Genomic DNA, 72,089 nt, shown 5'->3' on the forward strand with positions numbered 1-72,089 from the left:
TTACTTATTTTACAGTTTTCCTTGCATAGGAAGCTCTCTCAGTATACTTGCCTATGGCAACATCTATTTTTTTCTCATTCTCATTTATCTTTTTAACTTTTGGTAGACTAGGAAACCAAAGTAACCCATTAGGACTACATAGGAGCAAAAATTAATTAGACTCTGCGTGGCCATTTTAATGGCTCTATCATATGTAAAGTACAAGTACTTTAATTTGTGTACTCTACAATATCTATATTGGACACTCTGAGCACCTCTTTTCTTAATTACTGCTGCATTCCAATTATAGAAGGTTGCTAAATAGTTTAATTCAGACTAGGTAAGGAAAAAATTTAAATTAAATTTTTGGTCATTATGTAAGTGTAGCAGAAAAACTCTATGTTCTACTCTTCTTCATACAGTAGTAAACAGAAGCAGTGATCAAGCAAGGACAAAGTCAGGGACATAAGTGGTTTGAATGAGACATTACAGCTAGACTTGTAGTTAGCTGTGGCCATGTAATTACTGCCCTGTCAAAAGAAGGTGAAATGGATGAGTACCATTTCTAGAAGATGGCTTATAAGATATTCGTATACTTCCATGATTTATCCTTGCTCCCTTTCAGCTGGATAGCATGGCTCTCTTGGGTGGTAGGACCACAGCATGGAAGGTGTTTGAATTCAGGTCCTGAATCATCATGTGGGGAAGGGCCATTCCCCTAAGCTTGTATCTTCACCAACCAGGAATATCCATATGATGTGTTTTATTACTGTATATGAGACGTGTATGACAATTACTATCAGACCACTTAAATTTGTAGAATATGTTATGTGTATGTGGGTATAATCATTGGGTTTAATTTTATAGATTATGTATATCACATTTTACTTTACAGAAATTTTATTTCCAGAAGTAAAATTTTTCTATCATTTTACTTTTATTCTTAAACACGTTTTAAAGTTGCTTTCTATTTTGCTTTGTTTTATTCTTGTTCTGATTTGTTTTCTTCAGGGAAGTCCTATTTAAGACAGATGCAGTGATTGTATGGGATGCAGTGTCACGAGTCAATTTTTAAATGAGTTGACAAACTCAGTTTAAATAATCAATTAGTAGCTTCTGAGGACTTGTTCAAATTTGACCAGGTCAGCTAGTAGTAGATTCAGCCTAGCCTATTAAGTGTCCACTCTTTTTTGTTATTGGGTATAGTCTTTAGATCAATGTAAAATGCACAGATTATATAATCAATGAAATTAACTCATGATTATGCTGTTAACAGGTTAATCTTTGAAGTTAATAAATTAGATAAAATTGTAATAAACTTTAATGACTTAACATTTCAGCCCACTGTCTTGAATCATTTAGGTTTTTCTCAGAACATTTCAAAAATGTTATAGCTAGATATTTTTCATATTAAAAATAAACTAGCAGACATTCAACTTTTTATTTTTAACTATTCTGTGGGTTCTGTATGAAGAATGGAATTGCAGTGGCACAAGAATTTTACAAATAATGAGGTGAAAACAGCTTAACCAAACTTTTCAAATCTTCAAAGGATTCTACTCTGGTTTATAATAGAAGTGCCTACAGATTCTCAGTCACAACAAGATGGCTGAGCACTACAGTAATACAATTCATATTCACAAAATAAGCTTTTCTTGGCAAAGTTGGCTTTCCATCCCCTGTCATAACAAAGAAGAATTGCCAACTATTTATTTCAGTGTTCCTAATTGTTGTCAAAATGTGACCTAAAACTCTGACACAGAATTTTTCAAAGTCAGGTTTGCACAAGGCACATACATTTATCAATGTTTATCCCACATTCACCTATGCAGTAGCACTTGTGAAGGTCTGTTTTTATTTAATTCTCAAGATGTTGTAGTTAACAGGAAAACTGTCTCATAAATTAGGGAAGTGCTCAATTACAAGCCTGACAGAGATTGATTTTGGTTCTGCTGTTGGTCACTACCAGCAAGTGAAGGCTGCAGAAACGACAACTCCAGCTAATGCTCGTCACTTCAAAGGTGATCATGGAACAAGTTTCATTAAGAAGTGAGAGAATGCTTGGCACACGTCCGTGTGTTGCCTGTATTTATAGCAATGATCTGTATGTGTACTCCCTGGCTATCTAGTTACAGGCATTCATGTGACAAAAGAATGTAACTTTAAGTAGTTTGCGTGAAAACTAAATAACAAATGAAAAGCTTCGGCCATCAAATACAAAACAAGAAAATACATCTTAGAAGGTTTGAAGTTTTCTATGCCCATCACACTGGAATTGCCAAATTAGTCGGCTCCCAACTGAAAGACAATAGACTCAAAATGTGAACTTCAAAAACTTTGATTTGATTCAGCTAAATGTCATGGATTCTTTGTGAAAACTCTTTAAAAATAGTATCAATCAACTAGAATTGTAAGATAATTCCAAAATAAAATATTAAAAATATCTTCATTCTGATCCTTTGAGAAGGAATTATGGTAGAGTTTAAAACTGATTTACTTAATGTGGACTGACAATGTATTTTGAAAAATCCAGATATATATTCTGACTAAAATAATGGGTAAATGCTATTTTGAATTGCAAACTACATTTAAAAGTGAAATAAAATATACCAAAACTATGATATTAGAGAAATTCTGTTTGCTTTGATTCCTAAGCAGGTCTGTTCTTTATAGTCCAGCATGGTGCTGCTGGTATAACAAACTTCCCTCCAAAGTCATATCCTATTTGGACTACTAAACAAAGGCATTCCATTCTAGGTTTTGACAACAAATTTGTTTTTCTATAATTACAAAAGGCAGAAAAAGTGTGAAGGTTAAAAGATGGAGGACTTCAGGAGAGTAAAGTCCCATGTTTAGACAATCTCAACTCTGAAGCTTATTAAGAGATTAAACAGAACATTCTCTAAATATGATCTTTTGCTTTCAAGATTAAAAGGGACAATTTAAAAGTATGGAAATACATCATTTTTAGGGTTTTGATATCTACTTAGTATCCTCTTAAAGCTTCAAATTTGGGGTCTATATGTCATTCAAGAAATGGCATATATGAACAGTTATTCTGTGTCTCTTCTCCTTATCCATTTCCTACTAAGTTAAACATTTATTTAAATGCAGTAATTTCATTGCAAAATCTGAAATAGAAGTGTAAATATTCCAAATCATTCTCCCAAAATTGTATTTGACCTCTGTTTTAATAATGTGAAAATAAAACAATAAATGTTATTTATAGTTTTGGAGTTTTTGTTTTGGTTAAACAATATAGTGCTAGGGTATTTGTGTGTTTGTAGTCAACAAAAGTTCACAATGTTTCTCTGGAACTTAAATACACAGTTCAGACTTTTCTATGAGAAAGGAATAAAACCAATTTTCTTAGGAGCAAATATGAAGTGTAAATGCTTTCAAGAGCAACAAAATTGGAATGTCCTAAAATTTAAACTTCCTTTCTCTTTAAAAGTAACATCACAGGGCTTTGGGATTATTTTTCTGCTTTGCATTGTTTTCAAAGTCATCTAATGGCAAGGTTGGAATATATAGTAACTAAAACTGTGCTTTATAGGCAGTCTTCATGAAATAGCACATTTGTGGGGAGCCGAGGATGAATATCACTATAGTTATTAAATTACTGTTCTTTAGAAAACATTAGACAAATAACAGGAAATCACGCTGTGCAGCAGGATAATACAATAAGGCCTCAATTATAAGAGTTAGGAACAATAAGTGAGCCTCTAAATGGCAAAGTTGAAGTGGCCTTTTATTATAACTAAACATTTCCATGGTTTAGAACTTAAATCACTATTTCTTCAGCAAAAAAATAAAAATGAAAAATATATAAATACTGTGTTACGGGGAAAAGACAGTCTCTTCAATAAATGGTGTTGGGAAAACATGACAGATATATGTAAAAGAATGAAACTGGACTACTTTCTTACACCATATATAAAAATAAATTCAAAATGGATAAATCCTTGAATGTAAGACCTGAAACCATAAAACTCTTAGAAGAAAAAATAGGTAGTAGCTCTTTGATGCTGGTCTAAGCAATACTTTTTTTTTGGACTAGACTCTTCAGGCAAGGCAACAAAAGCTAAAATAAATAAGTGGGACTACATTAAACTGAAAAGCTTTTGCAGTGAAAGAAATCATCAACAAAATGAACAAGCAAACTACTGAATAGAAGATATTTGCAAATCATCATCTGATAAAGGGTTAATATTAAAAAATACAGAACTTACACAACTTAATATAAAAGTAACAAACAACCCAATTAAATAATGGGCAGAGTACTTGAATAGACACTTTTCCAAAGAAGGCATACAGATGGCCAGTAAGCAAATGAAAAGATGCTAAGCATCACTCATCATCAGAGAAATGTAAACCAAAGCCATAATGAGATATTATCTCACCCCTATTATAAAAAAAATAGTAAGTGTTGTCAAAATATAGAAAAAAGGGAACCTTATACACAGTTCATGGGAGTGTAAACTGGTGTAGTCACTATGGAAAGCTGTATGCAGGTTCCTCAAAAAATTAAGAATAGAACTACCATATGATACAGCCATTCCATTTCTGGATTGTTATCCACAGAAAATGAAAACAACGATTCAAAGAGATATGTGCACCCCTATTTCATTGCAACATTATTTATAATAGCCAAGATATGGAAGCAACCTAAGGGTCCATCAATAGAGGAATGGATAAAGAAGATGTGGAGTATGTGTGTGTATATGAATATTAATATTACTCAGTTATAAAAAAAACCAACTCTTTCTTTTTTTTAGAAAGAATGAATATATGTTGTGATAATATGCATGGACCTCAAGAACATTTTACTAAAAGAAATAAGTCAGACAAATACCATATGTGTCACTTAAATGTGCAATCTAAAACACAAAACAGATGAAAAAACAAAACAGATTCATAGATACAGGAAACAAACAGTTGGTTGTCAGACTCTCAGATAGAGAAATAAGCCGTGGAGGTGTCAAGTACAGCATGGGGAATATAGTTAGCAGGGTCACAAAACTCTGTACAGTGACAGATGTGACTAGACTCAACATGGGGATCATTTCATGAGGCATAAAAGTATCACATCACTATGATGTACACCTGAAACTAATAGGATATTGGTATGTCAATTATATTTCAATAAAAAATAAGTGTTTATCTGCATGATATATGTAATTATCTACAGACCTATAGGGTAATGGCATTTGAGGAAAATTACTTGGTAATTTACTTTAGTGAACTCTATTTACAGATGCACTTTAGTTTCTCAATTTTGCTAGTTACAAAGGACCCAAGTCTTATGCCTCTCTCAGCCTTAATGTACTTTTTAGAACATGTTTTTTAGGGAAACTGTAACTATGGATGTCACATACAGTAATAAAAGTATACATTACCACACTATGTGAGCTGGAGTATAGGACATGTAAAAATTACTAAAATGTTTATGAATTTATAAGTCTTCTGCTATGATAATAATTTTATTCATTTTTATTCATTTGATCTAATAATGATTAATCTTAGGTTACCTTTTAATTACTTTGCCAATTAACAAAGTCCTTCAACAACCATCTCAAATATCATTATGTCTTTGAAGATATTCTCACTTCTGTTGCAAAAGCAATGTATTATTTCTGTACTCCACTATGTCTCCTATATTTTGTAGCAACTTCTATGGAAAAAATAACTTGATCACTGACTCTGTGCCAGACATATGAGTGTTACCCCATTTGTTTCAACCACCTCGTATACACAAGTAAGCATGATGGACATTTTCATTTTGTAATGAGGAAGACTTACTTAGGCTAAGCAGCAAAGTTAGCAGCTAAAACATGGTGGACTGGGTCTGTACTCCAGGTCTTTTTAATTACAAAGTTCATTCTCTTTTATCATTCTTCTATATGGCTTCTCACTTTAGTCTCAGATGTGAAATCATATAGGTTTAGTTCAAGGGTAGTTTGAGTTATAAATACCACTGTATGTTAGAGATGCTTCTCTGCACCAGAATGTCCATTAAAAAAAAAAAAAGACCAAGACTGTGCACTTTCTCTGTACACATGGGATGAATAACTTTCAAGAAGGTTCCCAAACCCTGTTACAAGAAATTGGTGGGGAAAGGGTTGGGGGAAGTATATTGCTATGTGCAGTAGATTGAATTATTGGCTCCAATTTTCACTCCTCCATTCATCAATCTTTTTGCCTTGGCCTCATCCTGGGTGGAATTTACATCTCTGTCCTTTGACCTTGAACTTGGATATGTGACTTGTTTTGCCTGTGATAAATAGGCGCAAGTGATAACATGCCAGTTTCATGCTTGGGACAAATAAGGGGTCTCAAATGTTTCTGCTTGTTGTCTTGCATCTCTGTCATTGCCATAAGAAGAATATGCCCTGACTAGCGTGTAGTCCCAGAAGGATGCAAAGTTGCAAAGCTCCACAGCTGGACACAACCGAGGACATCTGAACCTCTGTTAGCCCATAGACATTTGAGCAATAATAGGTAAGTGTTGCTTTAAGTCACTGAATTTTGAGGAGTTTGCTGTACAACAATATCTGTGACTACCTTATGATGTGAAGAAGGAATCACTTTGAGTCAGCATTAATTCAGCACTTACTATTTCCAGCATGTAAGATAAAGATAGTATTGCATTGGTCAGTAAGACTTGCTGCCATAATATTTTGATTTTTAAAATTTTCTAAACTTTACCTTGATAACCAATGTAGAGTCATAGAGTTCATGATAATTAGAAATACACTTTTCTGATCAAATTTAATCTTCTACTTCTGATATAACAAACTTAAAGGAGTTGGGTCAGTGAAGAACTGGCGGGCTTGTGGGAAGAAACGATGTATTCACAGATTAGGACCAACATGATCCTTTACAAGGAATCAGTATTGTAAAGTTACATGGTCCAAGTTGGACACTAAAATCATATTCACTACTTTCTGTGTCTTCTAGCTATATCATTTAGCTAACTCAGAAATTCCAGTAGGGACACCAAGAATCACAACTATTATGTTCCAATGCCCAGAGTTCTCAGGATTAATTTCTATATGACCATTGCCTGAATTCAAAATGAGACAACAAAGGTAAAAGAATACTTACGGTCCAATCCCTGTGACCAAAGAGCTGCCTTTTAGAGTTGAGCTAAGGAGGTAAAAGATGCTTAATGTATGGCATGATATTTGACTTGCCCTTCAGCACAGCTCAGAAATCCTACTTAATGTCTCTAGCCAGCTTCCACTGTAATCATCCCAGCATGCCTTCTAAAGCTTCATTACTATTCTGAGACTTCCTTTTTCTAACACTCCTCTCCTATTCAGAAAAATGACTTTTATTCTTATTTCACATAGGAAATGGAGGTTACATGAACTACCTCAATTTTCTGCCCTTCCATTTGTGCATCTATTAGCATTGGCACCAATCTCAGGAATTCTTCCTATAAAAGCCTCTTCTCTAATGTAATGTTAATTTATTCATATGCACTCTTGATTTTGAGTCCTCAGCCTCTCATTTGCACTGAATCTTTTGGTACATAAGCATGCTGACATAGTTTCCATTTTTACACACTTCCTAACTCACTGTCCTCTCTGGCTGTCTCCATACAACTCTGCTTGTGAACCAGACTTAATAAGACAGGAAGAGCAGGTAAACTTCCAATATCAGCTTCAATAGTGTTATTTGCATCAGACTAATTTCCCACTAGCTACAATTATAAAAGTGGGAAAAACATACAACAAACTGCTTGAAAACATTACAAAAGAACCAATTCAAGGAGCATTCGAAGAACTATGATTCTAGAAGGAAGAGGGCCCTCAAAAGTGAGTTTTTCACGAATGCCTGGCTTTTACCAGGGGTGATCCAGCACTTCTTGCCGTAGGAGGATAGATATCCTTCCAAAAGAGGCAGACTCTCTGTGCTGAGAAGAAAGGGGTTAGAAGTAGGGACTGCCAGAGCAACTAGTGCTTAAGGGGAAAAGATCCTACAGAAGAGGACTTGCAGCAGATTAAACCTCAAATGGAATAGTATTGGGCAATAAAAAGAATGAAATATTTACATGCTACAATATGCATGTTGTAATTCATCAAGTAACTACTAAGATAATGTTAAATACATTTTCAACAAGCTAACTAATAAAAGAAAAAAATGAAATAAATCAGCTGCAGTAATCCAAAAGTAGTAAGGAGAAATGATAGATGACAGAACAAAGTAAATATGGGAGAAATGGAAAACAAGCAAACAAAAAAATGTTTAATTACTATGTTAGTTAGTACTTACATGAAACGTAAATTGAAAAATTAATTCAGTTAAATGCCAAAGATTGTTAGACTGAATAAAAAAGGAAAATCCAAATATATTCTATTGATAAGAAACATATGTTAAATATAAAGGCAAATAAAAATTTAAGAAAAATGTTAAACAGGGAAACACTAACAGAAGAAAGCTAGGCAGTTATATTAAGTGTAGAAAAATTGGACATTAAGACAAAATTATTACAAAATATAAAGAGGAACATCTGACTTAGAAAAGATCAACTCAACAAAAAGATACAATAATCCTAAATTTTCAAACACCAACCACAGTGAGAAAATCTATAAAACAGATGTTTACACTACTAAAGGAGAGTTAGAAAAATCTATAATCCTATTTAGAGAGATAAACATGTGACTCTCAATAATCATGAAAGAATCACAGGAAAAATTAATTAGTAAGATTAAAGGTGATTTTAGCAACACAAATAGCCAATTTGAACTAAGTATCATATATCAAACACTACATTCAAGAGTGGCAGGAAACCTATTTTTTTTAAGTACACGAGATAGATTCATCTGGTCAAATACAGTAAGTCAATGTGTAACAAACTGATAAATGAGAAAAAATGGAATTAAAACATTTTAATGAACCAGAAGAAGTCAATAAAGGAGAAATGATGGCAGAAAAATAGGAAGTGAATATAAAAAATAAGATTTAAAAGGCTAAAGGAATTACATAAAATTATATAGTAATTACATAAAATACAAATTGGATAAATAATTCAATTTTTATGAATAGGAAAATTTACTGCTGTGAGCATGTTATTTCTACAAAACCTATTCTAAAAGTTCTATACAACTACCCTTGAAAAGATTTCAGCAGTTTATTCAAGTTATATTTACAGACTAACAAGTTCCTCTAATATTTACATAGACAAGCAAAGGGCCAAGCATAACTAATACAGTATTGAAAAAGCATCAGTGACAAATTACATATACTTTCTGACTTAAAGAGTGACTATAAATTCTGAAGTTACAGTCTTTATGAAAGTACCGTATTAGTGCAAGAATAGCCAAAAAGACAAAGAAATCAACATCAACAGTGCAGAAATAGACCCACCTGCACAATAGTCATGAAATAATTTATTTTTTGTAAATGATGCTGTTCCATAGGGTATGTGTATGGAAGAAATACACTTGATTCACACATCATATCATGAACAAACATCAATTACAGAAGGACTGCAGACTTCTATGTAAAAGGCAAAACAACAAAGCTTGTAAAAGCATTGGAGACTATCCCCAAAACCATGAGTACTAAACATAAACATGAATATTAATAACTTTTTAAAAATTAAAATAAAAAAATACCATTAAGAGGTTGAAAAGGCAAGTCATGCTGTGGGAGAACATAATTGTCACTCATATATTAAAAAAGACATGTATTTAGAATATATGCAGAACTGCAACAAATCAATAATAAAGATTCAGACAAGCAAATAGAAAAATGGCCAAAATATTTGAATATGTATTGCACAAAAGGATGCTAACATAATTAGGCTTCAGAAAGATGCAAATTAAAAATACAATGCAATAGAGCACACAACCACCAGACTGGCTGAAATGAAGATGAAACACAAATATTGGCAAAGATATAGAGCAACTTCATGCTTTGCTAGTAGGAGTGTAAATTAGTGCAACTACTTTGGAAAACTTTGGTGTTTTCCTATTAAAGCTACATGTATGCCTACATAATGATATAATAATTTCATTCTTAGACATATACCCAACAGATATGGGTACACAGCTCCTAAAAGATATGCACAGGAATGTTCATAGCAGCAATGGTTACAATAACCAAAAACTGGTAGTAACTCTAACAAACAAGAAGTCTTCACTGATATGGCTAAAAAAGATAGTGGCTACAAAATTGTGAATGTATTTGTACAATGGAATACAATGGAATGCAAAAGAGCAAATTATAGCTGTATGCAAAATCATGGTTTGAGAGAAAGAAGCTAGACACAAAAAAGTATGTTTTACAAGATCCTATTTATTGTATGAGGGTAAAGAATAGGTAAATGCAATCCACTGGGATAGAAATCAGTATAGTGGTTGTCTTCTTGGGAGGGCAGGTTATGATTGGGAGATTATACAAAGGAGCCTTCCCAGATGCTGGAAATATTCTCTGTCTCAAACTGAGTGGTTGCTAATATACATGTGTATCTGAATATACATATTCATCAAGCCTGCCCCCTGAGTCTCAGTTTTTTAATTTATTTGTTTGTTTGTTTATTTATTTATCTTACTGCGTTCGCTGTCTCTTGTTGCTTCATAGTGACCACTCACTATCTGCTGCAACCAGGCCCATCTCAGCACTCCATTGAACTTTGCTATGCTAATTAGGTTTATCAGTAATGACCCTTCTACAAAATTCAATAGATATTTAAAAATTCCAGTATTCCTTAACCTCTTTGCTACATTATAAATCATGTATTGTGCTTCCCTTCCTTACCCCTCCTAACTCACTAGGCTAGTTTCTGCTGCCCCACTCCCCTTTCACGTTCTCACAAGGAGTTGGCTGGGGTTTCTGATAGCACAGAGGTTGCCTTTGTACATATTGTTTTAAAATGCCCCCTTTGGGCAGATGGATTACAATAAGGTGTTTGCTCTAACAAATGAATTAGTAAATGGACCTCTCTATTTGATCTGAGCCATCTGTGCTGCAGGGAAGATGGCCTTGTGAATGGTCAGGGAGCCACATCTCGGCCTTATTTTTGTCCTCACCCCTTCCCCCGGGAGCTCTTATGTAGAACTTCACCTGTGTGATGACTCCTTGGGATACCTTGCCTAGAAGAAGTTTGTCAAAATCCTACTCATTATGTGAGTCTCAATTCAAATGTGCACTTCTCTGTGATACCTTCCCAGCTTAGGCAGCCTGGCACAGGCCTGTGCTTGTTCAGTGTATCCTTCCATCCCCCACTGCAGCAGATGACCCATTATATTGTAATTATTTGCATGCTTGACTAGTCTAAACTGTTAACTGTAACAGCCGAGAACGTGTCTTTTCCATGTAAATTCAGTAGCATACACATAATATGGCTTATGAATGCAATCAAGTCAATAAGTGAATGAATAAATCCAGTAGCAAATGAAGACAAAATTAATATCTGCAAGAAAAATAGCATTTGAAATGACAACATCAGATCCAAATATAGGAAAACTGAAATGAATAGAGTGTTTGAAAGTTAATGGATATACATAGAGTAAAAAAAGAAAAGCTATTTTTAGTCCTACAGACTAGTGTTCATCTAAATTAAACACTTAAGACCACTAGAAATTCACTTCACTTATATTTATCCAGCATATGTTGAATAGATTTTATATACTCTGCCTATCAGTGGCTAATGTTTTACAAACTAAATACGGAAGATTCATATCTGTCTGAGTTTGGCTTATTTTATGAATTCTTTACATTCCATATTTTAAAGAACTTACTGGGCATAGCAAAATAGGATAATATCACCTGCTCTCAGATCCTGCAGCAACAAAGTGTCAAGTAAAATTTACTAACCCATTCCCAGTGTTCCTAACTTAAAGATTCAACACTACACGCAGTGACATGGAAGTATACAATGGCATAGAAACTGAGTTTGTGAAGATATTTTGCAATATTGCAAGAATTTGTATCTTGAGTTTCATTTCTGCAACAATGGCTATGAATGAAATTCATGTTTCTAATTTTGAAATCACCAGATAAGTAAATAATTTTGTATGAGCAGATTTGTTTTACAGACATTGTGCCAGACACCATGGGTGACACACAAGAGTAAATAAGTTATTAGGACACTCCAGATCCTGAGCGGGGAGAGACATATGCAAATAGAACAATAATTTGAGACACAGGCAGGGCTTAGTAGGGCCATTATAACATCCCCTTACCAACAGTGATAGCCTGACAAATCGTATAGCCACCAGATATAGGAAACTACAGCGAACAGTGAATTCTCATTAAAAGATGACCATTAAACTATTATTTTTGGAACAGTTCTGTTGATTGGCTTTCCATGTTTGAATTCTTGGTAAAAGAAGTTCTGAAGAAAGACTCATTAGTAATGAAGTCCCTCCGCTAATGAGCATTCCCATAGTTAGCCTTTTTTTTTCAATATTGATCAAACAAAGAAACTCAGTCTCTGAATCTTTACTGTGCTTCACACTTGTAAGTCCATCCATCTTGTGACATCTCGGCAGAAGTTCAGTGCTCCCTGTCACTGCAGTGGCTCTTCAGTTGTATTGTCTCTTCCCTTTGTACTTATGCTGGGACATGTGCGTGACATCTTTTCACTGTGAGACAATTATTTCACTCTCACTGACTCTTATTCTACTTCAGCTTTACTTCTACCTCTAAGGTTCAGAGTTCTTAGTCTTCTTGAGCAGATAAACTACAGCAATTTCTCCCCTAAAAGTTCTACCTTTGAGGGGCACTCAGGCACAAAATTGTAGTGGGACACAGATGTGAAAGTTGAGGGTTTGGAGGAGTTTTGAAAATTCTCCTTCTTTATTCTGCTACCTCAGGAAAGTATCCCATCTGTCTGCTCTCAAAACTTCAATCTTTTCCCTTTCACTTTAAGTGCAATTTACCAAAAATATATGCTTTCATTTTAACTCCAAATGAAAAAAAAGACAGAGAAAGAGAGAGGAAGAGCTAGGACACTATTTTTGTCACCTTATATAGAGAAAATTACATTTTAGGAAAGGCTTTTTCTTGGGTGATAAAGGAAAAATTCTTACTCAAAATGCTTTGTGTTGTCTGACTTTAAAAAATGTTATTATAATTGTACTTAGGTAATTGACCTATGTTTTATGTAGAAAAATATTCAGTCACTTTATTCATTATTAGGTTGTTTTCAAGATTTCCTGAAATAATGAGAGTTATTTGAAGTTTAGGAATGAAATAAAGTAACTCAATCAAAATAATGAACTTCTGCTTAAATTATTTTTTACCTCTTTGTTTAGTTTGTTTTTAGCATGCAATTTAAGGCTTTTAGTTAAGGAATAGATCTATACTACTGAAGAACTGAGGAATGAATGAAAAGATATTGGAAATGCAGAACTGATGGCTACAAGGAATTAATTATGTGAAGAAAGAGACAGTGGTAGTTACCTTGTCTAAAAGACTAGCAAACCAGGAAGAGGAACATTTTTGAAGGAGAGACATGCAGATCTTGAAAGTTCTCCAAATGCCCCATGAGAAGCATTTCAATAAGTAGTAAGCAGTAAACAACACAGGGTCAGGAAATTAGAGAATAAGATGCGCAAAGCTTTCATAGTCTTTTGCATGGAAATGAAAGTCGAAATGGTGGCAGGTGTTGAAATCACCAAATTAAAGTGTATAAGCAGAGAGAAGAGTGGATGTAAAAATGAGGAGGAAAGTAAGAGAAAAAGGTCATAGAGTAGGAAGACAACCAAGAGAGTGCAGATTTGGGGAAGGAAAGTGAGAGGAACCATTGAAAGATGTTTGACTGTGTCAAATGATGCTAATATAGGAAATAAGGAAGTTAGACAATGGGAACAGATGAGAAGGAAACATGGTATAGGAAATATTAGCATAAGGAAAATTGAAATACTTGAAGACTTAATGGAAAAGAATTGGGTTTCTCTTTTCCGTATCATATATATGTGTCATAGACAGGTATATATGTACACATACATATATTTATTATAGACCAGGGAGACAGTTGTTGAGTAAGGATTCCAGAGAATAGCAGAGCATCAGTTATCACAAATAGAAGGCCTGGTCTTAAAACAGGTGTTTTTTTCCTTCTCTGGTATTGCAGGAAAAGAGCAAAAATAATGATGATTATGCACAAAGAGAATCTGAGTAATAGGGAAAAGAGCTGAGGTTAATTTTCATCCAAATTTGCAATACAGTAGGAGTTGAAGGTATCTGCTCAGAGATATGTAATCTGGTATATGTTCAATGGCTTAAGGCAAGAAAAACAGCTAATGTGTAAAATGAGAGCAAAAGATTGCTGGGTAGCTCTTAGAATCCAGTTGATATTGGCCAGCATGAATTTAGAGTATAACCATTTTAAATGCTTTGGATTTTGTTCCAGAAATGCTTAAATTCAGGATAAAAAAAAAATAGTCCTTTTGAGTGCACCCAACATTGGGTGAAGATACCAAAATATGGCACAAAAACAAATTGAATATGAAATCATTTAAGGCAAGGAGGAAGAATGTTAACTTTGTGTTAAAGAATAAAGTTAATAGATTCATAATCATAATAAATTGAATTAAAAAATGATTAATTAGGAAACTCAAGACTAAATTCAGTGATTAATTTTTCATACATTTGTAGGAATGGAAATTACAAAAGTCTATGTTTATAACAAAATTTGAATGATATTTTATTTTTATTAAAACCTGAGTGCTAAAATGCTAGCTTAGAAATGAAGCAGAAATTCCTTTTTTAAAAAACATATGAAGGTGAGGGGAAGTGCTATACAACTTCTACCATTGTCCTATAAAAAAAGAAAATGGAAAGAATGCCATGAATATAAATATTTATGTTAATATTGCCAAAAATCAAAACAGTCTGAACTTTTCCCAAAGTTTCCCTCAGAAGAGCTTGAAAGGAAAAGAAAGCACATTAAATAGGACCAGATGCTAAAGCCAGATTTGAACAGTAAACAACAAAAAAGAAACCACCTTCATCACGACACATTTGAGGGAGCAGAAGTTGCAACTTCAATAGAAAGGACACTGAGGGATTTGGATGGAATAAGAAACAGGTAGGAACAGTAGCAGAAATTCTACAGATTTTAAAACGGATCCTACCCAACTCCTCTTCCATTTGATTAAGTAGAGAGGAAGTGGCTTATCTATGACAGAGATCAAATACAATATTTTTTTCATATTTCGGGATGAATCCAGAGTAAGAATTTTTATTAGTAAATGTAATTGAGGAAAATGTTGTAAGAGAGCTAAAGATGTTTGCAAGGGCATAATTATAGTGAATTTCATTACAACAGGAGCTGAAGAAAGGGAAGAAAATAAAATAAAGAATGAATTGAGCATTTAACAATGTAGACAATTGTCAAAGCACTAAGCAATGAGGAGGAAAGAGGACGCGTCTGAGGGAATGAGCCTCACAGGAACCTTGAAGGAAGAATCTAGTCTTGAAGGAGCTCAGGGAGCAGAACAGATGCCTAGTCCACCTCTGGCAGTGAAGCACCTGGGCCGTGGTGGAAGAGTTCTTTCTATTGGCAAAGGCTGCCAAGTGATCTTAAGAAACATTTTGTTTAAGTTCAATCAAGGAGGTGGCAAAGATGAAGCTGAAAATATGGAAAAGTTGACTGACTAAGGAAGTTTTTAGAAGGCTGAAAAGGCTCATATTCAGACCAGATTTCAAGAGAAGAAGGTGGAAAGGGGTCTTCCAGGAGTGATCTTGTAAAACAGTAATGGGAAGTATGTTGGGGGTTCCCAACAATTTCTGACAGCAAGGTGGATAGTTGCTTCTATCACAGGAATCCCAAACAATTCACTCAGCATTCCTGTACTTCACAGGGCAGTGTCTCCCTAAGCCACTCTGGGAACCATTTATTCAGATGCTTCAAATGCACCTCATATCTAGATTTTCTCTCCTTTATCAACACTAAAGAATTAATTACTCTCCTGCTTCCGTGGAATTTGCTGTTTACTCTTTTATATACTGATTTGAAGTTGTACTGTTTTCTTTGACTGCAAGGGTTACATCTTAGATTATGTCAGTAAAAGACAGAGGGCTTAATAGAGTCTTCAGTCCTAGACTCAGGCAATTATATAAGAATTATGGTAACAATAGGCATAATAATTATAGCAGAACAGTGACTTCCCCACCAATTGTTAGCATACAACGAGTTAGATTCAACTAACATTGACTGGGGTCCTATCACATCCCAGCCACAGTGATATCACCTCATCCCAATCCTCTTAACAATTCCTGCTCCTCTTGTCCCCACAAATGATACATGATCTGGAACATTTCAACGTTGTAATTCAGGCCCTTTGACTTCAAGATTTGTATTTTTTTTACTATAACTGGCTATCATTCTAGAAAATAGTCTATGTTGGAGTAGAAAACAATTCTTAGAGCAAAATAAAATCTATTTATTAGTAGGGCTATTTCCTATTTGTTTATTCTCACCCTCATTCCAAAATGCTAGAACAGCCAAAATAAACAGGTAAGAAAAATCTGAGCAAAGAGAGAATTAGGAGGAAGTGAATCAAAATCGTGAATAAGATTCATCAGACTCTTTTTATCACAGGTGGGAGAGTTCTGGGCGTACTAGCAATCAAGGACAGAGGGAGTGACGGGGGCAGTTTAATATCTTGTACTTGCCCCATTATAGCATTTTGTACACTATACCATAATGTTTTTTCATTATTTGAGTTATCACTGAGAATATGACAACAAATTAAGCATCTTTTTCCAAGTGTATCTCCAGCACCTCTCACTGCTGCTAGTACTCAGTGGAACATCAGTACATATTTGTTGAGTGAGTGAAAGAATTCACAAATGGCTAAGGGAATAACAATGAAAGCAATTAATTGTTCCATAAATATGAAAAGAATTGTAGAAATTAATTTATGAATATTTTTCTAATAGTTTGCTCCTACAGCCACCCTAAAGTGGATAAACATCTAGAAAATTGTAGTTGATAAATAATATTGCTTTGTTCCTTTCTCTTTCTTAAATACACGGTCATAATAGAGCCCTTCTTTTCTTCAGACTTCTCATCCTTAACGTTTAGTACAAATTGAAGTGCACTCAAAACTATCCTGATTGTGGTTTTTATTTCTCCTATGAGAATTTTAGTCCTCAAGTGTAGACAAAGGTTGAATGAAAAGAAATTACCAATATTTAATCATACTTACAATGTAATGACTATTTTACATGTTTAATAATGTAGTTCATGTATTTTAGCTCTCCAGTAGGCTTCCGCTGCTAGCCCTTCAAATCCAAGAGAATGTATTTGAATGCATGGCCAGGTCCTCAGTCTTGGACCACTTAATTTTCCCACATTTAGATAGATTTTCTAGCACTCACAAATATCATGTAACAGACAACTTGTGGTAGAGTCCATGAACAATTTTTATCAATTTAGGGATGTGCTTTTCCTTTCTGAAGCTTTATGATGCCTGAGGTAAGCAGAAGTCCTTATATTCACCTTTATTCTTTCCAAATTAGGCAGAATATTGTGATCCAGTTATTAAGCTTTCCACTTATTTAGAAATTATATTGAACTTGACACATATGCAATCATTTTTTTCCTTACAGGACAATATCTTCAAACATATATAGTCCTTGGAAGATTTCACAAAAAATTTGAATTGCCTTAATTCAATATATACCATGTTCATCCTTGAAACACAATATATATTTAATATGTTTTTAAACCTTAGGAAAATAGACAGTGTAGGTCCATTTAAAGCTTGTAAGGGATCTTCAAAGATGAAGTCACCTTTACTCATGAAGCTAAAAAGGAATGAACTACAGCATTTTCCCCAAAGAAATCAAAAAAAAAAAAAAAGGAAGTGCATATCTGCCGCTTTTCTTAGCTACTGTTCTATTTTGCTTTTTCCATTTGTTTCCCAACTATTGATGTGCAAATGATAAAATAAAGGATAAAGTTTCCTAATTTTGGACAGCTAAACATTTCTTTAAATTTCACAAATTAGAAAAGTATGTGTATTCACTATTGTAGAAATTGTTCTGTGAAATAACTAAAATTCATAGTTTATATGCTACATTAGTGTGTGGTTGTGTGGTTTTTTAAGAAAGACTTCAGCAGTTCATAATGTGGTAGTTATTAAGAAAGCAGAATTTTTCCATGAATAGTGAGGGGGTATGTTCATAAAATCTGTACTACAGAAATTTCTAGTGCATGAAGTAGAGGAGCATGACTTGTTTAGGAGCTGCTTCCTTCTCTTTCTAAGCCTTTAATAGAGACTATGATGAATTCATATGACTTTTTAGAGGTGTTGATGTAGGATTCTAGGGTAAGGCCATTGAAAATCTCATTATTGTCAATTAGAATTCTTTAGTGGGGTTTAAATCAGTAATGATTTTCAATTAGTATAACTTAGAACAAGATAGATGAAGATTTTATAGCACAAATATTCAATAGTTTCTATTTTCTTAAAACTTCACCAACTTTTACGAATCTTTGAGACCACAATTAGCTTTTCAGATTTTGAGAATCTACTACTCACTGACAGTGATTGGGCTTCCATTAGTGCCCTCTGAAATGTTTATATAGACCTTTTAAAAGCCCTCTGTATTATGATGACTTCTTGAAACATCACAGTGATTTTTCTTTCAGTGATTTTCATTAATTTTCACAGTCAACGGCTAACAGCAAATTGTTTAAGAATTCCTTGCTTTCATTTAAACTGTCTAGTCCCTAACCTCTAATTTTGGGGAATGAAAAAATTGCACTAATACATGAGCCAAGGTATGTTTTGGCTTAGGTTGCAAATCTCTGCGGAAGAATCCAAAACAAACCAGAAAACTTTCACTTCATTACAACTGCATTTAGGGTAAGAAGTCTAGTCTCCTCTCATGGTTGTTTTATGAGGTGGTAATGAGGGGAAAATTCTCTGGCCTAGACAATAACACATATGTTAAAGTGACTTAGAACAGATCATTTCAACCTATTCAATTCAGTGATAAAAGGGATTTGAATGACATCTTCCGGTTGAGGAAAAATAGCCTTTTTTTTAAGATAAAAAGAATGAAGGACTTAAGCATATTAATGTATATATCAAAATGGAGTTTCCTTTAAAAAAAAAATCCTGAAGTCTTTCCTTATTTCTATAACCATTTCTACTGCCTTCTAGGCTTCCATATCCCTTTGGCATTCTTAACAACGGGAGACTATTATGATTGAATCACTATCGATAATCCAGCTCCTTCAAATGATGTATAATATTGTCCATAGTAGAGCATGATGTTCTGATCTAATGTAATCCCCAAAGGAAAAATATATTGTCATTGTCAAAAAGACTATTGAACATGAAACATGAAGATTATAAAATAAGGCACTTAAATTGTGAAATGTAAATTATAGCCCTCTTTGCTTTAAAATCATGTACATATCACACTGTTAATGTTTTTATTGTAGAAATTAATGAAAACGAATTACTTATGCCATCTCTTGAAGAAACTGATCACCAACACAAATAAACTTTGTGTACTCTCCTGTCATCCTTTCTCTCTTCTTACACTTGCCAGGAATTTTTTTTTTTGAGCACAGAAACGTTGATTGGATATATTATAGTGGGCATTAGTAGATACACTAATAGTAATTCTGATATCTGTGATTGGCTGCAATAATCTAATAATAATCACAATAATAACAATGTTGTCTCTATGTTTAGTTTTAAAATTTAATCGCACTTTCACATGAATCATCCCATAAATCACCACGTTAATTTTGAAAGAAAATTGAGATGAGTTTTAGGGATTTGAACTTCTCATGTATACAAAAATGCAGGAAAACCTGGAGAAGAGAACATTACATAGGATCTAAAGAACAAAATATCCTAGTAAAAATTTTTCATTTACTCAAATAGACATCAAAAAAGGAGTTTAGAAATAGAAAAATTTAAGTACACAAACATTTTGGTTCCAACACAGAACACTCAAATGGAAATTACTTTCTACTTTTAGAAAATGCTTAATATACTTCAGACCACAAAGAATACTTTCAACTCTATAAACATGAGACATAAATACAGCAACTTAAATAATTATATGAACTATGATCTTAAAATACTGTTCTATACTCATAATAAACTAAAATGTTAGTTTAGGAAGGAGGGTGAACATGTAAAAGATAATGTCTTCTATTACATTGGCTGATAGTTTATAATATTAATATTTTGTTTTATGAATTATATACTATCACATGTAAATTTATGTTTAAAATAAATATCTTTTTAAACAAAAGAAAATAATTGGTGCCACTGTAAATGAACACACTGATGATGTTGATGAATGTGGAAAGCTGGTGATCAGTTGCCAGTTTTTCCCAAGGATAGGTAATTTAGACCCTGTTCTTATTCCCAATACTACATGCTTAGATTTAATGTTGAATGAAGCATGATAGAAGGACTCTGTGAAGGAGGAAAGATAAATGTTAATTAACTTGAACTGATCTGATGTTCTTCATTAGTGTTAAATATTTCTGAATAGCTGCTGCTTACAGATCCAAAACGAAAAATCTCCCAATCTAGCTTTGCATATTTAGTAGCATATGGACTCTTGTCAGGCAGCCAGGAACTTCCTCATCTACTTCATTCTAAAGCAAGGGGGCTGCCCCTAATTTAATACCTTGAACTGATTCTATTTAACGTATAATTTCCCTTAATTGCTATTAAGATGTTGAATTTTATAAAACAGATGTTTTAATACTATTTTTGAGTTAATGAGAATTATTTTGTGGAATAGTAAAAAGGCATAAAAAATTCAAAAGCTGCTTATTCTGAATGCCAATTTCTTAATTAATGGTGTTCCAGTATTTTTCTAGAATTTCTGAAATGAAATCCTTCAAGAGGATTTTCAATTACAATGTAGACTATGGAAGTTTATTACCAAAATTAAGAAATAATATTCTGAAGAGAAACCTACTATGTTTATTGCCCAAGAAATAAATGCCAAGGTCCTTTAATCCTTTCCTTTTATCCAAAATGAATCTATTTGATGAAAGCATTAAATTCTTGAAGAAATTTTATTAATATAATATGCAAGTTTGTGCCAACTGTTGTAATTAAAGTGGGGGGTGCTTTTTTGCAGGGATGATGATAGGACTACTTTAGGGCATTTTCATGGAACCAAATCTGTCATCTTAAAATGCCTAGAAAAATGCCCCAGGAATGTGGGAGCAGATGCCTTTGAAAATGTTGCTCATGGTGCTAAAATGCTGAACAATTACCAAGTAGCTAAGACCTTTTCCAATCCAGAATCCCTACAGATATATTCAGATATTGTAATTTTAAGACTACAGAGAGTTCTTTAATGTCTCATAGACCAACTTAAAGATGTTAGGATTTTTTATCATAACTGGACATCTTAAAAGAATACTCTATGTAAAAAAAATTGGACCTGTCAGAGTATTTTTATCCCCTGGATTTAGGCAATTTGGACTATGCAGTTGTGTCAGTGAAAGACAAAGTGATACTGAATTAATGGAATAATCAGGGCAAAATATCTCTTGATCCTTCAACATTTGGGAATTAATTATACTACAAGAACACCTTCCAAAAAAAATTTCAAAGCCCTGTTGTGTGAATTTTGGAGACCATCAGAGACCATCAATTTCCTTCTAGATTAAAATGATAACATATTTGGTCTAATGAAAACATCATGAATATGCATTTTGCTACTATACAGAGAAATTCATATTTACTGGTCATTTAATCTAGTCCAAACATAGCCTTCATTGATGGGAACTTACCTTGATCCAGAGAAAAAGTATTTGAGGACTTCTTATAATCATTGTGTGTTTAAAACATGATGATGTTAATATAACACTGGTTAGGAGAAACCGAGTATAGAAGACAGTTTGTTAATTTTACATAGTTCATTTGAAAGATTGGAGTTGCTTGATGGAAACTGTTTTGATTTTTTTGTGGAAAAATAAATAAAATATCAGTTATGTATTAAAGTTCTCTGCTATAACAACAACAAAAAAGTAAACAATTTAAAGCTATTAATTATCCAAATTAAGGGAGGATCTAAGTAACATTCATATTAGAAACACTGGCAACTGAGCACTAGATATCCACGGTCATTTATCAATATAAACAAGATATTTACTTTACAGGGAGAGAAAATCTTAGACAAAAGTTCACTACCTTTTATCTGAAATAATAGTCCTTAAATTTTTTACTGTATGAGGTATAATTGACATACCTTATTTATAATAAAATCCCTTATTTCAATTGCAGATTTATATTGGTTATTCAGGAAACAAAAATCAATTTCTAAAAATGATGGTACACATCCTAGGAATAGGAATGGTTAAAAAAATGAAGACATTTCTTAACATTTTAATTAGTATTAATTTATTCAGTATTTTAAAAATCTGTATTTTAAACATATTTTAAGATTTATTATCAAAGAGAAGAACCCATCTATAATTTATTTGTGTACAAGATGTAAGATAAGCATTTGGCTGTTATGCTCTTCTATCAGTAGCAAAATATCTTATGTAAATACAAGTCTACATGTAAATGTAACTTCTGTATTCTAAATTCTGCTCATGGCAATTTTAAATGTTCTCTTAATTCTATAGTAAACACATAAGCAGTTTGGATGTATTTCTGGACTTCCTATTCTATTATGTATTGGCCATGTGTTTCTGATCCAGATGTTTTGACATGTGGGGCCTTGCTGGCCGGGAAGTGGCTGCCTCTCCTAGGGCTAGCCGTTCCTGGAGATGGCAAGCACCTTGCCTGGGAGCATGCCTCTTCTACACAGCCCAACCACGCCAGAGCCCAGCACCCCACCTCTTTTGTTGGGCTCTTATACTTTGGGTCACTATTTCCCTCTCCAGATCACCCAGGACCAGGTACCAGACAACTGGAGGCTGCTCCTACAACCCCACAGCTTGCTGAAATTATTTAAACTAACCAATACTAAGTCTCTTACCCTGCCTCGCTATTCTTTCCCATGGAAACCACAATAAGGTCTCTTGCTCACATTTTTCCTCACTTGTACCTCCTGGCTGACACTGCTGCTTCCCATGTGGTCCTGCATGGCATGGTGTGTCCCTTTCTCTTGGGAACTGTGACGTACACCCTACCTTTTCAATGCCAGTCATCTCCTGATCTGTTGGCCTCACCATACCTGAATAATAATAAAACTCTCATTTTAAAACGGTTTCATTGATCCGTCACTCTAATCCTATTCCTACAGATAGTTTTTTTTTGTATGGTTTTCTAATATTCTCAAACATTTTGTAACACAAAGGCCTTCTCATTATTTTTAATCAGATTTTAATAAGGTAGAGTGAATGAGGGGCTAAGTTAATATGAACATGCTCCAAGAAAGACTCTCAAATATATCCTATATAAGGCCAATGTAGGAAAATGCTACATTTAATTTTGAGAAATATCCATAGTAGCAGACATCATCATGGTGAAAAAAACCTGTGTATAAAGCTAGATGTCAGGGGAATGGAATTTTAGTCCTAAATCGGTAATGTAACTATTTCCTTAGAAACTTCCCTAAGCTTTCTCAGCATCTTGTCTTATCATCCTATAAAAAGGATCAATTCCTCTTCCAGTCAAAAGTCCTGCATCTGTCATTCTAATGCCATAATTCTACCATCCGACAAATGTACATGTGGGGCAGGGCCTGGCATAGAGAAGATGCCCCATGTGAGTCCCCACCTGCCTCATCACACTCTCATGGTCACGGTGCTTTTCATGCACCTTTGCTATTTGCTTTTTCTCAGCATTCTTTCATCCTCATTAAGATCATGTGTGTTTCCTTCTGTTCCTTCATAGTGAAGACAAATCATCTTCTACATATCTCAAAATGTTCCTTATTATTAAACTTGGACATACAAAACAAGGTCATCTTTATTATGATAATTGCTTTGATCATTTTGATTTAGATTTAATTTAATAATGACCCAGATGAAAAAAATAATTTTATTCTGATTCAGTTATATAACTGATTAGTTTAGTCAAGATATAGCCATGTTATAAACTCCATGAAAGGCAATTGAATGCACTGTGAAATATATCTGAACATCTATGATTATCCAAAAGAATGAGCAACTTTTTATACATTGTGAAATACTCAAAGTACCTATTTTCCTGTGAACTACAAAGAAGCAGGAGAATCTCACCATTTTCAACAACTTATTCTACCTGATAAATCCTGTCATATATTTGACTACAAATGATATACTGTCGTGTGTATTGGTGATAATTTTGCTTTTCCCTGAAATTAATAAACTAGCATTCATCATTGATAAAGAAAATCGAATACACAAGAGCACTCTCTTCATTGAACAATCAGTATTTTTTCAAACTCATTCGAGTTCTGAGGAATATAGGTATTAAGCAATTCTCTAGTCTTTTGCTCTGAATTTGCAAAGGACAGAATCCTTCTTGTGACATATTTTTGTTTTGTGGGTTTATATTTTTAACTGCTCAGAATCTAAAGTGAGATTTAAAGATTTCAGACTCCCCCATAATTTAAATCCTGAAATACTGGGGGAGCATATTGATGATACTATAGACATTTGTGTCTTAAAAATTTTTGCTTTAATTTTAAAACTCAGCAAGAAGAAGAAAAAAAGTAAAGTATACAGAACATACAGTTTGTTTACACAATGTTTGTCTTAGTCTGTTGAACTGCTATAACAGAATATCATAGATGGGGGAACTTACAAAGAACAGAAATGTGTTTTTGACAGTTCTGGAGGCTGGGAAGTCTAAGATCAAAGCTCCGGCAAATTCGGTGTCCGGTGAGAGCCCGCTTCCTAGTTCATGCACCGCCTCCTCTCAGTGTCCTCTCGTGAGGGAAGGGGCAGAGGAGCTCTCTGGAGTCTCTTTGACAAGTGCTCTTGTATATAAGTGACAGAATCACTTCCCAAAGACCCCATCTGTACATATCATTACACTGGGGACTAGGCTTCAACCTATGAATTTTGAGGGGATACAAACATTAATTCTATAGCAATGGTACATCTGATACTCAAAAAAATGTACAAGCAGAGCCTGTATGTAGAATTAACAGTATCACTAAAAAATGAGTCAGCAACTTATAACTAAATGAACAGCAAATATTCCTGCATTACTAAATTATGGATTAAAAAATGCATTAAAACTCGGCGGTATGAGGAGGTTCCATGCAGTATCAGAGCCCTTCAGAAAAATATCAATGGTTTTATGTATTTGATTTAATAAAAGTTCAGGAACAACAGTTCTGCATGGGCACAGTAGCCACTGTCTATGCTATAATGTTCGACAAGCATCAAAAAAGCTACTTTAACGATATCAAACAATATTACTACAGATTAAGCACCAGCTTGCTGAGAGCTGGAAATTAGCTGCACTTTCCCTATTAATAGTAAAGTGAAACTAATCCCTTTAAATGTTCCTGAGATGCTTAGTTACTTTGTAATATTTATAAGTAACAACAAGATAAGTAGTTACCACCTAGTAGATACATGTAGTATATTTTCAACATACTGTTTAGTAACCAAAATTTTACTTTAATGTCATTTTATGTAATCAATTATAGGATTTCCCAATTAGCTATTCAAAAAATGATTTCCAGTTTAAATTATATAGTAATTGTAACTTTTTACCAGGCACCATCCAATAGGACCTATCTATGAGTTGAAGGTCTTTTTATCTCCATTTTATAGAAATAAAACTGCAGCTTAGAAATATTATCTGATGAACATAGTTATGCACTGTCCAGATACCCCACTGTCGAGAGTGCCATTAACAGACAGCCTTCAGCTGTGTGTCCTGAAGGACTTTTTCAGCTGAGGACTGCAGAGCACTCCTCATCCAAATTTAGACCCCTTCCCTCAGTGGTCCTCATTCAATGACTGATCAGTGCTGGAATATCAAGGCCTGGTCATCACTGGAAAACCATTTGACCTCTAGAGCAATGGGCATGTTCATTTGGGGCTTTACTCAGGTAGGCATCTCACCTCAACTCTCCCTTCTGCCCACTCTGGACTCCTCCCCCTCTTGTCCACAGATACTGGCTCCAAGGGCACACCTTCATAAATATGACCACTAGACTTTTCTCACTGTCTGCTTTCTGAGCAAGCCATTCTGAGGTCAGTTACTTCCTGCCCAAAGTTATTTACCTACTGCGTAATCAGGACAAGATTCAAACTCAAATTTATACAACTCCAAGCCTGCTCTCCTATAACACACTCACAGCCTTCTCATCCTACAGTGTGATTGAGTTTTACTAAATCCTTAAGATATGCTTAAGAAATTTTATCCATTTATAAAGGATTTCAGTAGATAACTAAATTTTCACTAGACTTAGCTACACTCAAATCAACACACAACTGCCTAATTATGGGCATGTGGCAAATTCAGTTAGAATTAAATTATTTTCTTCACATAGCCCTATTGCTAATCAGCCTTCTCATTTCTTTGAAGCTTTAGTTAGATTACAAGCAGCTAAATAGTGTGGCTGTTCTAATTGTGCACGCAAATTTAGTATGGTTTAAAAACTGACCTAGAAATGTGTTTTTAAATACACCAAACCCATATTATTGACATTACATTTTATCATTTGTACCTGTTCTAACTTACTTGAAAAATCTCTGGCACACTTTAAAAACTGGATTTGTATTTCTGTAGCCTGACAGCTCTCAAAATAAAGTTTTAAATATAAAAGCAATTTCTAAGCTTTCAGCGAGATCATAATAATAGATCCATTTGCCTGGGGAATTAACATCATACCTCAACACTAGCAGTATGTCTGCGTAGGTTAGCAAAAACATCTCTTGATTGCAATGAGAACTCCACATCTCAAAATGACTGTTACTTTGCATGCATCATGACTAATGAACACACACCTCTTTGCAAAAAGCATTGTTTCTAGAGGAAATAAACTGTCACCAGTAATGTGTGTTGATTGTTCAGATCCCCCATTCAATGAAAAAATCGATGTGTTTTTATTTGTTATTTGTGTCTGGTAGAAAATGACCCAGAATCCACTGTTTCTCAGATTTATTTCCCAGGAAAAGCATTCTTTGGGAATATGTCAGAATCTACATGGCTAAGTGCCCTGTGATCTGGGAAGTATTTTACCAGAGCTGCTGCGGCTGCCTTTACAGGGAATGGGCAGGGGACTTCTTTTAAATTAATTCTTTGGGCTGTTCTGAACCCAGACCTCAGCCTACCTTCAGATGTGCACCTCTGTCCTGGACACTAGAAGGGCTGTTTGAGTTTGGACTGAGCTGTCAGCCTCTCCCACTGGTGTCATCTCTTTCTCTTTTTCTCTTTCTTTTCCTTTTTCTTTCTTTTTTTTTTTTTTCCCCTTTCAAAGTCCCATTGTTCAAGAAGCTCAGCAATGGGCAGGGACTAGGGAACTCTTTGAAAGGAGACCTAGCTCTACTTTACCATGGGACTGGGAAGCGCTAAGCAAAACCCACCTCACATCTTTCTAAACCACACTGAAGCGAATGAACTTTTAAACAAATGAGCTGCGTGTTTTTCTCTAATGCTTATTACTAGCTGTGCAGTGAGGCTGCACAGATTTCAAAGGCTTTTCAATGCCTGCACAGAACTAAGAGGCTGTAGCAATGGTTCTTTGAAGAGAAAACACCACTGTTGGGACAGGCAAGCAGCTTGGGCTAGGCTCAAAGACCTCCAAAAGTGACAGGCAACAGCAGAAGGGATGGTTCTGGCTACAAGCAGCTCAAGAAATTATATAAAAAAGGCTTTCCTCTGTTCCCTACTGTAAATATTTTCTCTTGAAAGAGGAATCATTGGAACTTGTCATATATTTGAATTCTCTTTTAACTCCAAGGGGCTAGCTTTCATACCTGCTTTTAGCATCACTCTAGATTTTAGACATTTTAATAACTACTTCTAATTAAAAAAAAATTTTTTTTTTGCTGCAGCTAAGCCTCTTTCTGTTTTTCCTACTTTGATACTTGTTAAATATTTCTAAGAGCAGTTTATTTGTTTATTTTTTATTTTTTTTATCAGAAAAAGGATTTCTAAAAGATTCAGGTATACAATGAAAATACTTATCAAGTTATAGATGTAAACTAAATAAAACATTTTAGTGTGTTTCACTTGAAAGGAATCTACAATACAAGCTTCAATCCACAGGATTTTGAGAGTGCTTTGGTATGTTAATTGCAAATCATTCTAATCTGTTCAACCACAGAACTTCTATTAGGTGGCCTTGATTAGGAAGTTCAAGTTACACTCTCATCTAAAAGTGATGAAGCTATATTTCTTCAAGAATATCTTATAATTTAGACATTTCACTCATTCATCTCAACTGTTATCGTCTTGATCCAAATTAGTGAGGTTTAATGTTAAAATTTAGGATAATTCAGAAATTCTGGGCAAACAGAAAAAGAAAACTTTAAAACTGGAGGAAAACTTTATTTTAATATTTCTACAACTATACTTGCTGCCAAGTGTCTCACAAAAATCCTAGGAACCGAAAACATCACTTTATAATAAAGAGAATATTCGTAAATATTCTAAGTCCTCATAAAGAATTCAGCAAGGAGATATAAAAAGAATCAGTTCGTGTAATAAGATTAACTAAGGTTTATTGCTCTTCTGTCAATTTAGAAGATGGAGACACTGGTCAATTTTTTTAAACATATGAATCCTGAATTTTTCACATGTAAAGTGGGGAAAAAACTGATGAAAGGAAATATGGAAATAATTTACTGGAGAGTATATAATCAGTAATATTACTGTTCCATTCCCTCCTTTAATTAAATGCTTTCAAATTAGAGTTCAAATGTTTTCCACTTAAATTCTCAAAGAGTATTTGTCACTGATATTTATTAAATAACCTCTTTTCAACTCCTTAATATTTATTTCTAGTGGTCAGATTGTTGTAATTCTGTTACTTTCACACAAAACACTTTTTGCAACTTTGAAAATCAATTCTAATGAGTTATAATTTACATAAAATAAGTACGCCATCTTCTGAGTTTTAACATATATGCATACCAAGTAATTACTCCCCAAATAAAATTTCAAAACATTTCCAATACCCCCCAGATTCTTTCATGTCCCTTCACAGTCAGCCCTCCACACACACTATAGACCGAATAGTTGTGTCCTCCCAAATTCTCATGTTGCAACCTAATTCACAATATGATGGTATTAGGATGTGGGGTCTTTGGAAGATGTTTAGGTCATATGGGTGGGGCCCTCGTAAGGATTAGTACCTTATAAAGACCCCAGAGACCTCCCTCACCCTTTCTACCATGTGAGGACACAAGAGAAGGTGGCTGTCTATGAGTCAGGGAGCAGACTGTCACTAGACACTGCTGGTCCCTTATTTAGGACTTCCCAAACTGTGAAAAATAAATTTCTATTGTTTATAACCCACCTAGTCTATGGTGTTTGGTTATAGCAGCCTAAATGGACTAAGACCACTCCCAAAATCCAAGGATGATATTTCTTTCACAGATTACTTTTGCCTATTCTAGAATTTCATATAAATATAATACTGCAGAAGGCACTCTTCTGAGTCTGACTTCATTCATTTAGGATAATTTGAAAAGTTCCATGTTGTGAGTATCAGAGGACTTAATTGCTGACAAGTATTCCATTATCTGAATATAACACAACTTGTGTATCCATTCACCTGTGGGTGGATGTTTGTATTGCTTCCACTTTGGGCCTTTTATGAATAAAAGTGTTTTGCAAATTTTTGTACAAGATTTTTGTGGATGTATGTTTTATTCTCTTGGTTAAATATGTAGAAGTGGAATTACTAGGTCACGTGGCAAATGTACATTTGACTTTATAAGCAATTGCTAAATAGTTTTTTATTTATTTATTTTTTGGGTTCAGTGGTGTTTAATGTTCTTTGAGGTTCTGATTCATGAGACGTGACAGGAGGGCTGGGGATGAGGGGAGATGAGACCGATGGATGGGCAGAGCACCCAGTGAGGGGCCAGCACAGAAGACAGGCACCTGCCCTCCAGTCCTATGGGCTGAGGGTTGCTAAATAGTTTTTTAAAGTGAGTATTCCATTTTGTGCTCCCACTGGCATTATGCAAGAGTTCCAGTTCCTTTATATCCTAAGGAACAAGTGTATCATCAGTCTTTTCAGGGTCTGATGGAGCTTATTGTGATTTTAATTTACATTTTTCTGTAGTTATGCTTCACATCTTTTCATATGCTTATTTTCCCTTTGATATATGTTGTTTTGTGTCTGTTCAAATCATTTTGTTAATTAAGTTTTTCATCTTTTTTAATTTTTATCATATTTTTGATTCTAGAGACAAACCCTTTTGTCAACGTTTGGCTTGTCTTTTCACTTACATAGCACTCTTGTGTAGAGCAGAGGATTTTACATTTTATAAAATCCAATTTATCTTTCTTTCTTTTACCATTAATAATCTATGTCTCCTCCCAATGCAACATTTGCTCAGACTAAGGTTATGCAGATATTCCTATATGTTTCCTCCTAGAAGTTTTACAGCTTTAGTTTCACTCTTATGTCTATGACACATTTTAAGTTAATTTTTGCCTATGGTGTATAGCATGTTTGAAGTTGTTTTGTTTCCTTGTGGAAATCCCATTATTTAACTGTGTTTTTTTTTTTTAATTTAACTGTGTTTTGAAAGATTATTCTTTTTCTATTAAATTACCTTAGCACCTTTGCAGGAAATCAATTGACCATACAGGTGTGGGTCTGGACACTTTATTCTGTTCCATTGATAATCATTCACTCCCTTGACTAGTATAGCTTTAGAGGAAGCGTTGATACCATGCACAAGAAATTACCTAATTATATTCTTTTTGTTTAACTCATTCTGGCTATTCTTCCTTGCCTTTAAATGTAAATTTTAGAATTACCTCATCATTTGCTACAGACAAGTGTGCTAGGGTTTTAGATGAAATTGATTTGATTCTATAGTTTGACCTGGGGAGAAATAAACATTGTAACAGTAATGTGACCTCCAATCAACAACACAGTCTACCTTACCATTTATTACATGTTCTTCAGTTTTAGCAATTTTTAGTTTTTAGTTCTTATGCATATTATCACAAGTGAAAATATAGAGAGTTTACCAGTCCCTCAAGTCACCAAGATTAAGACCCTGAGAAATACTAATTTTTAGAAAGCTAGACAAAGGAGTCAAATTGTTACAAAGAGATGAAAAAAACTAGAAGTCAGGATTTGTAACACATCAAGAGTTTTAAGAGCATGATCAACATTGCCAATGCAGCAGAGAAGTGTTAGTGGATTTGGAAATGATGTCCTGTGGAACATTATTGAGAACACTGTCCAGTGAGTGATGGGAATGAAAAGTAATTAAAAAGCAGGGAGGAGGGACTAGGAAGAAGGCATAAGAAATGTGTGCTACTCTTTTGAAAAGCTTGAGTATACATTTTCTAGATATTAAACAGATGACCTTCAGTGTCAAGATACGTGAGTTGGAATCTTTTTCTACTACAAAAATAGCCATGTGCCTTTGGACAATCGTGAGCCTTTTAAGGATCAGTAACCTCGAATGTAAACTGAGAATAAGAATGACTACTTTATGGACTTACTGTGAGAATTAAAAGAGATAATACATTAAAAGTAAATAGTATGGGCCTGGAACATAGTATACAATGATCAGTGGGTACAAAGCTCATGTAGCTTTTCTTTATGCTATGTTTTCAATCTCAGGTGTAATGCTTTGCTACTCATTTCATTTCATTTCAAATAGCATATTAAGTTTTCTTTATTTTTATTTCTTCTGGATGCTAAATATAGAGGGTACATTGATTGTATTTCTAAGACCATGGCACAGTATCAACACATTGTTGCATTTTATTATTTATTTGACTATTTATATATTTGTCTATATATTTTTAATGTTGATTGATTCTCTTTTATCCCTATAACTCAATCCCCTTTTCATTCAATCATAAAGAAAATCATTTTATTGTGTTTAATGTGTATGTTTTGTGCTTTTATTCTGACAACATGGTTTCCCCTTGTCTTCGTTGCATAAATTTTTAATTTGTCTAAATGTTTTCATGTAACATGACAATCTGTTTCTTCACAACACTATATATATATATATATTTTTTTTCTGTGAGATGCTTAGATTTTTTCAATTCATTTTTTTATCATTAATCTACAATTACATGAAGAACATTATGGTTACTAGACTCCCCCTTTCACCAAGTTCCCCCCCACAAACCCCATTACAGTCACTGTCCATCAGTGTAGTAAGATGCTATAGGCTGACTACTTGTCTTCTCTGTGTTGCACATCCCTCCCTATGCCTCCCACCACATTATCATTATACATGCTAATCATAAGGCCCTCTTTCTATTTCCCTGCCCTTATCCCTCCCTTCCCACCCCTCCAGCCCAGTCCCTTTCACTTTGGTAACCATTAGTCCATTCTTGGGTTCTGTGATTCTGCTGCTGTTTTGTTCCTTCAGTTTTTCTTTGTTCTTATACTCCACATATGAGTGAAACTATTTGGTACTTGTCTTTCTCCGCCTGGCTTATTCCACTGAGCATAATACCCTCTAGCTCCATCCATGTTGTTGCAAATGGTAGGATTTGTTTTCTTCTTATAGCTGAATAATATTCCATTGTGTATATGTGCCACCTCTTCTTTATCCATTCATCTATTGATGCACACTTAGGTTGCTTCCATTTCTTGGCTATTGTAAATAGTGTTGCGATAAACATAGGGGTGCATCTGTCTTTTTCAAACTGGGCTGCTGTATTCTTAGGGTAAATTCCTAGAAGTGGAATTCCTGCGTCAAATGGTATTTCTATTTTGAGCTTTTTGAGGAACCTCCATAGTGCTTTCCACAATGGTTGAACTAATTTGCATTCCCACCAGCAATGTAGGAGGGATCCCCATTCTCCACAACCTTGCCAACATTTGTTGTTGTTTGTCTTTTGGATGGTGGTGATCCTTACTGGTGTGAGGTGATATCTCATTGTGGTTTTAATTTGCATTTCTCTGATGAAAAGTGATGTGGAGCATCTTTTCATGTGTCTGTTGGCCATCTGAATTTCTTCTTTGGAGAACTGTCTGTTCAGCTCCTCTGCCCATTTTTTAATTGGATTATTTGCTTTTTGTTTGTTGAGGTGCATGAGCTCTTTATATATTTTGGATGTCAACCCTTTATCGGATCTGTCAATTATGAATATATTCTCCCATACTGTAGGGTACTTTTTCATTCTATTGATGGTGTCCTTTGCTTTACAGAAGCTTTCAGCTTGATATAGTCCCACTTGTTCATTTTTGCTTTTGTTTCCCTTGCCCAGGGAGATATGTTCATGAAGAAGTCGCTCATGTTTATGTCCAAGAGATTTTTGCCTATGTTTTTTTCTAAGAGTTTTATTATTTCATGACTTACATTCAGGTCTTTGATCCATTTCGAATTTACTTTTGTGTATGGGGTTAGACAGTGATCCAGTTTCATGCTCTTACATGTAGCTGTCCAGTTTTGCCAGCATCATCTGTTGAAGAGACTATCATTTCCCCATTGTATGTCCATGGCTCCTTTACCATATATTAATTGACCATATATGTTTGGGTTAATATCTGGGGTCTCTATTCTGTTCCACTGGTCTGTGGCTCTGTTCTTGTGCCAGTACCAAACTGTCTTGATTACTGTGGCTTTGTAGCAGAGCTTGAAGTTGGGGAGCGAGATCCCCCCCCACTTTATTCTTCCTTCTCAGGATTGCTTTGGCTATTCGGTGTCTTTGGTGTTTCCATATGAATTTTTGAACTATTTGTTCTAGTTCGTTGAAGAATGTTGTTGGTAATTTGATAGGGATTGCATCAAAGCTGTATATTGCTTTGGGAAGTATGGCCATTTTGATGATATTAATTCTTCCTAGCCAAGAGCATGAGATGAGTTTCCATTTGTTAGTGTCCTCTTTAATTTCTCTCCTTAATTTCTCTTCAGAGTGTCTTATAGTTTTCATGGTATAGGTCTTTCACTTCCTTGGTAAGGTTTATTCCTAGGTATTTTACTCTTTTTGATGCAATTGTGAATTGAATCGTTTTCCTGATTTCTCTTTCTACTAGTTCATTGTTAGTGTATAGGAAAGCCACAGATTGCTGTGTGTTAATTTTGTATCCTGCAAATTTGCTGTATTCCAATATCAGTTCTAGTAGTTTTGGAGTGGAGTCTTTAGGGTTTTTTATGTACAATATCATGTCATCTGCAAATAGTGACAGTTTAACTTCTTCTTTACTAATCTGGATTCCTTGTATTTCTTTGTTTTGTCTGATTGCCATGGCTAGGACCTCCAGTACTATGTTGAATAACACTGGGGAGAGTGGGCATCCTTGTCTTGTTCCCGATCTCAGAGGAAAAGCTTTCAGCTTTTCACTGTTCAGTATCATGTTGGCTGTGGGTTTATCATATATGGCCTTTATTATGTTGAGGTACCTTCCCTCTATACCGATTTTGTTGAGAGTTTTTATCACGAATGGATGTTGAATTTTGTCGAATGCTTTTTCAGCATCTATGGAGATGATCATGTGGTTTTTGTCCTTCTTTTTGCTTATGTGGTGGATGATGTTGACGGATTTTCAGATGTTGTACCATCCTTGCATCCCTGGGATGAATCCCACTTGGTCATTGTGTATGATCCTTTTGATGTATTTTTGAATTCGGTTTGCTAATATTTTGTTGAGTATTTTTGCATCTATGTTCATCAGGGATATTGGTCTGTAATTTTCTATTTTGGTGGGGTCTTTGCCTGGTTTTGGTATTAAGGTGATGTTGGCTTCATAGAATTAGTTTGAGAGTATTCCCTCCTCTTCTTTAAGAGGAAAACTTTAAGGAGAATGTGTATTATGTCTTCTCTGTATGTCTGATAAAATTCCGAGGTATATTCATCTGGCCCGAGATTTTTTTTCTTGGGTAGTGTTTTGATTACTCCTTCAGTTTCTTTGCTGGTAATTGGTTTGTTTAGATTTTGTTTCTTCCTTGGTCAGTCTTGGAAGGTTGTATTTTTCTAGGAAGTTGTCCATTTCTTCTAGGTTTTCCAGCTTCTTAGCATATAGGTTTTCATAGTAGTTTCTAATAATTCTTTGTATTTCTGTGGGGCCCATCGTGATGTTTCCTTTCTCGTTTCTGATTCTGTTGATGTGTGTTGATTATCTTTCTCTCTTAATAAGTCTGGCTAGAAGGCTTATCTATTCTGTTTATTTTCTCGAAGTATCAGCTCTTGGTTTCATTGATTTTTTTCTATTGTTTTATTCTTCTCAATTTTGTTTATTTCTTCTCTGCTCTTTATTATGTCCCTCTTTCTGCTGACTTTAGGCCTCATTTGTTCTTCTTTTTCCAATTTTGATAATTGTGATGTTAGACTATTCATATGGGTTTCTTCTTCCTTCTTTAAATATGCCTGGATTGCTATATACTTTCCTCTTAAGACTGCTTTCGCTGAGTCCCACAGAAGTTGGGGCTTTGTGTTGTTGTCGTCATTTATTTCCATCTATTGCTTGATCTCCATTTTAATTTGGTCGTGGATCCATTGACTATTTAGGAGCATGTTGTTAAGCCTCCATGTGTTTGTGAGCCTTTTTTCTCTCTTTGTACAATCTATTTCTAGTTTTATACCTTTGTGGTCTGAAAAGTTGCTTGGTAGAATTTCAATCTTTTGGAATTTACTGAGGCTCTGTCTGTGGCCTAGTATGTGGTCTATTCTGGAGAATGTTCTATGTGCACTTGACAAGAATGTGTATCCTATTGATTTTGGGTGTAGAGTTCTATAGTTGTCTATTAGGTCCATCTGTTCTACTGTGTTGTTCAGTGCCTCTTTGTCCTTAGTTATTTTCTGTCTGGTGGATCTGTCCTTTGGAGTGAATGGTGTGTTGAAGTCTCCTAAAATGAATGCATTGCATTCTATTTCCTCCTTTAGTTCTGTTAGTATTTGTCTCATATATGCTGGTGCTCCTGTGTTGGGTGCATATATGTTTATAATGGTTATATACTCTTGTTGGACTGAGCCTATTATCATTATGTATTGTCCTTCTTTATCTCTTGTTACTTTCTTTGTTTTGAATTCTATTTTGTCTGATACTAGTACTGCAACACCTGCTTTTTTCTCCCTATTGTTTGCATGAAATATCTTTTCCCAACCCTTGACTTTTAGTCTGTGCATGTCTTTGGGTTTGAGGTGAGTCTCTTGTAAGCAGCATATAGATGGGTCTTGTTTTTTTATCCATTCTGTGACTCTTTGTCTTTTGTTGGTGCATTCAGTCCATTTACATTTAAGGTTATTATCAGTAGGTATGTACTTATTGCTATTTCAGGCTTTAGATTCATGGTTACCAAAGGTTCCAGGTTACTTTCTTTACTATCTGAGTCTTAACTTAACTCACTTAGTATGCTGTTACAAACACAATCTAAAGGTTCTTTTCTATTTTTCCTCCTTTTTCTTCCCCCTTCTTTCTTCATATATTAGGTAACAAATTCTGTACTTTTTGGCTCTCCCTTGATTGACTTTTGGGATAGTTAATTTAATTTTGCATTTGCTTCATAATTAGCTGTTCTATTTTCTTTACTGTGGTTTTATTACCTCTGGTGACAGCTATTCAACCTTAGGAACACTTCCATCTATAGCAGTCCCTCCAAAATAGACTGTAGAGATGGTTTGTGGGAGGTAAACTCTCTTAGCTTTTGCTTATCTGGAAATTGTTTAATCCCTCCTTCAAATTTAAATGATAATCTTGCCAGATATAGTGATCTTGATTCCAGGCCCTTCTGCTTCATGGCATTAAATACATCATGCCACTCCCTTCTGGCCTGTAAGGTTTCTGCTGAGAAGTCTGTTGTTAGTCTGATGGGCTTTCCTTTGTATGTGATCTTATTTCTGCCTCTGGCTGCTTTTAACAGTCTGTCCTTTTCCTCAATGTTTCCCATTTTAATTATTATGTGTCTTGGTGTTGTCTTCCTTAGGTCCCTTGTGTTGGGAGATCTGTGTATCTCCACGGCCTGAGAGACTATGTCCTTCCCCAGATTGGGGAAGTTTTCAGCTACTACCTCCTCAAAGACACTTTCTATCCCTTTCTCTCTCTCTTCTTCTTCTGGTATCCCTATAATGCGAATATTGTTCCGCTTGGATTTGTCACACAGTTCTCTCAATATTCTTTCATTCTTAGAAATCCTTTTTTCTCTCTGTGCGTCAGCTTCTTTGTATTTCTCTTCTCTAGTTTCTATTTCATTTATTGTTTCCTCCACCGTATCCAACCTCCTTTCAATACCCTCCATCGTGCTCTTCAACGATTGGATCTCTGACCTGAATTCATTCCTGAGTTCTTGGATGTCTTTCCATACCTCCATTAGAATGTTGATGATTTTTATTTTGAACTCCCTTTCAGGAAGAGTCACGAGGTCCATATCATTTAAATTTTTCTCGGGAGTTGTATCAATAATTTTACTTTGCACAAGGTTCCTTTGGCATTTCATGTTTGTATATGGCACCCTCTAGTGTCCAGAAGCTCTATTCTGGAGCTGCTCAGTCTCTGAAGTAATGTTGGGGGTCAGAGGGGAGCTGTACTTGTGCCTGGGGGGAGGAAAGTGCTGTTCCCCGCCTCCCGGCTGCTGTGCCTGTCTCCACTGCCTGAGCCAATGGGCTGTCACAGAGGCATAAGTTTTTGTCCCAGAGCAGCCGCATATGGATCCCTGCTTTCCACAAGCAGCCAGAATCCCAGTCTCCCCAGGAACTCTGCCTGTATTAACTTTCCAACCCAGTAGTCATGCGAGTCTCATGGAAGCACCGTGAAATGTAGGTTTGTGCTCCCAGAGCAGATCTTTGGAGCTAGGTATTCATCAGTCCTAAGCCTTCCACTCCCTCCCTGCTCCCTTTCTCTTCCTCCCTCCGGTGAGCTGGGGTGGGGGAGGGGCTCGGGTCCCACGGAGCCACAGCTCTGGTATGTTACCCCATTCGGTGAGGTCTGCTCTTTTCTCCAGGTGTATGCAGTTTGACACCATCCTCTTTTCTGTTGCTCTCTCAGGATTAATTGCGCCAACTATATTTTCTAATTGTATCCAGTTTTAGGAGGAAGCCTCTGTCTCTCTTCTCACACCGCCATCTTTAATCCATTCTCCAACACAATATATTTTTAAGATCTATATTGTATAGTCCCCTTAACTGATAGTGTATATTCACATATTTATCAGTTGCTTTGATCAATGTATATTCATGCTATTTTACCTATTTTTATACTGATGGACCAGAGATTGCTTCCAATTTCTACCAATGACATTTTCATGAACATCCTACACATTATCTGGGCTTGCATCACATTTCTTTGGGATCTGAGTTCTCTGAGTAGACGGGCTCCACTCCTCACAGGGTGTGATCAAGCTTTATTGGCCTGATTAGTCCACTGTCCTCCCTCTGCTGGCTGGACCAGACTGTGCTCACATCACCACCACGTGAGGGTTTCTCATTCTCCACACCTCCACCAACACTTGGCACTGGATTTCTCTACAATGGTTTTCAGTCATTTGATGTAAAACCATATCTTGCCATTTCAATTTTCATAACCATGGAAGTTGACCATGATTTTGAACGTATTTTCATGAAATTTTTAAAGTTTTTAAAGTTTTTTATAACCATTCACCAAATCATGTACCTAGAATGAAAATGAAAATTCAGAAACTTGTTAGATGAAGATCACCAAGTCCATTCCTCATATTCACCATAAGCCTTAAATAAGAACTATTGGTTCTTTTATTAAGCTTTACTTCATGTACGTATTTTCAATACAAGGAGTTTTTAAAAATTCATACTTGGTCATTCAGATGACCAAATATTTATTTCCCATGTATATTTGGTCTTCATCCACAGTTGCTGAAAATACCTCAGAGCCACAATGGTGAAATGGGTGTCTTATCATGTTAATGACTTTTAGAATCTAAGGGCGGGGGGGGGGCTGCTATTGAATCAGCCAATGGCCAGTGATTTAGTTATTCATGTATATGCAATGCAGCCCTTACAAAATACCCTGAGAAGAGCATATCTCTCCTTTTGCATCCTGCTTCTCTATCAGAGAGACCTTCCATTCTTGGGGAACCAGAATGCTTCCACGTGCCATGGAGACAGGCCCCAATCTCCACAAGGATAGCTCCTTTATTTGGAAACTTGACCTACATATTTGTTCAACTGGCTGTTAATTGGTATCCTTTGTTAAACTGCGAAATGTAAGTGTTTTCCTGAGTTCTGTGAGCCACTCTATCAAATGAGTAGAACCTAAAGGGGAGGTCGCTGGAAGCTCTAATCTATAGCTGGTTAGTCAGAAGTGTAGGTAACAGCCTGGGACATACAACCAGTGTCTGGAGTGGGGGATGAAGGACAGTCTTGTAGGACAGAGCCCATAACCTGAGGCATTCTGGTGCTCTCTCCCAGCGGATAGCATTAGAACTGAGTTGAGTTCTTGGATACCCTGCTAGTGTTTGAGAATTGTTTGGTGTCATGCATAGGAAGATCCTGTACCCCCCACACACATATTAGAATCAGGTCTGGGAACCTAAAAGGAGTTGGTATGGAATTCATATTGAAATCAGAGAATATATTTAAGTTAAAAGTGATCTTGGCCACTTACACCAAGCTTTTGGTTTTAAGTGTAGGAACAGTTTCAAATTTTTGAGAAATTTTGGATTACAAAATATATATAAAGAAATTTGGGGTTGGGACATAATAAAGTATCACTACTGATATAATTATGTTCCAGTATTTCCCAATTTTTTCCACTTCTGTCTAATCTGCAAATTATCAACTTCCTAGCAACTAGTCTTTAATTGGTTGTAGCTGTCCCTTTAATTTTTTCCCAAATCTCTTTTTTTCCAAATTCCTTTAAACAGCAATTTTAAAATAGACATCTTCAAGACTCCATTCCCATCACATTCTCATTTTATTGAAAGCTATATGCTTTTGAAGTGATTTTTTGAAAGTGCTCTGACATCAGGTGGTCCTTTTGTTGTGGATCTAAAGTTCCCATGGATAAAAATGCAAAAGTAGATACATACTTGCTTTTTTTCTATTTATGGTAGTAGATTGAATTCCAATTTGGAGTGTAATTTACACCTTTCTAATTTATTGAAGCAAAACACTGCAAGCAACAAGGAAATCTGGTTTCCCTGATTTCTTGCTACTCTTCTGTCCAATTAGCTTTTTATTTATTTCTTCCCCATAGCCTAAACACAGCACAATTACTTAATTCTATTTTCTAACTCTATTTTCCTTTACTAGAGTCCAAGAAGGAAAATTTCTCACTCTGAATGTAGGATCCTTATATGCCTCTGAGTGTTACTTGTTTGTTCAATACAATATATGCTAGATTCTAGTTTAAATGTATTTAATTCTCCACCTGTATTATTAGCAAGATATTCTGTTTATAAATCTTGGTGATTCATTAGATATAATAGTTGTATCATTAGGCCTGTGGGTCTTTTTTAAACTCTAAATTATAGAATAATAATTAGTAGTACAAGAAAAAAATTAGCTTACTAATTCATTCCCTCCTATTTCCTTCTTACTGACTTTTGGAGGGGTCAGGCTGAATTTCATGTAGATAGTAAAATTTATTTTATATTTCTGGCCATGCTTCCTGCTACTGTTTTACATATTCCATAGGTTTTCTATAAACATTTATTCTTAAATTTTAAGTAGAATTTATAAGAGACTATAACCTTGTCATGATACATATACAAGAGCCTACCAAAAAGGTAGCCGTGAAAGAATTGCAGTATTTCATCAGTAATAGAAATGACACCACTAAATCTGTTTTTACTTTCTCACTACCATTTAAGAGTGACAGGGAATAATGAAGACCAAGATCTCAGCAAAGAACATAAATCCTTATTTTTTTCTTTGGCTTTACCCATATTGTAAAATTATCAAATTCAACACTATAGAAAGTTTATTTTAAATATACAGTTACTCGATACATCAGAACACAACTGAAATAAATAATATAAATTTTAAATAAAAATATTCTGAACTTTCTGCCAACCCAAAGACTATGGACCTAAAGAATACGGAACTTTGTAGAAACTGGGTAGCTGAAATAGCTTGAATCTGAACAAAATGAGTGCTGGTGCCGGGGCTTCAATAAACAGGTAGATGACCTGTGTCCAAGCCACAGCTTTATCACAACTGGAACCTTTACATTTTGCCACAACATACTTTCCTTCAACATAATCACAATGGTACTTAATTGAGACCAAATACTAAAAGGACCCAAAGAAAGAGGATAACATAGCATTATAACCTTCCTACCCCATACTCATTCCTTAATGTACAAGGAAATCACTTAGTTTACGTTCTCTATGTTTTTCTAGTAGATACAGAATCACCAAGTGTCTCACCTTCGTTACTGGGACTCTCAAAGAATTGGGTTTTGCTTTTGTTCTTGTTTTTGTTTTTGCTTTTAATTGTATGTCTTTGAAATCACTGTAAAACCTAAGGAAGAGCATTCAGAGTCAGCTGCTCTTTACTGACCTACATTTTGTATATAAACCTTCTTGTATTTTATTCAAGTGAAAGGATTCCCCATGTCCTTCTATCAGTCTGGTCAAAATAAAACTTATAGTACCTGGTTGGTTTTATGACTTCCCATAACCTTTGTCTTAGCAGGTTCTTGATGATTAAAAAGAAAAAGTCCTTCTGAAACAAAAGTAAGACATCTCTTTGTTCTCTGACAGAAAATAACTCTTCAAGCATTTAAAATTAGTTTTTTTTAATATGTCAAAATAGTCCGCTACTATGATACATTCATCTTTGTAGCCCTTAACTAGCTGAGAATCAGCACCACTATTGACTTGTAGAAAATATTAAAATGTTGCTGTCATCACTGAAGCCCAGAGAATGGCTAGTCCTCAGAAAATTTAACGGTGCTAGGGAGCCCTCTGGGTAAATATTTGTGTTTCATCATTCAGGCAATATTGACAAGCTCATCGAAGCAGACATTTTTACTGCACTTAATATATTTTGCTTCTTTCTATCTCTATGTTCATCCATATGTTTTTTGATGATAAGAACTAAGAAAAAGCCATGATTTTAGGCTGGTTAAGTGTATTCTCATTAGTCTATAAGTCTGATTCATTTCTCTGTTATCCACAGGTCCTTCCCGTGCCTTCATTGTGTCATGACATTTCCTGGGAGAATATGGAAGGGAGTGCATTTGTTGTCTTCTGAGTCACAGTAAATATGGTACCAACTCTTGTACCATAGCATATCAGAAACACCATCTTGCCCTCAGTCAGATACACTTGAGTAGTGTAGCTATAGTGGCTCATGTAGGATGAACTGAAATCTAGACAAAAAATGAAAAGTATCTTTTCATCTGTGAGCAGGGAGAAAAATGAGTACACTGTAAGTTTGATCATTACGGTTTTCAGGCTTTGTTAGATGATGAATTCCTACCTTTTTAATACATCCTACATACACTGGTCAATAATACCTTCATGAATTGACGATGACACTTACAAACTTGATATTATCTTCATTTTTTGTGTTTAAGCATTAAGTAAATATTTGGTGTAGTTAATACAGTCAGTTTGTCTTTGTAATTGGTACAGCATAATTTGATGAAATGCACAAAGTTGCTTGTGGTTCCTCTTTGAGAATAAAAATAAATTTATTTCTTTTAAGTTGATTAGTATAGTCATCTTTTCATATTTGCAACAGCACTGCCTACTGTTTTAAGCTTTTAATTCTTTGTATTACCTTGACAATATGTGATAGTTGCAACTTTTCTCACCTCGGTCTTAAAGTGGAATTAATCTCCACTACCCTAAGATATTCATTCTATGTAATAAATGAACTTCTTTTTATATTGACTATTATACTAGCTATGATACATTCTTGGAAGAGCTGAGAAAATAGTCACTAAAATGGTATGCAATAAGGCCTAATGGTTTTGTAAAACTCCAGTTGAGGCAAGTTGGAATTTACAACATTTTCAAATTATTTTTAATCAGAAGAATTTTTCCTTCCAGAGAAAAGCTGAGTTGTTCTGAATGAACTAGGAGAGGGATGGCTGGAGAAACTCTTTGGGTACCTTTAAGCAATTTTCATAGATGTATGGCACACAGTTATAAGGCTGTAGTGTTTTGAAGGGTGCAGTTGCTTTAAATACCATCCCAGTGGGGTTAGTGGAAGCCAGGTGGGGCGCACGAACAAGACACTCCTACCTCTCCCAGGGAGGTGCCAATGAATGTTGGCTAGAGAGCATGAACTCACACCCCAAGTCTGCAGCAATGTTGGTCCATTTCCTTGATTGTTGAAGGAGGCCACAAGGGGGGTCTCTACCATATTTAGCACCACCTGGAAGTTGGAAAGTGGTGCCCTCTCCTCCTGCTGTTAGAGAGGGGTCAGAGGAAGCCATCTAAAATGAGTTATATTATTACATAATACCTAAATGTTCAGGTTTCAATATGAAATCATTTGTTATGGCAAGGACTAAGAAGATCTCAAGCTAATGAAAAAAAAGAAAAAATGAGTCAATAGATGCCAACATCAAAATGTCAAAGATGTTAGAATTAGCTGACAAAGATTTAAAAGCAGTCACCATAAAGTTCCTTTAGTAAGAATTTTACACACACGCACACACACACACACAAATACATCAGTTACAAAGAAGCTTGAAACAAATTTGAAACCTATAAATTGTCTACAAAACAGAAGATATAGAGAAACAAATGGTAATTTTAAATCTGCAGAACACAATAATTGAAGTAAAAAGTCAATAGGTGGTCTCAAAAGCAGAATGAAGGGGACAGAGGAGAGAATCTGAGAATTAGTAAACTAAAAATTACCCCGATCTGAAAAACAAAGAAAACATACTGAAAAAAAATGAAAAAAGCCTCAGGGATCTGTGATAGTATGATAAAATCTTAAATATTTTTGTCAAAAAGTCCAGAAGGAGAGAAAAAATAAGACAGGCCTGAAAAACAGTTGAAGAGTAATGGTTGAAAAAGTTCCCAAATCTGGTGAAAGACATATATTTGCAGATTCAAGAAGTTGAGCTAAGCCTAAGCATGTTAAGCCTTCAAACTCCAAAATAAGACTAACTTCTGAAATTAAATCTAAAGAAAATATTTGAAACATCAAGAAAGAAATGATACTTTATCCACAGAAGCAAAACAATTTGAAGGGCAGCAGTTTTCTTATTAGAAACCGTGGAAGGTTAAAGGAAATGGCATGACAGTTTTCAAGGGCTGAAAGAAAACTGTCAACTCAGAATCTTATATCCTGACAATATCTTTCAGGAATGAAGGGGATATCTAGACAAAGGAAAACTAAAGGAATTTTTGCCAGCTGACCTACACTAAAACAATGCAAACGGAAGTTCCATAAACAGCAAAGCATGATAAAGAAAGAAATCTGGGAATATAATAAAGGAAGAAAGAACATAATAAACAAAAATAGAGTGTATATAATAGACTTTCCTCTCCTCTTGAGTTTTTTAAACTACGCTTTATGGTTAGAGCAAAAATTATAATACTGCTTGCTGTGGTTTTGAACATATGCACAGGAAATATTTAAGGCAATTATATTATAAATGGAGAAGAGTAGAAGGATATAAAGAGAGGTGAGAATTCTACCCTATACATGAGCTGATAAAATGACACTGTCATTAAAGCATAATAAATTACATATATATATATAATAAAATACCTTGAAAACCACTTTAAAAAAAATGTACAAAGAAATCTCAGAATTGCTGTAGATAAGTCAAAATGGAATTCAAAAAAAAATGGTCAAATGCCCTATAGGAAGACAGGTAAACAGAAATGAAAAACAGAGAAAACAAAAAATAAAATGGCAGTTTGAAGGATTAATATATTAATAATTAAACTGATGATCTAAATGCAACAATTAAGACAGAAATTGGCAGAAATGATTTAAAAACATGAGTTTTTACAAGAAACTATAACAATATAGGCAGGTTAATATAAAAGGATAGTTGAATCATACAAACATTAATCAAAACATTGGAGGAGTGACTCTATGAAAGAAAATCCCCAGGGACAGAGACATTATATAATTATACAAGGACCAATCTATCATGAAGAACAGTAATCCTAAATATATATGCATTAAGCAAGAGAGCTTCAAAATAAATGAAGTAAAAACTAATAGAATTGGAAAGAGAAAGAGACGAATTTATAACTATAGTTAGACTTCTATACCCCTCTCTCAACAATAGATAGAAATAGATAGAAAATCAAGAGAAAAACTTACTAACACCATCAAGTTATACTATCTAATTGCTGCTCCCAACACTGCCCTCCACAGCAGCAAACACATTCTTTGATAGTGCCCATGGAACATATATCCACATAGTCCATATGTTGACCATAAGACAAACTTCAACAAATATAAAATGTTTTCTCTGACTACAAAGGAACCAAACTGGATATCAATTCCACAAGTATAATAAAAAAAATATCTGAACACTTACAGACCAGCGGATGCACTATGTCAAAGGGTGAGTGAAATTAAGATATATGTAGAACTGAATGAAGTGAAAATATACCAACATTTATGGGACCCAGCTAAAGCAGTAGTGAGAGGGAAATTTTTATCATTAAAGGCGATATATTAAACTCCTACCTCAAGAACTAAAAAACAGAAGCAAAATAAACAAAGTAAGCAAATGGAAGGATAGGAGAAAGATAAAAACAAAAATCTATTAAATAGAAAATAATAACACAATAGACAAAAATCAATGAAATGAGCTAATTCTTTGATGAGAATAATAAAACTGCCAAAATTCTATTAAGACTGATAAAGAAGAAATGAGAGAAGACACAAATTACTAATATCTGGAATATAAAAGGGAATATCATTAGACCTTGCAGACATCAAAAGGATAACAAAGGAATACTATAAACACTTCTACACATATAAATTTGACAATTTAGATAACATGGACCAATTCCACTATAAACATTAACTACCAAAACAAGTTCAAACAAAAATGGAATATCTCAAAAAACTTTTATAACTCTGAAGTAAATTGAACCCATAATTTAAAAATTTCCCCCAATAGAAATCCCCAGTCTCCAACAAGTTAACTGGAAAATGTCACCCAATGTTAAAAGAATAACATCTTCTATACAATTAAGGAATTAATAATTCTATATGATCTTTTCCAGAAACTAGGAGAGAACACTTTCCAATCAATTTTCTGAAGCTCATGTTAACCTGATACCAAAACCAATGATGATATAAAAAAGAAAACTATAAATCAACATCACTTATGAATAAAGAGGCAAAACTCTTAATGAAATGTTTCCAAATAGTATTCAGCAATATGAAAAAGAAATTTTACACCAAGCCAAGTGGGGTTTATTCCAAGGATGCAAATATTCAAATTGAATAAATGTCATCTACTATATTAACTAGCTGAAGAGGAAAATTCACATATTCATGTCACTCCTCTATGCAGAAAAAATCATTTGACAAAAGTCAACACTTACTCGTGCCAAAATTCCTCAGAATAAGAATAGAAGAGGGAATTTCTCAGCCTGATAAAAATCAACTAAAAAAAAGAAAGAAAAGAAAAAGTTGTAACTAATATTATGCTTATTGATGAAAAATGGAATGTTTTACCCCTAAGACTGGAAACAAAACTAGGGTGTCTGCTCTCTATAGCTTCATTTAAAAGTTTTGGCAAATACAAGAAAAGGAAATAAAAGACATACAGATTGGAAAATAAATTAGTTCCTTCTTTTCAGATGACATAGTTGTCCATGTAAAGAATCCCACAGAATCTATGAGAAAGCTCATAAAGACCTTATAGATGAGTTCAGCAAAATAACAGGATACAAGATAAACCTGCATGTCAGGTGCATCTACATATACTAGCAAGTAACACATGGATACCAAAATTAAAAATATATATCATTTAGAGTTATTAAAAAAGAAAAAAGCCCTGATCATCTACATTTGCCCTCTTACAGCACTAAACTATGTTTTCTACCTTTATCTTGCATCTACCTACCACTTCAGCATTTTATTAAAAATAAATAAATAAATAATAATAATAATAATAAGGGAGAAATGTGGGATTCACATATAAATCAAGTATAAAAATCAAATGAATATTCATATTTGGCCTGATTGTTTATAGTTCATAATGCGTGATCAAAACCGAAAGTTTCTGTGATGACTGCCCTTGCACTGTTCACCATGTAAGAACTTATTCACTATGTAAGAATTTGTTCACCATGTAAGAACTTGTTCATTATGCTTCAGAAGATTGGAGACTGTTGAGAATTAGGCTTGGGGTTGATTAATGATTGTGCATTGAGTCCCCTATACAGAATTTTGTTGTTGTTAACAACCATTTGATCAATAAATATGAGAGATGCCCTCTCAAAAGAAAAAAAAAGAAAAAAGAAAAGAGATGTATGTCTGCCCTATTTACATCTGTATCACCAGTATATAAAACAATGCCTGGCTCACAGTTAGCACCAAATATACATTTTAGAATGAATAAATAAAATTATCACATATAAAAAAAAAAGAAAAGAAAAAAGCTAAACATGCTGCTAACATGCATACCAATAATTTCACTGCTGGTCTTTCATTCCAGATAAATAAAAATTAATTTTTACATTAAAAAACCTGCAAATAAATGTTAATAGCAGTTTTATTCATAGAGCCAAAAGAGAAAAATTAGAAACCACCTAGATTTTCTTCATCAGGTGAATGTTTAAAACAATATGGTACAGCTATACCATGGAATATTACTCAGTAATAAAAAAGAAAGCACTATTGATACATGCAATAACCTGGATGAATTCCCAGAGAATTATGACTGAACAAAGTCAATACCAAAAGATAATATACTGTATGATTTCATTTATACAAGTTGTTGAAATAAAATTATGGAGTAGAGAACAGATTATTGGCTTTTAGGGGCTAATAGGGGGATAGGATGGTAGGAAAGTGGGTATAGCTATAAAAAAGCAATATGAGCAAAGCTTGAAGTGATGGAAATATTCTATATCCTGACTATCAATGTCAATATCCTACAATACTGTAGCACAGTTGTACAAAATGTTATCATTGGAAGAAAGGAGGTAAAGGGTATAGGAGACCACTCTATATTATTTCTTACAACTACATGTGAATCTAAAATTATCTTAAAGTTTAGTTTAGGAATCAAATGATAATTACTTCCATTTTGATGAATGCATAGTAGTTTTAACATCTGAAAAAAGTCTGGGAGTTATCTTTATCAGACTTCAGAAAATACAAACTATAGAAAATTTATAAAAGAAAAAGTTTACATTTGCTCCTTGTATTGCTAGTGTATTGGCAGAATATTTTTGCAGTGAGATTTTAGTTATAACCTATGCCTAGTGTCATTTAATATGGACATATGCCAAAATATAAATGCTATCTAATTATAATGTATAAGTGTGTTCTCTGCTGAAGAGTTTCTCACCAAACATATCTAACAATCAGAAAAAAACATAACCAGTTTTCATCATCAACCTACATACATTCTCCTCTTGCCTTTTCAGTGGGAAAGTGTTTTCAAAATAACAGTAATGTACATATACTTTCACTACATATGTACCTGCTTATTCAATTAGTACAGTACATGCTGTACATATTTAGTGTAGGCAGAAAAGCAATCATTGTATTTAGTTATTTAGTTTAGGGATAAAAAAAAATGTCAGTTAGTCGAGAAATACATCATCTTAACCAAGTTATGACATATTAAAATGTAAACCTCCGTACTCTGTAATGAATTAATTTCATTTTAGCAAATCCCAAAAATGTGCCAGGAAATCCAGACTGAAACATTCTCTTAAAAAAAAAAAAACAAATAAAAACATTATTCCACACTATGAGACATTATATCAAATTAGGCTACTCCTGATAGAATGTCCATGATTATAACCTTATCTCCTTTATATTTTCAAAAGCAATGTTATAGCACAAAGGAAACTTTTCTATAAATACTTGAAAAACAATATGATATGCAGTGCCTTCAAATTATCCTTTTGTCTCTGATCAGGGCCCACTCCAAAGAAAATTAAAACAAGAAAGTAAGTGAATCCTTCAGCAGGCAAAATGATTTGGTAAGGATCACAATTTCGGTCTGATGAGTTCCACCCTACTGAAGGCCATAAAACAATGGTAATTCTATTAACATTTTAGCATCACTGCAACATTCTTCCTTGCTTTCATTGAAGCCTAGGGAAAATTATGTAATTATTTAGTATAATGATGTTTTTTGAAAATGAAGTTGTTTCATAGGATCAAAAGAAAAGCTGCTGAATTTATCCCTCCTCTTTCTTTTTCTCCATAAAGCAAAAGTAATTGCTTTCTGTTTGCTCTTTGCCTAGTCTATGAAATTTATTTTGAAGTTAGTCATACAGAATGCTGGCAAGGACAACAAGAGGTACTTTGTAAGTAGTTGTTATTTAATTAAATATAAAAAGCTAATTTAAAATAATACTATGGCCTCAATAATGAGGCAGCTCTGATTGAAGGCCACGAGAATGCTTTTAGCAACCCCCTGAGCACTGGGCAGTCCTGAAGAGCAGTTGTCTCTTCGCAGACCATCCTCATTAGCGCTAACCTGCTGCGGGAGATGCTCTCAGTGCCGTCAGAGCTTCCATTTCCCCGTTGCTCTGTGATTGGTTAGAAAGAGTATCACTGTCTGAAACGGGGTGTGCTTTTAAAATATATAAATTGAATTTGTACATATAAATATAATATGCATAGAGATATATGTATATTTAAAGTTGTAGAAGAGACAGAGAAAATAATACAGTCTCAGATAATGTCTCTCCTTTATGAAGATGGCAAAATGCAACTAAGGGTGTTCTTGAGTTAGCATCATTAAATTATTAGCTGAATATTACAGGAACAATAGAGTTGAGGTGATGGAGTAGTATATATCTAGACCATCTACTTAATGGTAAAATCAAATTTTTATTAATTAAAGGACTATCAATCTTTTTCCTTTGCCAAAACCTACAATATCTTGTTACATGTTCTTTTTAGGTAATATGTGAGTGAACTATATATTTAATATCAAATTTAGACATCCTTGATATATGTTGTCTTGAACACTAATATCTCTCAGACGATTTGTATTTAGACACAATTATTATCTAAGGAGTTATTGATCTACAGTAGGTATTAATTTGATGATCAACATAAATGCACTGTGGCATTTATAACAGTTTTATAACTAAGAGCTATAATTACACAGCTAAGCTAGAATCTTCTCTTGAAAGGATTTTAAAACTATTTTAGTGGTATGACTGAGGATCAGGAGCATACTACCTCCAGACTAGTTCCTTGGGATATTAATAAATGTAAATTTTAAAGGATTCAATGGGCAAATAAGTTAAGCAAACTTAAATTTACACAATTTTGCTTATTTGTTTTACTGTAGGATATCTCAGAACTTATGTTAATGAACTTGTTAAGTGAGACTTTGAGAGATGCCAATCTTTCCATGGGATTAATGGAAAGAAGAGTTCTCTATGTTAAGAAATATATATTAATAGTATTCTCTTTCCTACAGACATGAACAAAAGTGCCTGATGAAGTCGTATGGCCCAGGTACACAAGAATAATGCATTTAAAAGAATCACCTCTGTTCATTTTTCAGTTGTTGTGATATTTGATCCCAACTATTTCATGTTTCCCATTTTACTTCTTGAATAAAAAATTAAAGCTAAAAGCAGGTCTAGTACAGGAGAAGAGGTACAGAGGGCCAGAGGTAGGCCAGTGGGCTCTATTTTTGAAGCAGCCTTTTATTTCTGCATCTCTGATATCCAAGGCATACTTTTCAAAAACACTTCTCTTGTGACTAGGTTGCTTTTATCTTTCCCATTTTATTAAAGGAGTTAAATGGAAGGTATTCTGAAACTCCAATTTAGCTCTTATTTTTCAATAAAAATGACAGTTGAAAAACAGTGTAACCACAGGAGAGGTAGGGCAACCTGGCAAAGAGGGGTGGGTGCCCACTGAGCTGGGACTACAAAGTGTTTAGATAACACACTCACCAGGCTTTCTAAATACCTGGGTGAAACGCTCTAAGAGGAAGGCAAATAATAGTCTTCATCTTTGAATTCACCTGAGTCATGACATTTTTATGTAAAGAAATCAAAAAAGGAGACCATTTGAATATGGTTCTTAAAAACTCTAATGCACTTCTTTTAGTTTGATGTTTCTTTGTGCTATAGCTTAGAAAGTATACATTTCACCACTTCACTTTAAGTCAAACAGTTAATCCCTTAGACCTCTCTAATTAAACATAATGCTGCATGTCCTTAAGTAATATTTACTGAATTTATATAGTGATGTCTGAAGTTGTGAACATGAACTTCCTCCATAAATAATCTTCTAAAATATCATATACTGCGAAAAGACATAAGTTGGACAAAAGTGCCATAATCCCTGAATAATTTTAGAACAGTACCTCAATTTCATTTTCCTAGATACACAGTAGATAGAAGAACATGCTGCATGGACCGAACTTAATTTTTTGCCAGCACTATGAATGGCTATTAGTAATCCTGCTCAATGTGAGACATGTGCACATTTTCTACAAGAAACATGCATGTTTCCAAGATTTTTGTGACTCTGAATAATTCCAAGTGAGAAACAAGTGTTTTACACTTGTTTATATACAAATGTATATACAAATTTGTTTATATACAAATTTAATTTTTTTCCTAATTTTAAATACAAGAAGTCAATGATAGTTTTTTAATCAATCAGCTAATATGCTCCCATGTATATATACTGCCTGTAGGGTATTCATTCAAAAGCACTAAAGTGTTGACTTTAAGAGCTGACAATTTAGTGTGTTTGATGAAGTGATTTCTCCAAATGCCAGAAAGAAAAGAAAAATAAAACAAATGAATTATTTTATTCTCTTTTCAAAAGGATATTATTTGCAGTGTAGTGTTGGAATAAAGATGCTGGACTCAAGCTAGACTGCCCAGCGTTTGCATCCCATTTACTAGCTGTGTATCTTGGAACAAATTATTTAACTGCTCTGTGCCTCAATTTGCTCATTTGAAAAAGGGACGATAATAATAATACCTACATAGAGTTACCATATATTCTAAAATAGCTAATATTTATAAACTCTTTAAAAAGGATCTGAAATGTAATACTTACATTACATGATAGTGTAATTGTTAGATATGATTGTTAATTGTTTGATATTATTAAATAGATATTTGTTACATATTATTAAAAGATGATTGCTAAACATTATTAAAATGTGACATGCACTATAAGGCATACTATTCCTCTTGTTCATATGGTTATCAGGTTAATGCATGAGCATACGTCACTCTCAATCCCCTCCTATTAATAGCTACTTTAGACATAAAAATGGTTATTCAGCCCTCTTTTTACCAGCAGTTACAAGCTTACCAAAAATTAAAATTAACTGGAAGGATATATTATAATGGGGGGCAGGGTAAAAAGAACTCCATAATGCCAGTATCTGAATCCTTGGGGCATCTTGTACCTCACTTTCCATGACCTGTTTTTCTGGCTGTCCCTTAGTGTCCTTTCATCAGGTAGCAGATTACCAAATAGATTTCATTTGATTAATATTTGTTTAACTTGTGAATATATAAACCATTTTGACTTAGCATTTTTGGCAGGAAGAAAATGGGAAAAAAAGTCAGCTGTACATTTATAACAAAAGAAGCTACCCCTATATTTAAGATACAGTTATAGCTGAATATTTTAAATTTATAAATGATTAACTCAAATAACTGTGAAGAACCAAATGCAATCATTAAAAAAATTATTTAAACGTTGACACATTTTTGGTAACTATTTAAAGAAAGAAAACAGACGTACCAGGTGGAATACTGAGCTTCCATTAAAGAAACAAGATTAACTCTTTCACACCTCCTTTCACAGTGAAGGAAGCCATCTGCTTTATTCAAAAAGATTCCTGGAATTGTGACTCTTATTTGGTTCCCATATTGTAGTTTCCATTTAGTAACATTGACTAATTAATAGATTGATTGCATTTTGTCTATTTTGGCTTTGTAGAATGAAAGCTTCTCAAGAGATGTGATAACACCGGAAATGGTATTCCAAAGGACATATGATTCTATCACCTAGAGATAACTCATTACTTAGGCAGAAAGAGTTGCTATTAAGGATGGAATATAAGCTGCAGAGCCTTTATGACTATATTAAAGACGTTTACATTTCAGCGTATCCTGCTCCCCATTGCCTGAGGAAGTGAAAAAATAGGCTTATTGTGTAGATAATTCAGAGTAACTTTTCTGTTTGCTGGAACTGTCTGGAAAATTGTATCAATTTTCTTTCCTCAAGTTATAAAGCAATATTTTTGCTGAAATTTGGAAAACACTGTTCTGGCCAGTTAAAACACATTTAGGAATTCCTATGCCCTCTATAAATTCACCAGAACTATTAAAAATGTGTTGTTTTGTGTGTTATGTCTGTAGCACTTACAATGAAGCTTAATTTCGAACAGGAACCATTTTTAATTTTAATAGTCATTGGAAAAGATTCAAGCATAGATAGAGTAAAAATAAAGACATAGACATTCAAATATCTTACCCTACTGACTCTCCCTAGAACCAGACAACAGTAACATTGTTAGGTTCACTTTTCTAGACTTTTGACAGTTACATTCATGTATAATATATCTACAAGGGTGTATGTAGTATGTAATTTATATATGCAAGTAACTACAGATATTTTTCTACTTCCAGCTTTTTTAGTTAACACTACTTTTGGAGATCTTTCCATGTCAGTACAATGAAGACTGCATAATGTAGGAAAGCATTGGTATAACAAAATTTATTCAACAATTCCTGTGGTAAGGAACATTCGACTGACTTTCATTTTTGCTATTTCATTGCACTGTTGCAATAACCTTCTTACAAGTAAATCTACATGAACATATTTAGACATTTTGATAGATACTTCCAAGATGTTCTGTGTAAGGAACAAATTGATGTTCTAAGAGTCATGTCTGCTTTGCCCAACTGCTCAAGTCATTAACACATCACAGTTTCAGTAAGTTGATAGGGAGCTTGTACCATAAAATTTCAGGTAACAGAAGCATTTTTGAGCTGAAATATTTTTAAGACTTAGAAGTGGAGCAGGAAACTTGACTGAGAAGGAGCAAATGGAATATCCAAAGGCTCGGAACAGGAGAGCATCTTGTGCATGAGGGCAACAAAAGGTGCTCAGGAAAGAAGCAAGCAGAGTGGTTTGGGATTTGTGTGACTTAAAATTTTATGCCTGTTCCTAATAAAACTCTCAAGAGCAGGTTAGTTTACTGCCTCTAAGGCTGCCCATTTTTGAATGCTGACCTAAAATGATGTTTTGCTAGTGGGTGTTAATGCTGAAATGTAAATCAGATACAGTTAGAGGGCTATTTCCCAGAAGCATCTGTTTTTTCCTAGATATTCTCTGGAGAAAGTGCCCACTTCATTCATGATGAATTTCATGATGAGAATTTCAAAATAGAAGGAGAAATGCCATACTTAGATGTCAATTTAATTCAAGTGGCGTTACCTCTCTTGGTACCTCTTAAATTGCATAGCATAAAAGGGTTCTTTCTCTCTACAGGGCTAATTCTGGCAGCCCAAAGCATTAACAAATAACTACAACACTACTAATATTCTTGATAACTCTGACATGGATGCCATAAGGACAGATGATTAAGTAAATAAAGTTAAAATACAGAGTAGTAGTTTCCAAATATTTGATGTATTATAAGTTCATATTTTTATTAGGCACTAAAAACTGGGAAAGTTTAAATACAAATCTTCACATAGATCTCTTATTTAACTGGAAACTTGTCTAATTGCTCCTGTGTTACATTAAAAAGGAAACAAATACACTCCTCGCTGGCATTTTGTTCAAGATACTGTATCACATATTTCACAAAGGCCTTATGATCATCAATCACTTATCTCATATCTCTAGCTGTTTAACATTAATTATTTAATGTTCTCTCTAATTGATATAGAGCAACTGATATAACAAGATGTTAAGTATTTTAACAATGATCACGCTGAGAAGCAGCAGTCAGTCCTCAACCCCAATTTTATCTCATTAATATAAAGTGTAACAAATGTATCATACTTCTTTTAATACCATGAAACTATGTAAATGATCTTAAAATATTTTTAACAGCTATCCCCTTTAAGAAGGTATACTATGAGAATATGGGGCTGTTTCAAATAAGGAGTGTTTATCAGTATTTACAAAAATGATCCCACATTAAAAGGAAAACATTCTTTCAAAGACACATAGTGTAGTAAGAGTGCAAGAAGATATGAAGATCAGAAGATTTGTTTGGACAGGAACAGAAGTAGGGATAGAAGAACCGGGAAATGCTTTTTATAACACTAACCTCTTATGAAATTGTGAATTCACACTTTTACTAAAAGGGGGAGGAAAAATTCCTCCACACTTGACAAATCAGATATTTCAATGAAGAAAAAATCAACTATGAATAAAATAGGTAACTATAGATGCAATCAGAAAATTTACTTTCCAGAGATACATTGTCTTGATGTATTCACACCTATGGACAAAATGTGGCAAATAGCTAAAATTAGAGAAAGATATGTCTAAAGGCAAACTCAAAAAGGGAAAGTCAAACTCCTAAATATTTCTTCAGTTATTTTCATCAACAGTGATGAGTGTTTTGTGGGTAACAGTCAACTATTAATAGAACTTCAATGTCATATAATGGAAAGTTCTTTCCTCATGTCTTCATATGAGAAAAATGCATCCTCCAGCCATACTTTCCAACTGACATCAAAGAGGAGAAGTATCTTACTGGATCAAAGATTCCCACACAAATAAAAGAAAAATGCTTTGCATTTTTACCCATTACTATTGGAAAACTTTTTGAATTAAATATTTTGCTAAACGTGAATATAAATATTTTCAGAAATGTGCATCTAGTCTAAACCAAAAGAACATGAACTTTGAGGACATATTATACATTTGCATGCATTATTCAGTCCTCCATTCATTTATTCCTTCATCCACACATTTATCTGTTTCATTCAACAAATACACATTACTAACCTTCTTCATAAAGGTCATTTTCATGGGTTTACATCTTATAAAGGGAAATAAATTTTTTTAAGAATTCTTCCTTTTGGTTCAGCAGTTTACTGTCTACAAGATGGGCATATGTCACAACAGAAATATTGCGAGCCATATGGTAAGTATTAAAATGGGAATAAAAGTACAACAGAAGAAAATAAATAGTTGGTAAGCTTAGGAAATAAGGAGAGGCCACTATAATGTCAGAGGCCCCAAACTGTAAGTGTTCAGAGCATTTGTAATCTTTCATCTAAAAACAATGTTTGTAATGTGTGTAATATGACATTGTGAATACCAGTATATTCTAGTTATATAATTTGATGCGTTTTCAGAGGAAAGTTATTTTGAAAATAAAACCGTCTAATATTTCTCTTACAAGTGACTTGCTGTTTCTATTTTGACACGTGTTGAAGCATATAGTTAGAAGTTACTTGTGTAACTGGCATTGTCTTGTGAGGACATGCCATCAAATTTAAGTAACTAAGCTTAAGGATTATGTCTACAAATTTATCTGTGAGCACTGGACGTATGTATGATTTATGTTAGACTTTTTGTAAAAACGTGTTTTATTTATCATGCATAAAGTGTAGCTGTCTCTTTACACTGATCTTTCCACAGTGACATTATGACTCTTAGAGGAAATGTAGTGGTAATTATCAAAACCATGAGTTTAGATCTTTAGCCGTCTGTTGCCAGGAGTTTCCAGAAAGCATGAGCAAGGAGATTCATTTCTGGAAATGGCAGAGTGAGTACTCAGGAATTGGCCATCTTGCTGAACATCTCATAAGTGTGCAAAATGATTAAATGTGTCTATGAATCAAGGGGTTTGAGGGTCCAAGATGTGGAAAAAGAGGGAAGTTAAAGAGGTAAATGATATGTATCTCTATTTTCACCCCACAAAGCAAAAATGAAAGTTGTGGAAAAGCAGTTGAGAAGCTGTGCAAATGTTCAGCAAACGTTCAGCGAATGATGCTTTAATAAACAAAAACTGAAGTCTCTGGCCTGTCACAAAGGAGACCCTGAGAACCATCAACCCTTTGGAGATGTACTCCAAAAGGGCTATACTTTAAGAGTAAGGATAAATGGTGAATAGATTTGCCCTAACAATGACAAAAACCAACTTTGAATCATCTCAATCCTTAGCTGGACTAAGGAGCATGCCTCTAGAAGACAGTTGCATTAAAATAACTGTATTAATCAACTAGAAAATTAAACTCAATTTTTTTAATCCTCCAAAAATCTTGTATGACAATTCTCTCAAACATATGCTCAGTCATAATTAAAGAATTTATTTTTAAGAAGAAAATTGTGATAAGCAAAGGAATCCATCAAATAATTCTGTCATTTGTACTATAAAAACAAAAAAAAATTTTAATGGTGATAGGAACAAAGGATATTCTGTTACTTCAGTATTTGTTTCTCCTATTCTGTTCGATGCCATTTCCAAGGGAGTATTGTTTAGTTTAGTTTTGTTTTTAAACCAACTTAAAAAATGTCAAGGGTACATACAATTGATGCTTTTATATGGCTCTGTGTCTTACATTACTTCTTTACTTTCTACTTCCTTAAATCAATTTCATTCATTTCTTGTAGTAATAAATCCTATGTGCCTTGTTTAACCTTCTTCACTTAATTCTTAGTTGTTTTGTTTTATTTTCTTCCTTTCACAGAATGTTCTAAATCATCCCCTCTATTTCCATCTCCTTCTTCCACTACAAATCATGATTCTGATCATTGGTCATAATTCATATTATACTAATTACCATAGCCATCTCTTTTAACATCCTTATTTTTCTATTCACTTGAAGTTTTGTCACATTTATGTATGCTCAAGCAGCAATAAATTATTCTGTACTCCTGGCTTTATTCTTTTTTATTATATGTCTCTCACCAGATTAGAACTTCTCATACTACTTTTTTGTATAGGTTATATCCTGGAGTATTTATATATATTTGTTTCTCCACTATATAGTGAGGTGTTATTATTATCAGTCTCACATCATAATATGCTACTTTTAATTATTTATATTGATTATCCCTTTATTTTACTATTTCTGTTCTTCAAACTATTTTGAAATATCTATTTTTCACGCAGACTACAGTATAAGATACCTGAGTAAAACTAGCTATTTTAATGTGTGGCAAAAAATTATAATAACATTATTGGAGTTTTTGAATTGTATGTAGGAATGTATTTCCTTAACCTCCTATTTTTCTCTCATTTTGAACCAATGTCCAATTATCTCCTTATTCTAAAGAGCTAAGGTATATGATAATTGGATTATCTTAGATAAGATCAGCCACTTTCTAGGATTTAATATATCTGCTCTGGGCTTCCTAATTTAAGACTACAGACAGAAAAGGCAATAGCTTTTCTGACCATCCAAAGCTTTAGTCTGGAGGAAAAAGTGAAGAAAATAGGATAGGTGAAGGGGAGAAAGGCAGTTTCAAGTTCTTAAGGATTTAGGTTAATGCATGTTAGTTTTCAGGTACTTCTTATGGATCTAAAACACATTGGAAGAGATAACCTTTGAGATTAGTTATGGTTATTGAGTTCCTGCTTGGAAGGGATTCTATTCCTATGGAAAGAGTGCAACACTCTGCAAAGTGATTCCTTCCATAAAGCCTAGAGTCTATCCTAAACTACTCATTTCTAAACTATTCTAAACTATTCAAAAAAAAAAAAAAACAGAACTTCACAAATCTAGTCTTCCTTGGTAAATTTTAACATCTCTTGATTTCTATTTCATTCCTAATTTTTTGAGAGCCTATTTGTTTCTTCTCAAACTCTTTTCTTTTAAAATTCATTCCCCTGTTATTTGAAGCATTATTGACACTAGCCAAGGTATAGAAACATCCAAAATGCCCATCAGTACAGGAATGGATAAAAAGTAAGTGGTATGTACACATAAAGGAATATCATTTAACCTTGAAAAAGGAGGATATCCTGCCATTTGCAACAGCATGGCTGAACCTTGAGTATATTATGCTAAGTGAGATAAATCAGAGTAGTCAAATGATGTATGATTTCACTTATATATGGAGGCTAAAAGAGTCAAACTCATAAAATACAGATAGTAAAATGGCAGTTCCCATGGAGGATAAGATTGATGTAGTTTAAGGGTACAAACCTGCAATGAAGAGCAAATAAGCCACAGAGATACTCTTGTATCTGTACCTGTCTGGAATCCCGAATCAAGTGTAGAGCCTGATTCCAATATAGTAGCTCCAATCAGTCTCGTGAAAAATAAAATCCATAACTTTGGCAATTCCACCCTCCTGTTTCTTTCTGATGTATTTCTCTAATTTCATCAGGATCTTAACACCACCTAAGTCATTGTTACTATTTGTCCTGCTGTCTCTTGCTCTTGAGGTCTTTATACCTGTAATTCTTCTGGGAGAATGATGGTGTCCTTGTTCTCACTTTCACCTCATTTGGTATCCGCAAAATCCCATTCTAAGGATTCCTTACTCACCTCTTGAGTTATTTCCCAGTCTTGGACTTTAAAAGTTCCAAAAGCAACAAAAACTTCTCTTTGTATATTAGTGCTTACTTAACTTATAGTGGGATATTTCTTCCTGTAACATTGCTCTTTGAATTTGCATTTTGCTGATATGGTGATAGTGATAATATAAACGTCCATTTCCACTTGTGATTCATTTTTCCTGCTATCACACTAGCTCCTTCTTGCCTTTTATATGAGCCTTTCCTTAACTCCTTTCAATGCAGTTCAGTTGTCAAATATTAACCTCTTCTAAATCTAAATATATTCAATTAATTTAAATGTCTTCATTTCCCTTTTTGCCTCCTTCCCAGATTTCCTGTTCGAAATGCAATGTTAAGACATAATATTTAAAGTTGTTTCCATTCCTCACTGACTTGTTTCTTTTCAGAATCCACAGTGATCTTGGAAAGGATTATTTTAATGCTTAATAAATTTATGTGGTCATCAGGATTTACAAGCTGCTATGTACTCTTGGGAATGTAGGATTAGTAAAAGTTATTGCACCTTCCTAGATAATCAATTCCACTTAAAATTTTGGGGAAAAAAATGATTTAGTATAAAAAAAGAAAAACAATGTTGACATAGAATACAATGTAAACAATTTTTGAAGGCAAAAATGAAGACAATGAAATTTCATGATTACATTCAGCAGTTTTGATCTATTCTCAACAAATAAATAGAAGTTTGCATTCATTCTTCTCTGCTGTTATTGACAGATGCTGCTAATAAACACTGACCCTAAATATCTTGAACCAGTTCTATCAAGTAAGTATTTTCATTGTTTCTGAACAAGCAAAAGTCAGTCAGAATGAGCCATTAGCAAAAGTGTCTCCTTAGCCTAAAGGTTTCAGCACATTCAGTTTAAAGATCATTAAAGTTACACATATTCAACTTTTAGAAAGTTTATAAAGAAATGATTAAAGATATACAAAAGATTTCCATACAAAGATGGTCATGACCTTGATAATCATTTTTTCAGCCATTCTTTCATTCACTGAAGCCTCATTCAACAAGGAGACCACATCTACTAGTGAGTAAAAAATAAAAAGATTGAAAATAGATGAAAAAATCAACAATGTCCTGGTTAGATAAATAAATAAATTACATACAAATACACACACACACACACACACACACACATATTTTAAAAATCAAGTGTTTAACATCTCATAAATTTAGAAAATACTCATAGCCTTTTATATAAAATGAAAAATAAAGATGCCTATAATTTTATTAATAGTTTAGACCTAATTTTTGGTTAAGAAATATGTATTTTTTTTATCATATTCACATATTATAGATACACATAAACTATACATATATGAAAACACACAAACATGTTAAAATATTAGCAATGCTCTGTCATGTTGAAAGAATTTGGTGACTTATTTTCTTGTTTGTATTTTTTTCTGCTTTTTTTTCAGTGACTATACATTTTATAATCAGAATAAACCAATCTTATTATTTAATGAAAATGTTCATATTTTATTGTATACTCTTTTAGAATAGTGACTATGTCCTATCATCTCTGGGTCACCAAATGAAAGCTGAAACCGTTTATGGCACACAGCTTATTCTGTACATTAATATAACTGTCCTCACCAATGTCAATTTACTATTCTATCATCTTCATCAGCTTAAATTTACTATTCCAGAAAACGGGTGCCCAGGAATATAAGTTGAAAGTGACTTTATTGTTCAGTTAGAAACTTCCTGGTAAAAATATTTAAATGAACATCAAGCTCTTAGACTTTTCAATAAAAATGACTATGACTATATAGTCTTCAAGACTCTTTGTAAAGCCCCACCTCAAAAGCTTTCCCTTGTTTTAGCTGCCAAAATCAGCTATCATGTCTTAATTATTTTTCAGTTCTACTCATCCTTTCCCCCTCACCCCACATTGAAAAATCCTCCATAAACTAGACGGTAAAACTTTATAAATATCCCAACTTAGCCTTCTCTCTTCTAGGAGACTTAGGAAGACAGTTAAGGGTGTGCTTCCATTTGTCAAGGTAAGGACAAATTGACCTTTATTTTATCAACAGGTCCACTTGGTGAAGGCTCTTTTAGGAAAGGCAGCATTCGACAAAATTCTGAGTGGTGCAGAACCTTACAAAAGTAATAGGTGTTCAATAAGTATATATTGAAGTAATGCTTAAATCTGTAAGTCACTGTATTATTGTCAGTGTCCTTGTCTCTAAGAATTTTAATCTATGACTTCATCAATTTTAAAGATAAGCATAGAATTGTAATGTACTTATCTTTTAATATTGGTGGACATATTTCTTAAAATATAATTTATACTTTGATCTTTGCTCTCACTGCAGATAACATACTTCAGTGATTATTGTCCAGTCTGAGAAAATATATCCTATGTGATTTCTTTATTTCCCATTGAAAATTTAATATTTATCTATAATAGATATACACAATACATTGGCATATTTCTTCAAATTTAATTATACATATATATGTGGTACAAACTCATCTAATCTTCACAAAAGTTCTATGAGACATTGTTATGAGTCTCACTTCACAGACAAGGTTTAGGCTTGGAAAGGTTAAGTAATTTGCCTCTAAAAACAACAACAGATGCACAGTAGAACCAGGATTGTAACTCGGGCAGTCTGGCCCAGTAATTGATAGAATAATTGCCCCCATATATATCCACCTCCTAATCCCAGAACCAGTGATTATGTTACTTTACATGCCAAAAGTGATTTTGCAGATGTGATTAAATTAAAGGTTTTACTTGGGGAGTAAAGGTTTTACTTTAACCGAGTGGGGTGAATATAGTCACAAAGGTTCTTGAAAGGGAAAGACAGAAGCAGCAAAATCAGAATCAGAAAAGGGAGACATGATGATGGAAACAAAATGGAATGATGTGTGTTGAAAATGGAGGAGAAACTACATGCCAAGGAGTGCAGGGGCTTCCGGATATTGGAAGAGGCACTTCACCAACTGTTAAGCTCTTAGACTAAGAAGGAAGCAGAGAAAATGGACAGGAGGAGCTGAAAGCAGTTTTTAGAAGATTTTTAGAAGAAGCAATAAAACTGAGAGTAACTGTGACCACTGTTTATTTGGCAGTTGTTTTGTATAAGGCACTGTGCTTGACCCTTTACAGATGATATCTTTTACTACCTTTGGTGATAATTCTATTTTATTCAGACTAACTTTTTAGAGCAGTTTAAGATTCACAGCAAAATTGAGGGGAATCAACAGATTTGCCACACACCTTTTGCCCTTATACAAGCATAGCTCTCCCATCAACGGTCCCCACCAGACTGGTACATTTGTTACAACTGAGAACCTACATTGACACAACATAATCATCCAGAAGTCCATAGATTACAATACAGTTAACTTTTAGTGTTATAAATTCTGTATGTTTGATGTATAATGAGATGTATCCATCATTAAGGTATCATACAGTATTTTCACTGCCCAAAAATTCCTCTGTGCTCTGCCTATTAACACTTCCCCTGCCCACCCCCAAACTCTGCAACCACTGATTTTTATTGTCTCAATAGCTATGCCTTTTCCATAGTGTTACATAATTGGCATCCTACAGTATGTAGTCTTTTCAGACTGGCTTCTTCTACTTAGTAATATGCATTTAAATTTCCTTCATGTCTTTTCATGGCTTGATAGCTCATTTCTTTTCATGCTAAATAATATTCTGTTGTTTAAATGTATCACAGTTTATCCAGTCATCTCCTGAAGAGACATCTCATTTGTTTACAAGTTTTGGCAGTTACGAATAAAGCTCCTATAAACATCCATGTACAGGTTATTGTGTGGAAGTAAGTTTCAACTCTTTTAGGTCACTGCAAAGGAGTACAATTGCTTGATTATATGGTAAGAGTATGTTTCTCTCTTCAGCTTCTGATTCTCCTCAAAGGAATGAGGTCATTAGACCTAATTGTCACTGAGACAAACTGTCTTCCAAAGTGCCTGTACCATTTTGCATTTCATGATAATTAATAAATGATCATTCCTGTTGCTCCACACCCTCACCAGCATTTGATGTCAGTATTCTAGATTTTGGCCATTCTAACAGGAGTGTGGTAGTATCTTGTTATTTTAGGTAATTTTTGTAGAAGGGTCTCTCATGGTAGAAAATTTTTGTTATTGGTGAATGACTTTGACAAAGGTACTCAAGCCAAAGTCATGTCTTGAATCCAAAAAAGGAAAACCTCTCTGGGACATATTTTATGGTTTAAGAGATGGAGAGGGAGAGATTTAAAATGAGAATATTGGTTTCATTATTAGAATTTTAAACTTGTTCTAAGTGCATGAGATACGTTGCACAAATAACATGGTAAATGTAGATTCATTGAAGTAAATATATAGTTCCTAAATTGAGTGCTTATTCACTCTCAAGGATAAGTACCAACATGTTTGTTAAAAACATGAACTTGTTGCCTTATGGGCACACATCACATTTAAATCAATTTATTCTGCCTTCAACAGATGGTGCTGCATGGTGAGAGTCTGTGGGCAATACCAGAGTTCTGTGAGTAGGAGCCTGATGTGGAACCTGGAGCCACAACTCACTGATGGACACTTGCGGGGGAGTTTCTGAGCTTCACCCATCAGGTTCTCTTTTTGGTACAGAGAGATAATAATAATTGCATCTCTTTTATAAAGGTATTATGAGTATTAAATGAGTGAATCATTCTAAGGCACTTAGAATATGTAGATCATGAAGAACACTATAAATGTTTATAATTATAAATCAAGAATTAGAAATAATGAGTTGTTTTAACTATAAAGCTCACTACAGTTTTTCCTAGATGATCTTGTTAAGAAATTTAAGTGGGAAAAAGTTGGAATCCTAAATTGCAACATGTTTGGAAATTATTTTCTCATCTGTATATCCTTGAGATTACATTCTGTCTTCCTGAAATATTTGATTATATATACTATTCATTTAGTACAATATTCTCACCCTTCTAATAGATAATGTCCTTTAGTACAAAAATACAAATATATTGTCCTCCCTTAGTATTTGGTCATCTTATTCTCTTTCCATAAAACAGTGTTATGATCTCTTTAAAGCTGGCACTGTTCCCAAAATATTTTAAATTTAGATTGTCCTCTAATCCATCATTTTACCACTAACCATTCTCATTAGTCTCCAGTTTGTGAGTAGCTGTCCAAAAAAATTCTGTTCTGAACTTTCCAATCACTTTGCTAATAACAATCCATGATTATTTCCAGCTTTAATTTTTATTTCAGACTCAGTCATAAATTACTCTTCCACTTAGTTGGAGATCACTTGAGACTTATTAGTTACTGGTTAGATTGTCTTTGCATTCATTAGTATTTCAGATTTTTAACATTTATTTGACAATATTGAATTTAATCCAATTTCCGCCACATTTGTTGAAGATCTTTCAGAAATAGACATAGTGGTAGGTTCTGTAGGGGCTGTAAAAGGATGAACAAAATATCCTTTGTCTAAAGGAGTGTACCATCTGATAAGGGAAAATGGCATTTACAAAAATAACTTTTTAAAGAGACAAAAGAGAAAAGTTCTGGAATCATACAAATGACAAAAGATAGCACATAGTGCTCTTAAATCCCATGACCAGATTTACTGAATCTCAGCTCCTGGCTTCTTCTATATTTCTTGGTGACGGTTAGGTCTAATGGCCTCATTTCTTTGAGGAGGAATAGAAGCTGAGCAAAGGATAAAATATTTTAGAACTTCCTATAAACGGTCATGTTTTTTCATACACTGTCACTAAATTTCCTATAACTCTTCATTTCCCTTTACATGCTAAGAAATTATATATTTATCATATAAATATCCTTAAATTAATATACTTTTGAATTAGTTACCCATACTCCTTGAATATTAGAATTTTTAAGAAAAAACCCTAAGAGACTATGTTCACAAAGAATTACTCCAGTCAACTGAGGAATGGGGGCTGTATTTCAAGTTAACACACATTTTCTATTTTCACGTAGCTTATAATAGTATTATTACATTTGCTTTTCCAATGTTATTCTTGGATTCCAAAGCTTTAGAAATCTGATTTCAAATAAGAAATTTTTTAATGCGTTTAATTATTTTGGAGCCTAGTTGATTTCTTATCACTTACTTCCATATCAAGAATCCAAGTAGGAGCATCTGAACGAGAGCTGGTCATATTGCTCCTTTAAACTTCTTGCTGAATTATAGGTAATAGAAAATCTCTCCCTGCACAATACAGCTTATACTGAATTTCACTCCTACCACTGAAGAACAATTTGTGCTTACTACTTATGCTTGCTCTTAAGAGACTATATAGGCATATTTAAATTAAACAAGTCATTAAAGTTCAACCTGCTTCAGAAAATTTGCATTAGTCACACCTGTAAATACAAATGTTTCTCCTATTTTATCTTACCAGTGAAAAGTTTCCTTGCTACCAGCAAATATATTGCAGACTAAAGAAAATGGTACCAGCAGTAAATGACCAGAATATTCCCATTAATTTGGATACTTTTAAAGAAAAGGCAAAGGAAATGGTGAAGTGCAAAAATATATAAAATTGTTAGATATTTTGGTGACAGTTTTGCATACACCTTATTTACTTTTATGTATGACTAGTTCTTTTATATCTTGGAGCCATACCTTAAAGCACTAAAATCACCCTAAAAAGAGGTTGCTACCATTGTTACCTTCTCTGCATCTTCCTGTGTCCCAAGAAGAAATAAAGGCAACTAGTTGCAGAGATTTACTCCATCCTGTCCACTCCAGCTTTGAAATGTCACTTCCAGAACATCATTCTTTCTCTTTTCTGTCCCTCACCAGTTCTCCTAAGGAGCAGATTAGTTCCACTCATAAAGGTGTAAGGATTTATGCTGTTTCTGGTTTCATGTGATCACATCTGAGCTGGTCAAGAGCCAACCATAAATAAATATTTACAGAATACATATTACATGGTGGGCACATTGCTACTTAACATCAATGTGGCTTACAGCCCAACAGTTATAGAGCTACTTAACTGTACAAGAGTTAGGGCTCAAAGGAGTATTTCTTTACTGGAAATATTCATATACATTTAGTGGTACTTAATGCTATCTGAGGCTACCCTGAGAAAAAGAATTTGAACCATGTTTATCATTGGGGTGAAGAACAAAAACAGGTCTGATAGACTGTGTTGCCCCAGTGTATGTTAGATGAGACATAAAAGAATAAAAAAATACTGACCCTCAAATAATAGAAGTGAAGGGGGCTCCCAGCTCTATGTGATCCTGCAAATCTTCCTCTTTTATGTTGTCACCAGTAGAATTTCACTTTCAAGAATTCCATTCTCTAAGAAACACCTATCATCTTTTAGTTAATTCTCTTCTAGTACTGCACTCAAACTATTCTTTGATCTCACTAGGTCATACAACCTATTTATCTTACCATTTTTTTATTATTCCTATCAACCACATGTCTTTCATCCAGTTCTTTCTGACCTAGATCCATTGTGCAACTTAATAATCAATTACTTGCAATAAAAAAATACTAGGTACTCTTAGAAAAGTTCTATATCTCAAAAATATCTAATCACATTCCACATGGAATGGAGGCTTTCATTTATAGGACTGTAGTGTCTACCATTTTATCCATAGCAGCTCGTACAGTATTTGACACATAACAGGTACTCCATAATTATTTGTTGAATAATTAGTAAATGAACACCTATTAAATGTCACAGACTTGAGAATAATATTTTGTAAAATGTAAATTTTATAAAATAAATTATTTGAAACTATATGTAAAATATTTCTAATTTTATGAGTAGCAATGAGAAGTTTAAAACAGATAAAAGTTCATTCTTATGTATTTTCATCAAAGGAAATAGGAAATGATCAATGTCATAAAATATGCCCCTTAAATAGTTGTCAGTTCTATCAAGTATGATATGTTACAAAACTGTCATTACTTTTTGTATATCTACAATGGACTGTGTACCATTCAAGTTAATGTGATTGTGCGGTCACCCGCACAGGTCATTATTACTATATCAAGCATCACTGCAGTTGTTTTTGTTTAGCCTCAGCTCTCTGAGCTTTGAAAAGTAGTATCAAAAGCATAGTTTTCAAAGGAAATAGAGAGAACACCCTTATGCTGGGTCACCAGAATACAATGTCTACTCAACTCTTGCTTTGACATTTTCCCTCTGCTCTGTATGTCACAAACTCAGGGTCTTACTGCATATCCAGGTATTTTTCTAAAGCAACAAACCATCCTAAAATGTCATCTTACTTTATTAAGGTTATTTCCCTGAGATCATAAAAATCCTAGTATTGCAGTAAAGATCGGAGGCTCATTTTGTCCAGCTTACAAGCCGGTGCCACTCAATTATGAAAAGCAAAATCAATTGACAATCACATTGATCATGAAATCTCCAGTTTAAGAAGAGCAGCTACAGAAACCAAGAATATTCTCCAATGCACTAACTCTAATGCACAGTCTTTAGCCTCCCTTTGCCTTGGACTTTCACCAACGTTTGACTCTCTCAAAACTCCCTTACCAAAATTTCTCATGATAGCCATTTTTCCATGACATGAAAATGGCTGAAGATGCTAAATTCAGGTAAATGTATTTAAACAGGGACTATGTAAAGACAACATAATTCCAAATATCTCTCTCCTCAACTCCTAGCTCACACACATCTGCTGCCATTCACATGCCAGATTAAATGAGAATGAGATATTAAGAGGTCGAGCTTTGGAGTTGGAAAACCTAGTTTTATTATTTGGAAGCTATATAACCTTGGAAAAATTTTTAAATTTTTGTTTACTTTGTGGTTCTTTTATGATAAAAACTTAATATTATGCTGTAGTTTCTGGTTCTGCATGCAAGGAACTTAGTAGTCACTGCTTGTTCCCAAAAACAGGTTAAAAGATGAACAGACTGAAAAAACATCTCTTCCAGTATCTGTTAGAGAGATGAGGACACAGGCAAACTGCTGCCCCCATGATTTGAAAAACAGGCATACATAGGGCACAGCCATGAATGGAAACCTCCATGGGAAGCAATGCAGGGGGAGGAAAATCTGAATTGTAATTGATGCGTTGCTAGAGGTTCAACATGAGCAAGTCTGAGAGTTAAACACTCCAGGGAAACCAGTAATAGAGTTGCTCACAAATTTGTGAGATTTACCTCTAGAAGCTTGACCAGGTTCTCAAAGTAAATATTGGAGAAAAATCTCTTCATGTTTTTGGCTGTGGGGGTGGAGTGGAAAAGGAACCATTCTGAAAAATACCAGTGCACTATGTTCCTCTAATAAAGCCTGACTTTAGGAGAAACTAGTTAACCAGATCCTAGCCTGTTAGAGTATTATCAGGGCCTAGATGACCTGGGGAAAAGGGAAATACCCAATCTAGTTACCTCTACCCTTTCATGTAAGGAAAAGGGAAATATCCAACTCCAGGCCATCTAGCCACCCGCACTAACATAAGTGGGGAGAAAAAAAGGAGAAAACTTGTGAAGTTCACAATCCAGACACACAGCTCATTGGAAAACTAAGACCTGGTTGTAGAACTTCCTTTCCCCACAAAACCTCACCACCACATTGCTTAAGGCTTATTTATAGCAGTTGTTTTTACCTCATATACATAATGTCTAGCTATCAAGAAAAACTTACAAGGCATATCAATGGCAAATACACAATTTGAAGAGCTAGAGCAAACATCAGAACCAGATTTAATGGATATTGGATTATTAGACCAGAAATTTCAAACAAGTATGGTTACCATGCAAAGAACTCTAATGGATAAAGTGGACAGCATGCAAGAACAAGTGGATAATGTAAGCAGAGAGATGTGAATTCTAATAAAGAGCCATTAGGAAATGCTAGAGATTTTTATTATTTTAACAGATATGAAAAATGCCTTTAATGGGCTTATTAGTAGAATGGACACAGCTGAGGAAATACTCTCAGAGCTTGAGGATATCTCAATATAAAGCTCTAAAACTGAAAAGAAAAGAGAGCAAAACATGAAACACCAAGTGAACCCAAAGCAAGCAGAATAAAGGAAATAATAAGAGCAGAAATCAATGAAATTGAAAACAGGGAATCAATAGAGAAAAATGTTGAAACCAAAAGCTTGTTCTATGAAAATATCAATAAAATTGATTAGCTTCTAGGAAGGCTAAATAGGAAAAAAGAGGACACAGATTACTAATTATAGAAATGAAAGAGGAGACATGACTACAGATTTCTACTGACACTAAAAGGATAATAAAAGAATATTATGAGCAAATTTATAATCACTAATTTGGTAACCTAGATTAAAAGGACCAATTCCTTGAAAGACATAATTTGTCAAACTCACACAAACAGAAATAAATAATCTGAATACACCTATATATATTTTTAATTAATAAATCATTAATTACCTTCCAAAACAGAAAGGACCAGGCACAAATGAGTTCATTAGTGAATTTTATAAAATATTTAAGGAAAAATATTTACTTATTCTCTACAGTCTCCTTCACAGGATAGAAGCAGAAGGAATACTTCATATCTCATTTTGTGAGGGTAGCATTATCTTAATACAAAAAAACAGAAAGAGACATTCCAAGAAAAAAAAAAGCTAAGAACAAATATCTTTCATGAACATAGATATAAAATATTCAACAAAAAATTAGCAAATGGAAATAATGATAAGAAAAATTACAGACCAAAGTTAAGTGGGACTTAACACAGAAAAGCAAGTTTGGTTCAACTTTTGAAAATCAATTAATATAATCCATTACATCAAGAAACAAAGAAGACAAGTTTCATGATTGTATCAACAGACACAAAAAAAAGCATTTGAGAAGATCCAATACCCATTCATGATAAAACTCTTAGGAAACAGAGTGGAACTTTCCAAATTTGGTAAAGAATCTTCACAAAAATCTATACCCAGCATCAAGATCATGTCACCTCTTATGACTCTTTTTCAACATCATACTGGAATTTCAAGCTAATTATATAAGATAAGAAAAGGAAATAAAAGATGTATAGATTTGAAGGAAGAACTAAAACTCTTTTTCTCATAAGTGATTATAAGGAACTAATATGTGTTTATAGCAAAGTTACAGGATAGAAGGTTAATATGGAAAATCCAATTTCTTTCTCATATATCAGCAATGAACAAGTGGAATTAAAAACAAAATACCTTTACAGTAATATCAAAATATGAAATAGTAAGGCATAAGACAAAAAAAATTGTACAAGTTCTATGTGAGGAAAACTACAAAGCCCTGTGTAATGACATCAAATAAGTAAATAAATGGAGAGTTATTCCATGTTCATGGATAGAAATACTCAATATTATCAAAACATCAGTTCTTTCCAACTTGAACTATTGATTCAATACAATCCTAATAAAAATCTCAGAAAGTTATTTTGTTGATAGCCACAACTGCTTCTCAAGTTTATACAGATAGACAAAAGACCAGAATAGTCAATGCAGTATTAAAGAGAAGAATAAATTTGAAGGATTGAAACTATCCACCTTCAAGACTTATCATAAAGCTACTGGTACCAGATAGGGTGGTTTGGGCAAAAGAATACATAATTAGATCAATGGAACAGAAGAGAGAGCCCAGAAATAACCACTATAAGTATAGTCAACTAATCTTTGACAAAGAAGCCAAAGAAGTACAATGCAGCAAAGGTAGTCTTTCCAACAAATGATGCTAGAAAAACATGTGCATCCATATGCAAAAAAAAAAGATGAATCAAGATACAAACATTACACCTTTCACAAAATTAACTGAAAATGGATCAAAGATCTAAATATAAAATGCAAACTGTAAAACTCCTAGAAGATAGCATAAGAGAAAACATAAATGACCTTGGGCATGGAGAGGACCTTTTAGATACAATACCAAAGGCATAATCCATGAAAGAAATCATTGGTAAGCTGGATTCATTAAAATGAAAAACTTCTGCTCTGTGAAAGAGAATTCAAAGAGATGAGAAGAACAGATTGGAAGAAAATATTTGCCAATCACATCTGATAAAGGAGTAGTATTCAAGATATATAAAGAACTCTTAAAAGTAAACAATAAGAAAACAAACAACTCAATTAAAAACTTGGCTGAAGACCTTAACAGATATCTCACCAAAGATATACACATGCAAATAAGCAGATGAAAAGTTGTCTCACATCATATTTTATCAAGGAACTGTCACTTAAAACAGCAATGTGATACTACTATACTACCCTTAAAATAGCCAAAATATGGCACACTGACAACACTAAATGCTAGCAAGAAGGTGGAGCAACATACATTCATTGCTGGTGGGAATACAAAATGGTACAGCCATTTTGGAAGATAGTCTGGCAGTTTCTTATAAACTGAACATACTCTTATTGTATATGATCTAGTATTTGTACTTCTTGGTATTTATTCAAAGGAACTGGAATCTATCTCCACACAAAAACCTGCACACCAGTGTTTACAGCAGCTTTTTTCATAATTGCCAGAACT

The sequence above is a fragment of the Manis pentadactyla genome, chromosome 3, assembly GCF_030020395.1.
Source record: "Manis pentadactyla isolate mManPen7 chromosome 3, mManPen7.hap1, whole genome shotgun sequence".
NCBI classification, from domain to species: domain Eukaryota; kingdom Metazoa; phylum Chordata; class Mammalia; order Pholidota; family Manidae; genus Manis; species Manis pentadactyla.